Source organism: Eutrigla gurnardus (assembly GCF_963514095.1).
Source record: "Eutrigla gurnardus genome assembly, chromosome: 19".
Taxonomy (NCBI): domain Eukaryota; kingdom Metazoa; phylum Chordata; class Actinopteri; order Perciformes; family Triglidae; genus Eutrigla; species Eutrigla gurnardus.
The window spans coordinates 8,256,117-8,317,064 of record NC_139930.1 but is presented as its reverse complement, the minus strand read 5'-3'; the positions used below and the strand labels follow the sequence as shown (position 1 = coordinate 8,317,064).

At 42.1% G+C, this 60,948-nt stretch overlaps 2 protein-coding genes across 2 annotated transcripts; both read left to right on the top strand.

Annotated features, from left to right (window-relative positions):
• The first annotated feature begins 3,448 nt into the window (after nt 1–3,448).
• Nucleotides 3,449–11,287, top strand: LOC311029769 (transmembrane protein 230-like). The gene is made up of 4 exons (XM_084035098.1): nt 3,449–3,569; nt 6,879–6,986; nt 7,398–7,520; nt 10,008–11,287. Exons 2-4 carry the CDS (start codon nt 6,885–6,887, stop codon nt 10,146–10,148), a joined length of 366 nt encoding a protein of 121 aa, XP_083891224.1. The 5' UTR covers nt 3,449–3,569; nt 6,879–6,884; the 3' UTR covers nt 10,149–11,287.
• An 8,294-nt stretch (nt 11,288–19,581) lies between these two features.
• igsf9a (immunoglobulin superfamily, member 9a) lies at nt 19,582–57,235 on the top strand (the record flags this gene model as incomplete). Its single annotated transcript, XM_084034424.1, has 20 exons — nt 19,582–20,088; nt 20,234–20,434; nt 26,515–26,661; nt 29,908–30,056; nt 31,111–31,222; nt 36,182–36,323; nt 41,047–41,192; nt 42,464–42,606; nt 44,275–44,415; nt 44,882–44,998; nt 46,086–46,236; nt 46,475–46,586; nt 48,549–48,739; nt 50,656–50,873; nt 51,277–51,361; nt 52,433–52,603; nt 52,994–53,030; nt 53,317–55,635; nt 56,076–56,149; nt 57,072–57,235. The coding sequence occupies exons 1-20, from the start codon at nt 20,028–20,030 to the stop codon at nt 57,233–57,235; spliced, it is 4,881 nt and encodes a 1,626-aa protein (XP_083890550.1). The 5' UTR covers nt 19,582–20,027.
• Nucleotides 57,236–60,948: the final 3,713 nt, after the last annotated feature.

Below are 60,948 nucleotides of genomic sequence, written 5' to 3'. Positions count from 1 at the left end.
ATTTAAAATGAGCACTTTTGTTTCATTAACTTACAAAGCCTCTGGGGTTGACAGAAAACCAGGATGGATCAACAGTGCAAGCAGAAGGAAAAAACTCAAACGGAAATTAAATGGAAAGCCGGCCCATGGCATGCAATTAATGGCTGGGACTTGTTTAAGCCAGTTTGAGGAATGCCCTATTAATTACTGTGGCGCATGCACATATGAATAAGCATACAGCTAACCGGCTTTGTAAATCCATACATGTCACTATTATATTATTCACTTTTATTTTATTTCACATTCAATGATTAGAGGTTTAGCTTTGAGATGTGATGAGGATTAAGACAGCGTTGATTCCAGAGATATTTGTTTAAAGTTGAGCTGAAACTGGTTTATACCGTTGGAGGTTGGCGCTATGTGACACACCTGGTTTATTCATCAATCATTTATTTTAATAACCTCACCTCTAGTAACCCAAGAGCATGGAGGATGTTAGAGCATGAATGCACTTACTGGAATCTACATATGCACACATTTCAATAACGTACTGTGTCGGTAGAAATAGATAAAAGTAATTTTGGTGGCTGAATAATATTGTGTTAGAGGGGTTTCTAAGGGGTGCATGCATGTCTACACATATTAACTATAATTAGAACACAGATGCCCATTATATTGATTAATGTATTATTCTTTCAACAGCTTTAGAGTCTAAGAAAAGATGAGCAGAATAAAACTATAAAAGGCAAGGCTGGGTGCATTATGGGCCTGTCGGGGTGAACAGGATTTCAGCCCTGCCACAGCAGGCGAGGCCTCGTGTTCATCTCGGGAGTTTTTCTTTATGACTGCTGGAGCAGCAGCAGGCGGGAACATGGGGAGAATATAAAGAATAGGAGAGAGCAGGCAATGTGAGATTTTCCATGGCAGCAGGCGCAGCTCAGCAACAATTCCGTCATTCGTTTCAGCAGCAACTTTTCAGCACTTTCTGATGACCGGAGGATTTTACACGTTATTAAAGTGCCATGAGGCAATTGATAGATGGTTCACTACATGTGCACTGTGTACCTCAAGACCCTTTGTTCATTGGATACTATCTACACAGCTCAAACAATTCAGGGGACACTTAATCATCACATTATAACAAGTCAGTTAGACTTCAGGGAGATCAATCTGTCCAATAAGGAAGCACAAGTGATTGTGAATCAGTTTCACCTGCTTTAGTGCAAATTAAAGGGGCAGCAGATGCAATGGAGGTTTTGCCTCCATTGCACCTCCTCCAAAGTTCCTCCTGGTGAAGTGGATCCTGGATTCCTCCTGGTGAAGAGGGCCCTGGGTTCCTCCTGGAGGCCAAACTACCAAGTAGGATCAGGTTAGATTTTTTTAGAGGTATTTGTAAAACTCTGGGAACCCAAAACTTCTACAAAAGGTTTGTTCATGAAGTGCTTTAATGAGTGTTGAGGCATTACATCCAGTTCACTCCCTGACTTTAATTTTATTCATAAATGTTTCCATTAAGGTCTGGTGCTATTTAATATAGAAAGACGGAAATGTTTCGGATAAATGATGGCGCATATGTGGTATTTAATTCTGTTAGTAATGTTTGGATGATGGTTATGAAATCAATATTTTACTTTTACTTGACTTGCCCTGGACTGTCTGAATTTCTAACAATGATCAAAGTAGTATATTCTTATTTATTTTTATTTACAATAGTATAAAGTTCAGATGTGAGCACAGTAAGACATCCGCGATGTGGCCTGGTTTCCTGCCATTAGTAGAAAAAGACAGCCAGCTCCAGACTCATGGTTTGTTCCCTACGCTTTTCATTCTTATTAGGCGACTTCCAGCAGCTTCCCAAAATGATGTGTTGGTGTTATGATATATAGTAAAATTGTATAATTACCAATAGTTTATATGGAAAAAAAAAAGAGGATTTTCACTCACTATTTTTTCGGGCTTTCATTAAAGCGATTGTGACCTTTTAGTATGTAATTATTTCAAAAGCAGATATGATCATATCATATTAATAATTTATGATTTTTTTGGATGGCAATAATGGTCTGTCAGTCACTTGGTCAACCACTTACTGAACTATGTCGTCAACTGGCAACCTCAACATTTTAGTCTTTGGGAAATATCTGCTATGAAATGTTCCCATACTCATAGTTCCCAGAGGATGAATCCTACTGACCCTGGCTGACCCTCTAGCCACACCATAGCCTGCTAGACAACTTCTAACGCTCCGAGTGCCTTTAAAAATGTTTCTATGACAACATACATCCACTCTAACCACTGTTGTAATAAAAGACAAACATCTGCCCTTTGCTTTTTGTTATCTATTTCTGCTCCTATTTGTTTTTCCCACCATGAGCACCAGGGGAGGATGATTGCTACTTCGTGTGTTTGAGCTTGTCTCCGCTCAATCTGACGATCCATTGGAGATAACTGTACATGATAAAAGTACAACACTCACTGGCAACATTCAGTTCTGCTCCCACAAATGGGCTTTGTGGTCTTTGTTGATGGTGTCTATCTGACAGACAAGGCCAAACAAGCTTCTCTTGGATTTTCTACTGTGATTTCACCAGCACATTGATGAAATAGTGCTTATTTCGGTCCAATACTTTATGACTGAATACCTGCAAAACTAACGACACTCCCATCAGCCTCAACTACTTTGTGTTTTATGCAAATTAGCCAATGTTAGCATGCTGATGCTATATGATAAGCACAATCTGCTAAACCTCAGCCTGTTTGCATTGTCGTTGTGTGTTAGCATGCTGATCCTCAGAATACAGTGTATGGCATCGCTGTGCCAAAGTGCACCCTCGGAGAGCATGAGTGCTGATGCTTAGTGACATATCGGTTATTATATATTAACATAAGTACACTTGATATAAGATGCTGCCTGCTGCTCTTATGTCGGTGATGCAGCTTCATGGCTCGCCTGTGAAAAATGAATTATTCATCAATGTATCTGGATTTCCTGAACGGTGTGAACTCTCCTCCTCCTCCTTCCTATATGATACTGAAGAAGAAATGCTGCCTGCTTGGAATGTGATTGAAAAATGTTGCAATGCCTGAATATTTCAAGAGGTGGGCTACCAATCTAATATTTATTCTATTATTATTATAGTTTTGGAATAAGTAATGATGATTTATTAGTAAAATGTAACAATCTCAATTACTGTAGTGATAGTTTTGAGGTACTTTACCAATTTATTCAAATACACACACAAAATTGGCCCCACCTCCTGGAACAACAGCCAATCACGTTCATTATCATTAACAATAATAATCCGAATAATAATAAACTGTACATTTAATTAGGTTTTAATAAAGGACTCCACTTGTAAGTGAATATTTGTTCGCTGTGGGATTATTTGGCCAGAATATAGTCGGACAACATGGACCTGCGAACTTCAACCGGATAAGAAACTGGGTAAGAGTTATGTGCGCATGCGCTGTACTTGTAAACAAGGAAGTTGACTTATCTTTCCATCAGTGGAAACAAAAGTGTAAATGTGGCACCGCAGAGGAGAGTGGGCTGAACACCGACGTTGACGGTGTTAATTATACCTCGACAGTAGGTAAGAGAGGAACGAGAAGAAGAAACGAGATTTAAATGAATGTATTTGCGTACATTAGCCAGGTTCCGTTAGCTAGTTTTTGATAGCGTAGCCTCTAAGAAGCTAATGCTCCAGCTAATTAGGTATGACTATTTATTAGACATGAACAACAGAAGCGGGTTAACTAAGCAGTTTACACTGGGACCATTCATGTCTACAGCCCCAGCTACCTAATGGTATTAATACCCAGAAGCGACTTGTTTGTTCTTGACAGTAATTAGCATATGTTAGGAATTTCTTCTAGGCAGCATTATGGAGGATTGGGATGTTAAATGTACACTTGTGGGGGTGAAACTAACTATTTTCGCCTTTTTTCTTTTCCTTCGGTTTTGTGGTTTTATGGTTTACAACTTTAGCTGCAGACACATTAGGAGACGGTGCAATTATAATATTTATTGCAAGTTTTAAAAAAAGTATACAGGTTAATTCTTAAATAAAGACATTAGTTTATAAACCACCATACAATGTGTTTAATGTATGGGGAACCAAGTATTACACAATAAGTTTTTATTACATGTGTCCATATACATTTTATGAAGTTTTTATCTGCAAACACGATGTCACCTGATCTCAGAATCTTTTAACTAAATTTGTAAACAGTTGGACTGAAGAGCAAAGGGTGATGGTTAACAGGTTGCCTTTTTCTAGGTAGGTGGATGTGACAGCAGGCTGTATACAGATTTATATTTGACACTAGGCATGGGATGGTTTGAGATTTTCATATCACGATTATGCTGGCCAAAGTAATTACGATTCACGATATTTTACAGAACAATCAATGAAAACTGAACCAAAACATGCTGGTATCACTTTACATTTAGTCAAAAGGCAAATATTTGTATTGTATTACAGATGCACAGATTTTTTTTTTTTAGTGAACACCATTTTTTTGGGTGAAAAGCAATAGAATAAACTTAAATAAGATGATCATAAATCATAGGGTTTCCTTGCATAAATAATGGATAACAATAATGCATTTTTTTATTCTGTATTTTTTAAATCAATCTCTATTTTTCACTTGTCTACCACAATACAGCACTAGACAGCCTTTTCCACTTACAGTCAAATACTCCTGACACTAGTGACTGGTGTTATCATCATGACAGCTTGCGGAAAGAAACAGTTTCTGTTGTACAAGTCCTGAATGGAGCGCATGCTGGCACCAATGATTTAAATTTTGCACTTCTGCCTAGGGACAGTCAGACGGACTATAGGATTTATTGCAAATCATGTTAAAAAAACACACAAGTTGATCGTGGTAAATTTCCATTATCTTAATTATCATCATGAGAGACTTGGAAAAAGCTGTCTAGCTCGCTGTCATGGTTGAGAAGAGAAAAGTAGATCCTGAAAATACAGGATACAAAACTACATTTTGTTTATGCACAGAGACCTTTTGATTTATGATCAATTTATGTAATATTATTTGATTGTTTTTAGCTGAAAAGGATGTTCACTAAAAGAAAGATGTTGTATCTGTGTGATACAATAAAAATATTTTTTCTTGATGGAAGCCATCGGGGGGCCTGTGGGTCAACACCAGCCATCGCAAAGTATTTCATGACCACAGACGTCAGGGAGTGGAGCATTTGAAGCAGGAGGGGATTTCAGGCAGCTCCAGTGATGTGTTGAACATCTGTGTGAATGCGGTAGTCAGCACCGACTCTCAGGCAGCAGGGTGACATGCCGTCTGGGCCTGATGTCTTCTTGATCTTCTGTCTCTGAAAGTCACACAACCTCCTCGCAGATTCTGATGTGTCAAACCTGCAGCAGAGCACATTCAGGCAGTTTGGGGGGATGGTCTCCATGTCCTGCACCTGCAGGATGGTCTTCACAGTGACGCAGGTTTTATTTTTAAGATTTTAAGTGTAGCATCTCTTTACTGCTCTGACTTCCTTTGCCAGTGTGTTTCTGACCTGGTTGTACAGAATCCTGTCCCCACTTCTGTCAGCCTCCTCCTTTGCCTCAGTTTTTCTGCTCCCCAGAGTTTTTTGCTGCTGATCGTGCATGTTGTATGTATTGTTGGCGCACATAGTGTCAGCAATTCATCCAGGTCTGCAGCATCAGCGTCAAAAAAAATACTTGTAACTCCATATTTGCTTTGTTGGCCTGATATATATTAGTTTTTGTCTATAAAGCCAATTGAGCATTGATGCAATATTTTGGAGCAACGTGCGAGACACGCATCATCAACAACTACTGTAATTAGGGAATATCCTTCAGAAGAATGCTGCTCTTAAGCAAAACTTGTGGAAAAATGATTTGCACAAAAGCTTCTGTCTCCCTGAAACCAATCCAGATGAATACTAATGAAGACTCCCGCATATTTGTTGCTTTTTTTGCTCTCATTCAAAGCTGCGTATGTTTTCCTCAGACAATAAAGGAAGATCCAGAAATGCTCCTGTCAACACTTTCCTCCATTTTTCTTGCTAAATCCATAGTTTCCCCTTTTTGCAGGAAGTGCTGAAACTTCAGTAAAGCTACAACCTGGAGCTTTCCTCATCAGACAGGCTCAGTGGCGAGTTGATGTGACAGCTGCCGGCAAAACAACGCAATGTTTCTGAAAGCTCCTCCGTACTCTGTTTAAGCAGGAACAACGGTTTTTATACATGGATTTAGTCTCCCGTGGGGAGTTCAAATGCAAGTATTCACAGAGCCAAAATCTCCCAACATAAACAAACCTCAGGCCTCAAGCAATATCCGATGACTGGTGTTGTCACACTTCTCCGAGTCCCTCTGGGCTCATCATTGTTCTGTTTTTTTTCATGCCGCGTGAGATGAAACGGCGATAATCTGTGAAATCTATGAGTAAACCCTTGTTGTTTAGCCCAAATGGCATGTATTCCAATAAATTAGTCTAGGCAGGGTTCGTAGAAAAACAATTTTGTGGAAAAGCAGGAAGATCACAAGATCTAAAAAAAAAAAACACTCAGAAGGTGTTCTGCAAACTTCTCATTTTACTAATTATCCCTTAAAACAGGTAGATGTGACCTATTGTTTGAACCATGAAATTAAAGTTAGAAATACTGGAAAGTTGTGCAAGACGCTGAATAAAAATGTCAGCTCAGTATGATGCTGCAAATGAAAAGAGGGGATGAGCATGTTCTGCTCCGTAGCTTTCGGTCCTTCTAAGGAACATTGTCACTTGGGCAGCCTCTTAATAGGAGGACTGTATTTTTTTTTTTAAACTGATATATACAGGGTTCAGGAAATAAAAGATTACTCTGGATTCTCTGAATGATTGCCTCTCGTGTCACTCTTTCCAAACAGCTCCCAATGAAGGCAACTCGTGGCAATATGCTGGGAGCTGGAATATCCAACAACAAGGTCAAGTATTCACGGCTGGCAGGTGATGAGGACGGCTACATAGACTTACAGGTGAGAGACCTGTTCCCCTTCTCATGCTGCTCTTTTGGTTTGTTCAGGAGTCTGGTAATTATCCAACCTTTTACTACAACTGGCAATTCATTTTAGGTCAGTTCCAATGAATGACGTGCCAATGGCTTCTGTGATGATACAAGAGCGGTTATACCAGCCATGTTTAGCTGTGTGCAAAAGAGCAAGTCAGATCAGCTTTTTCCTGTTTACAGTCTTTGTGAGGGATTACCGCTGGCTAATTTTGTTTTGATTCGAACCAAAAGGATTCGAATAAAATGATTAAATCTATAATTTGCTTATGAAAGTAAAGCACAGTTGTCGAAGCAGCACTGCACCTTAGCTTCACTGTCTGCTATTATTAACCAAAATAAAATCTGAAAATGAAATGTCTTGTGTTTGAATGTTTCACAGTTCAAGAAAAGCCCACCAAAGGTCCCATACAAGGCGATTGCGCTGGCAATATTCCTGTTTTTGATTGGCTCCTTACTGATAACCTTCGGGGCTCTTCTTCTGTCAGGAACCATACAGGTCGAGGTGAGTTTGGTCACTTATTGTCAAATCTGTTCTGATGGGTCTCAGGTCCAGATTGTCTGATGTTGGACTGTAGGTTCAATGTGTCTCCAGTATTTGCAATGTATATTCAAATACATCTTCTTGTTCTATTGCCAAAGAGCTCATTGTGAGGCATGCCACATTCTCCCATAATGTCAGGCTTGTTCTCCTGAAAATCCGTTTGTGACAAAAAAAAATGTTTCCGTCTGAGCTCCTTGCCTCCTGTCTGTTCTGAGTGTAATTCCTGCCTGGAAGATGTATCTCTTTTTTTGTTTTGCTCCAAAATGTGAACTAGACAAGCTTTTCATTTCCATGTCGCCCGACACCTCCAGGCAGTTTGATTAACCAAGTCTTCAGCCTTCACCTGGGATGCATATTGACGTTGAAAGAATGGTTCAACATGTTTTGAGGAAGTGAGCTAGACGAGAAGACAGGTTGATACCACTCTTGTATCTGTACACTGAATATGAGGCTGAATCCACACACACACACACACACACACACACACACACACACACACACACACACACACACACACACACACACATTGTTTAACCTGTACAAATTTATTGAGGGTTATATGCTAGCTGGGCTAGGCTGGATTTTGTTTGCAGTTTCCCCACGTTTCCTGTCTTCATGCTAAGCTAAGATAAGCTAACCGGCCGCTGCTGTTAGCATCATATACCGTGCAGACATGAGAGTGGCATCAAATGGCACCCTTTTTAATTTTTACTGAATTCATCTTTGAACACGGGCATATTTCTAAGGTGCTAACCTGGAGGCAAACATTGCTGATGAGATGTTACATGCTGTCATAAGCAACTGTACAAGAATTCCCTAAATGAAATATCCTAAAATCTGCAACATTTTGACTTAAATCAGGAGCTATCTGATCAAAGATAAGTAAACAAGACGGTTAATCTGACCAGACATTCAAAGCCAGCTTTCGGGTACTTGACAGTTTTCGACACTCGGTGCTACAGTATGAAAACATTTCAGTCGGTACCAGAAAAAGTATTGCACTTTGATACACAGGCCTCGTTTTGACACATTTAGAGAGCCAGCAGCCTTCAACGTGTCAACCCATGCAGTAATTAAAACATTCACGTCAAGCTGATCCTGTTTTTAAATAGCTGTTGTTGAACTGTTGTCCTGGCATTTTATTCGCTTGCTGCCAGTTTTCCACTCTGCTCTTGCGTTTCCCATGGTTTTGTGTGCGTTTGAATACAACTAATGATTTTGATGTGTGATACCTTGGAGTGCCATCTTTGGTGGAGCCCCTGCTGGGGTTTCTGCTTCGTAAAATCATGGCTCCATGTCGGCACATATTGTATTTGTAATTATCAGTAGGAGGTTAATGCGAATGTAATTTTTTTATTTATTTTTTTCAGTCTGCGGATTGTATTTGCAGAAAATTGGATCTGACAGGAAGGCAGCATCACAGTATTGGAGCTGTCTATGTGCCAATTAGCCCACACAAGTTCAAAAAGCATATCTAATACCGCAAATTACTCAAGGTTCAAGCAACTGGTGAATGCTGTACGAGCTGGAACTATGTCAATGTATTAGGCACAGAATGTTGTGAAAAGAAATGTTGAATACAGGTTGGAGTGGCAAATGAAAGGGAAATCAGGCTGTCCTTTTACTTTGACAAGATATTTACAACGCTGACCTCTATTCAGGTTTAAAAAATGTTATTTTAATCTAAAGAATCAATGATCAGTTTCACAAAACTACAAAAAGACATTGAGGTTAAGTTATTGAAGGCTTTCATCCGCATCACCTGTCTTCATCAGCCGATGGAACATGTCAAGTTGTCTTTCTATAGAAGTCAGTCCATAGTCAGTCAAGTGATGAAAAAACAGAGCCATCTCCATGACAACTGAGCATGAGATTCAGTTGGAGGTTGAAGATTTGTTTTCTTTTTTTACAAAATCAATTCTTGTTTTGTTTTTTTTGTGTGTGGATTGACCCTTTTAAAAAGCACCTCAGGTTTATCTCTATACACACTGCACATTGTGGACATAACATCTCAAATGCTTACATTAAGATGACACCTATTGTTATGGCCTTTGCAGCAGTGCACCTTTGAGAGGGCAACAGTAACTCCGTGCACAAGGCTGCTATCTGGTGGTGAAATGAAACACTTCACTCTGCGTCGGCGAGGACTGCCTGTGCATCCTGGGGGTTAGCTGCCCTCCCTGCATGTGACTAATGATTTACAGGAAGCCAGCTCTCAGGGCGGTGAAGCCATCACCTCTGCTCGGCTTCTGCACTCCCTTTAATGAAGCCTGTTTATGTGGTGCTGGCAGGCAACATGGAGCTAAGCATGTTAAAGCCTGAGTATATAGAGAACTCTGTGGTACTTCCAGCACACCTGAAGTAGAGAAATGGTTCCCAAGCTTCTAAATATAAAGAAATGTCTACTCCAATAACAGATTCTCATCCCCGACGTTGTTGTGTTTACAGCACCCGGACCGCACCATTCCTGTCATCATCATAGGGATACTCGTGTTCCTCCCTGGATTTTACCACTTAAGGATTGCCTACTACGCCGCAAAGGGTTACCGTGGTTACTCCTACGACGACATCCCGGATTTTGGCGACTGAGCCATGACAGCTGCTGATTTGTTAACACACTGAGACTCTCGCCTGCTGTTTACTTTGAGTTTCTGAATGAATGTAGCAAATTAGGCAAAACTCTCTGTCACTGAGACTTTAAATGTTTTGCTGGTTTTTGTTTTTTAAAGATGCCGTGTTGTTTATTCGATGCTCTTCGTTGCATTATCCTCCACGCAAAAGTTTGGTGAACCTTAGAGGCTTCATATATTCAGCTTTATCAACAAAGAGCCGAGTAGAGGATGTTGCTCGCCTGCAATAATGCGTATACTCGTATACTCATTCAGGAAGCGCTAACAAACCCGGGATGAGACACAGATGCCGTTAACTTACTACTGCTAGGAAGTCCATGACCTGGATGAAAGGAGAAGGAAATTGCACAGCTGTTTCACAGTGTATTTTAAACAAATATTTATTTTTGAATGTTGTTTATATGGCTTTATTCAAATCTCGGGGGAGCTGTATGTCTCCCGAGGGATCACATTGCAGTATCTATCCAAAGATCAATCACTTTGTCCAAGTACAGTATATTTTTGACATGTTTTACTTCCTGTATGAAGTACTGCTGTTTGTGCATTATTCATTTGGATTTGAATATGAAAGTATTTTTACATGCATGTGCTTGATTAAGAAAAATGAAATAAAAGTAGACATCTGATCTAGAATGTGAGGTTTTGTCTCTGTGATTGTTGATTGCAGCGAGACTCATTCTCTGCAAAGGCTTTTGGAACATGATTGCGATGGCAGGTTATGGAGATGAACGGTGGAATTAAATCATTTTGCCTAACGATTAAAATTCTCTTCTGGGTAACATGGAAACACCCAGTCGAGCAGGGTTATAATCCAGAGCATCCTGTCACTGTCAATCACCGCCTGCTATGGAAACACATCTAATCACAGCCTTGCTCGCACGATTATCACACTCTACTGCCCTTGAAAAACTTCCATTCATGATTGAAGATGAGCTGAAACTTTTCAGGAGTATCTGTCTCCCATACTGTGACATATCTCCGAGTGAAACAGGATGGCAGGCGGGATGTTACACTGGGAGGAATTTGATTGGATCATTTTAAAGATTTGCCCACAAACTTCACTATCTCTGTGCAGAGCCAACGTTGCTTATTGATTGATCGAAGGATGGATGTCATGATAGTATTGGTTGGTACCAGCTGATGTAAGTACATCATATTTTGTTTTACAGGAAGAAAAAAATGATTTATTTACTTTTTTGTAAATCTTTCATCGTATATTGTTAAGTAGGTGAACATCTAAAAGGGCTGAAAAGGTATTTTTCATTTCATTTAAGTATTCTGCCTAACATGGGGTCCTTTTCTGAACTTTCTAGAGGGGGGAAGGCGACGGACGACTGCTTGCTTTAATGTCTTGATGACTTATGTGCACGTTTCTTTCTTTTGGACCATCAATAATTGTATGGGTAGCACTTTCTGATTATATATTGGAGACCTTGAAAAAGTACACCTGTCTGAATCTATGTCAGGAAGACGCCTTACTCTAAATTTTCTGTATTCTATTTGACCTGTTTTCTGTTTTTGTTGTAATATAATGACGTGCTTACAAATTCAATACACACACAGGAAAAAAAGACAAGCAAACAAATCACATAAATGTATCCTTAAGTTGTTGTTCGAAGAGGAAATAATGTTAGACCTCATTCACGAGGCAATGTTTGCCTCTCAGTAGCGAGTGGGCGATCACTGTGCCAGAAGAACAAAAACAAAGATTATAGCATGCAAAGCACCACCAAGCAGTTTACTTCATTTATCATCTGGGAAGGGTGGCATCTACGGAGCCTCGGTTATTCCTCACAAGTGTCAGTTTATGTTTATTGCGACTCCAACAAGTGTTCCTGTCGTACCTGCTTCGGCCACCAACATCAGGTAAAGGACACCCTCTTGTGGTTACCACTACACTGGGTGCCATCAGGGGGATGAAGGCCTAATAAAAACGAAATCGACTTTTTCATCCTCTGCCTTCATAAACACACTCTTCTATGAAATCTGCAGTAGTTTAAACATGTATGGGCTTACAAGGCCGCGGCGGTTTGACTTCAGTTTCATGTGGTTTCAGTCTTTTGAACGCAAACAGCAGCCGGAGGAGGGACGAGGGGGGAGGCGGGGGGAGGAGGAGGGAGGAGGGACGAGGGGGGAGGGGGGGAGGCGGGGGGAGGAGGTTGGACTCTGTGGCGCTCGGCGAGGGAGCAGCGAAGTGGGTCGATGCTTCACTGTCACCTGTACGTGAAACGAACACCTGTTGGCCCTCGAGCACCAACGCTCCTATTTCAGGTGGTCTGCGAACGCCTCGCGGGATCGAGGCCCGCGTGCAGTGCGTCAGAGCTGCGGGTCCACGCGCTACCTGGACACAAGTTGGACCGGAAGGAGCGAACTGAGGATGTGTTTTTAAAGGGAAAGCCGAGCCACAGGTAGGATCAGTAAAAACAAGCCAGCAGTGTTAAATGAGCCCGAAAGTGTTTGTGACTTCCAGCAGCTTTGAAAAGGGAGCGGAATGTAATGCTCTGAGCCCAAAGTGTGAAATGTCCTCTCAATCCTCCGAGCGGTGTCATGCATTCAAACGTGAGTAATTACGTTTTTATGGGTTTCGTTATAATGGGAATGGTGAAAATTGCTACAAAGTTTGTGATGCTTGAACTCAGCAGCAGTCGAGTTCAATCCAAACCTCCCAAAATACCAACCAATACCTGTCTAGAGTCTGTATGTTAATTTTTATCCCCCCCTCCCTCTGGCGTTGTTGTTTTAATTTGGTTATGGTGGCATGTCTACTTTTTTTTTTTTTTAGAACAGACTTTTGAACTCTTTCAACCTGATGGATGCCTGGAAATGTTGCTGCCAAAAATAACGTTGGGGTTGTCCCATTAATTAAATTCAGGGCTCTAAAAATGCAAGATTGCAAACTACAAGTTCATGTAATTTTAATAGAATCACAAAAAGCTGTTTTTCATTCATTCCCTGTGTTTTTATGGTCGGTGGTTCAAAGAGGAGCCTTGTTTTTTATTCACTACCACCGTACACTGAAGAGAGAGCATATGAAAAGTCATCTCTTTGTGCTGCTGACTTTGAGTGATCCATCTAATCAGATTCTATTTGTGGTTTGATTTGAGTCCTTCAAGGTGCCAGACAAGCGCAGTTTGCCCACAATATAGAATTTTCCATTACGTTTACATCAACAAAGTGGAATTGACTTTATTGAGGAGGTGAAGGACTGACACCAATGGAATTATATGTATGCAGTAAACACTTGTGAAGCTTAAATTGGTCTGGAGTTGATGCAAATCATTACCTGGCAAGAACTATTAAGGCAATACCAGTGTTTTTGCATGCTGTATCAAGTGAGTCAGATGCCTGTTGCAGTGCAGAATAAAGTTTGAGAGGAGATCCAAAGAGACAATGTGGTTACCCCGATGGATTATCTATGTCTACTGAACGTCTGCAAACCTGTAATGTTATGAACTCGGAAATCAAATCAAACTGTCAGAAAAGTTGACAAAACACAATTACAAATGGCAGTCGTGTAAAAACCAACTGGTGTTGGCCCTTTAAAGCCCCTGACTCCAAACTCCAAAAGTTCAAAGAGCTCTTTAAAGCACTGATAGTCATGACTACATTCGTAAAACACCAAGTAAAAAATATCATCTTTGTAGGTATTTTTCATTAAGAGTTTAACACTCAAAACCTCAATTAAGTTCTGTTTTATTAGGACTGCGTCGACGTGGTTTCAGCAGACTGACTGTCGCCAGCTTCTCATTCGAATGTTGCTCAATGCTGATTGGTCTACAAGTATGCGACGTCACCCTTTTCGAGCTGAGCGCCGCCCACTTTAAATCAACAACAAGAGCAATGAAAAAAAGTGAGACTCCATCAGTGATTGAGAAAATCAGAATTAAATTCTGCTTTGCTAAACTCTGCTGCAATGTTTAAGTGCTTTTCACTGGACAGAGATACGCCGTCCTAATATTCAATTCCATCTGTTTTTGCAAAACTTGTCTTCTCTTCAACCTCGCCTCTGTGTTTTAGCTCTCACAGGCCCAACATACAGTATAGTCTACATATAACCCGGATTCAGACCAGAAAAAACATCTCGTCTAGACGTCTACTAAACTTTCACTTTTCAAACTCGAATTACTCTCCTATCTATCAAACCTATTTTGGGCCTTGAATCTCATGGAAATAGTAACTTTTAAGGTGTGGACTCGAGTCAACCTCACTTGGACTTTTGAGTTGGAATGATTTTATATCCTCTCAAAGACCAAGAAAATGTCAAATTACGTTGTAAAAGCTCTTCATTTTTCTGACAACAGATATGCTTTGACAGCAGGCAATCACATTGCCCCGTTATTAGGGGAAGGTGCATTTGACAGTGAAGAGCAACACACAGACAGACAGACAGACAGACAGACAGACAGACAGCAGATGATCAGATAATCAAAGACGTCAAAAGGAAGCAAAATATGCTAAACATCACACTCAGAAAATACAGATAATTGTATTATGAGTAATGGACAATTCTGCACATTTATTTAAATAATTTGTTATTCAGTACTTTTTAAAAAATAAAATAAATCGTATTATATCTGGCAAAAGGTTTATAATGACTTGAAATGGAAAGTGTAGGCCTTGACCGTGACTCGTTGATCTTGACTTTAGAGCCAAGTCTGTTTGTGATTGACTTTTTATCCCTGCGTCCTTTCTGTGTGACTGAAGTGTATTTCAGAGATTCAAGTTTGTGGCTTTCATCTGGATTTTTCTGTCCACTCGCTGATTCAAGAAATATAGCTGACATTTATTTTTTTTCCTTTCCTCTCCCCTTCCAGTCCGGCCTATTTTCACTCACATCTGACCAAACTTGCCAAGGTTTCCTTTTGTGATGGGAAGCTTTTACTAGAATTTGAAAATGGACTTATCTAAGCTATGAGCCAGCTATGGCATTTTTTAATAATACACTTACAGGGACAACTCAAAGAGTGAGGCACCTTGTGGGTAAGAACTTGACCATTAGCACCATTAGTGCAAAGATGAACTATTTGTGTTACATATTGAAGTTATTGGAATTTGTTGGACATATTGGTTAGATTCCAGTCTCAGAGTTTTGTGTCTTGTGTTGATCCTTTTTTATTTTATTTTAATTGAGACAAAGTCCTTTCAATTCAGAAGGCTATGGATTCAATATTGGAGCCGTCAGACATCCAGGGCCTCTGTGTCTCTGCATTACTTCTCTTCTTACTGTTTCCATATCAGATTCCAGCAGGGTTCTCAATTTTTATTTGATATTATTTACTTTAAGTCCCATCTTTTAGAAAGCCTAAAGTCCAAAGTAATTTGATGGGAAACCTTGCATAACACACCAACATGTCGAGTTGCATTGTAGGTAATGTAGGCCTCAGAGGGAAGGAAGGAAGGAAGGAATGATGGTGGAAGTATGTGAAGGAAGAAGGATTCTGCTGAATCAGTTTTTTAAACTTCCATTGTAAATCAACCTTAGAGCTAAATCTGTGGAGTACGTTTGCCATTAAGTTTTTATCAGTTTTAAAGTTATTAACACTATTGTTTTTGTCCCTTTCAGGTCACAACACATTAGGAATTGGACATTTTTCCCTTTTTCACTCTGGGCAGAGGTTAATGTCCACTTTAGCTTGATGGCAGATTCCAAACAACCTTGAAACCATCCCGACCCGCCGAGCCATTATCTAAGTTTCACATTCCCCACGGGTTACAGCACCTGTATCCGTCTAAAGCAATAGAAAGGACATGTTTTTGAGCAGAGACATAAACAAACATATCGCGCCAACGAAATGGAATTTGATCAGAAAGCAAATGTCAATGAGACCCTTTTATCTTTTACCTTCAAATGCAGTTGGCTATAGAAGGTTGGTGTGCCTCGGCCGCGATTCATCAGCTGCTCCCCCTTTCTCTCCCTGTGTAGATTAAAAGGCAGCATTTCAACAGCACGCCTGTCACTGACATTTCTATTTCGGTTAGTTGATAAATCTGCGTGAGCCCAGACACTTTCTTTTGTGAGCTACCGGCTCGTTTATTATGGTTTTAAACATTTCCCAGAGTGCTTCGCTGTCACTGTGTGCCGTGTCAGAGGGAGGACGTCTAGCCCATCTGTGTACCTGTGGCTGAGCGTTTTCACCTGTGCAGGCCGCTTTTGTTCAGCGGCTCAACGAGGCTTTTGGTTCACATTTAATGACAGAAAATATCCCACTGCTTAATGAGAATTTTTATTTTGCCTCGCCACATTTTCCCAACTCACTTTCTCTCCCCATTTTTTTTTATTTTTTTTTTTTATCACTGTTGTTTCACTTTATTGCCTTGTTATTTCGCCAGACAGATGAATAAGACTTACCTTGTCAGAGCAGTAAAACTATAAACAGTTTTATTCATCTGTTGCTGTCTGGATGTGGATGCCAAAAATGGAGCTGAAGTGTCAGGTTGTATTTCTTTAATCAGTGACATGATGAACGCCATTTCAGGGGGTTCTGTCCGTATTGTTCCCGTTCTTCTGAGTTAACAAGAGGCGGTCTCTTGAGGAGAAGATGCTTAGCATATGTTGATTATGTGCCAAAAGGGGAAGAGTCATGGCAACACGCAGTCGTAATCTGTGCTGCTGTGCCGCTCTTTTGTCCTTGCCTGCTGTGCCAGATCAACAGAAACATACCTTAACTCTCACCTGACTCATTCTCAGCAAACACTCGAGGGCTAATTCAGACGTAGCTTCTGGATGAACTCTGCTTTTCGTCAAGGGCAAAGGACGTCTGTTGCTTTCAGGCAACGCACTTCAGATTGTTTTTTTTGTTTTTTTTTCAACTTTAACTTTGTGGAAAATCTGTGAATGCTGAGCTGTTTGCTGAAGCATGTGAGTGAGTTGAAAGCGGCACTGCAGCTGTTGACAGCCTGTGTAATTGTGTATCACCGGTTCAGACTTTGCCCCAGCCATGAAATGAAAAAGCCCATAAAAGCCTTTGGTTAGGGAGAGCAGATATGGTCCGTGCAACTGCTGGGACAAGTATGTGTTAACTGCTCGTACTCAGGAGGAGGATGGCAAAGACATCATTATTTGACCATACAATTCTATTAAAATCAACCTTTTCTTTTATAATGGAACTTTTTATCCTGTCAGTTTTAGAGGCTGCAAACTTTGGTTCTAAAAAGTGAAGCCCAAGTTGAAGTGCCTTAAACCTGCATTCTCCCTGCTGGCCATCAGGGGGGCGACTCCGCTTGTTGCGAAAAGAAGTCCTTTTGCATGGAAGTCTATGAGAAAATGACTTGATTTATTATCTCAGTAAACATTGTAAACATGAGCTTGTGTCGCTACCTTGGTGTCGGGGGTCGCTACAATGGTGTTGCTAACAATACAGTTGCTAAGATGACTTTAACACTTAGCTGTAAAGTTGACCTTAAATTATGAAGCTAACTTTTCGAGCAGCTTCACACCAGAATCCAGATGGATCCAGATCCAGTAAGGGTGCTGCTCTGATGCTCATGTTCATCAGTTCCAGCCACAGTCCAAATATGTTCACTTCCATTTATTGGTTGTTAAAATTCCAAGATGGTGACAGCAAAAAAAGCCAAACTCGAGTGGGCGACATCATGATGATTACGTCCCCTTCTGATATACAGTCTTTGTTTTAAACACACACCTGCACATTCATTGAATTTAGATAGAAACCATGCACAACAAAGCCATGACTCTTTAATTTGATCAACAATCCCATTTCATACTGTACTCCTAAATGCATTTCTTAATTCGAACCAACCCTATACAGTACACAGTACTGCAAAAACACAGCAATAAGCAGGAGGTTTGGTGTCATTCATGATTTATGTGAAGTTATTATTGTTGAGTTTCCTCTGCAATGTATCGTGTCTTAATGTTGCAATCTTTTATACTGCTGAAGTGTTGTAGGTGGACAGGACGCTGGATTGCATTGACATTTTAGCAGGTGGCATTCAAGAAATGTTCATCCAGCGCCAGAAATGTTACAAGCCAGGTGCTGTCAATCAAACTGCAACTTCCAATTTAACTGGAGAACTTCCCTAATATTGAGTTTATTCTTCCTTAGGTTTTTCTTTTTGTTTGTTCTTGTTTTATGAGCTGTAATTGGAGCTGGTGCACCTCTGCCAGTAATTCACTTCTTCCCTGCTGTTGTTGCATTTAAGAACAACAGATGTCCCTCAACACCACAATCAGGAATTAAACTATTGGCTGAGGGAAGAATGCTTTATTTCTTCAGAGTTTCTCGCCGCCACTACAATGGCAGTTTAATCACGTTCATTTTCTTGAGTACTGCTATTACGATCCATTTTGAAGTACTTTATACTTTATATCTTAGAGGGAAATGTTTATACTTTTTACTTTTCACGGTGAGGGCGGCACGCTAGTTTGTTCAGGTTCCTTCTGTGTGGAGTTTACTTGTTCTCTCTGGGTTCTCTCCGGGTTCTCCGGCTTCCTCCCACAGTCCAGAGACATGCAGGATGGGTGAAATAATGACTAAATTGCCTGTATGTGTGAACATGTGAGTGAATGGCTGTCTGTCTCCATGTGTCAGCCCTGTGTACCTTCCCAATACAGACTGTGACAAATTAAAATCGCTGCATTTAGTTTTAATGCGAAATATTTGCAGACGAGAACGTTGCAATTTTCCTGTCGTTTATTCGTCTCGCCCCCGGTGTGCAAAAGCCTTATCTCCTAGGATTAGCCTGCAAAAACATGTCACCTCTGCAGCCTCTCTGCTATTAATGAGTCTTCATTTGTTTCAGCTTAACTAAGTATTTAGCAACAGTTTTGCATTTAGCATCATCCACTAATTGTGATTTGTAGTTGCCGTGGTAGTTGATTGATTTTGCTTTGACCACTGTGCCAGAATGAATGACCCAGTGCAGTGTAAGTGCTGTGTGCACACGGAGCAGAGAGCCAGTATCAGCATGGCACACTTCTAGATGTTTGCCTTGTGAGTGCGTAACCCTTGCTCTTTCCATGGGTGTGCTGCGCTGCCATTAACTCTGCTTAATGAGATGTTATGGATGTGAGTGGGCCAGAGCAAGCATGGCCGGACTGGTGTGTGACTGTAGAGCTGCATCAGCCCATTTCGTGTCAGATCTGACCTTAACCAGCAGCAGCTGTGGCCCCGCTGCAAATTGCCTGCATAATACAAGATTGCCCAGTAGCATGTGTGGCATTTGCTAATTTATTTACTAAATTCACACAACAGCTGGTAGCCTCTACCATAGAAGGGGATTGACTAGTCTGCATATCTTAAATCTGACCCACCGTATCGATTTCCTCACTCTGGTTTGATCGAATGGACGTGGGAGGTTGTTTTGAGCCCAAAGAATCAGTCTTGACATTAAGTTGCACTCCTTTATGCCTCGCCGTAGCCTAGGCTCCCATCAGCCCAACTCATCTCTGTCCTTGAGTGCTGAGTCTCCTGCCTGCTCCAGCCAAATGTCTTCATTGATATGCTCTAAATAAAACACTTAGATGTCGCTCAGCACGTGACTCTCAAAGAGATTTATGTGACATTTATGACATTTACTTTCAGAAAAAGGATATAGGGCCGGGGAGTTTTCTGGCAGCCGAGGCAGCTCTGCCCATTTGTGTAATGATATGGGATGAATTCCAGTTATTGGAAAGCTGTATAAAAATCTGAGCGCTCCTCTGCTCCTGTCTGTGAAATTATGACAGAAGCGGCAGCTCTGCCGTAGCCTTTTTACTTTGGAAATCTGTCACAGATGGCTGTCTTCTTTCATGCAGCCAAGGCAGTAATGTGATTGTGACAATTGTGTCTCTTTTGCCAACAGATTGAACATGCTGCAGGTTGCATGAGTGACGGATATGGGGTCGACCAGATCATATTTGCAGATTTTCACTGTGTTGGCACTTTTTTGCCTATTTTGTAAGTATCTCCATCGTTTTTTATGAGATAGATATTTTCCATCCCAGCTGTCTTTTCAGCTCATCTTTTCTGCAACATTGTCAATATTAATCATCCCATTACGTACGGTAGTAAAGTAACTTCAGGTCATTTCTCATTTTTGCAGCGGCCACTGAAGGTGCGAGGCCGGAGGTACGTGGAAAGGTGGGAGGCGTGGTGGAGCTAGAGTGTAGTTTTCTTCCATCACAGCCAGCTGCCGTGTCCTCGGCGTCCTTGCATGTGGTGGAATGGGTCCGACAGGGACTCGACATCCCCGTCCTGATCAAGTTCGGATCCTACGCGCCTCGCCTCCATCCGCAATATGAGGGTAAGCAACTCCGGAAAGGATCCCGCTACTGAAGATTGTACTCATACATGAAAACCTGCTGTTCACTTTGATTGCTATAATTGTCTCTGCCTGTGTGAAGCAGGATATTGCCTGCATACCACATGCATGCTATACATGTAATAGTGGTTATTATCTTTTTCTTGCTCACTGATCTTTTTCAAGGGTTTATATCATGTGTCCTGAGTGTGATTATGCATGCAAGAGAATCCTTATTGAAACATCTGCCTGGGAATAATATTACCATAATTTTACAACTAGCTATATGCCAGCGTCTACATCTACTCACATGTTTAAGAAAGTAAATCATTTATATTTATGAATTAAACATAGACTACAGAGTACACTGCAGAGCTGCGTGAGCCTTAAGAAATGCTACAAAGATGTCACAAGCAAGATGGGGAACATGGCGGGTCTGAAAAGTGAAGCCAAAGTGGAAGTGCCGTAAAGTTGCATTCTTTCTAAGGGTCAATAGGGGGCGTCTCCTCTGGTCTGAAGTCTGATTTTTTTTTTTATTCTATGATCAAATGACCCTACTTATTTATTACTTCAGGGAACAGAGTTTATGGTGTCAATCTCCAATTTCAAGACTTCAATAGAGCGTGGTGTTCTCCAATAGACCATACATCAGGGTAGATTTTAGGGCGTGGCTACGTCGTCATTGACAGGTCACTACCACGGCATTGTCCGGTCTGGGAGTTGTCCGTGTTTATGCCTCACAACCCTTTCACAGTCTGTTTTCAGTTCATGAAGGTGAACAGTTAACTGCTCCACCCTCTGCTGTCACTTTGCTAGATATCACGCAATAATTAAAGTAACAGTTCATATCACCAATCTCAGGTCTCGGATCAGTGGAAATCTTCATGTAGGTCACACTGTCATCTTTAATATGCTTTTGACTCAGAGCAGAGATAAAATCTTTACAACTATCATTCATCATCATCAGAAAGTTGGACAATAATTAGAATGAGCGCGGTTCTGACGTGCTTCGATCCCAGTTTCTTCCAGTGAAAGAAAGTAACCAGTATCTGCATCTCGGAGTGTATTCAGTGCTCCACCCTGACGGCTTTTCAAACCAGCCTCAGTGGGAGCTGCTTTTTTTAAAGGAGCTCAGACTCTCACATTGCATCATCATCTATTGTGCACTTTCTGCCCACAGCTCCAAGAACAAAGAGAGTCTGTGGGGAAAAGATCCTCAATGGACCAGGAATACCTTTGTGTAGCTCCTGTTATCCTTTAAAGTCACAAACAATGGGACCGGTGTGGACAAAAGGAAAGCATGTCTGGGTGGTTCAGATCATCCTTTTTTTAATTTTCCATAGAGCTGCCTGAGGAAAAATTCAATCTTTTGACCCCTCCGAAGGCTATTTGAATAACTGCTGGCGCGCCGTTTACTGGTTATGGCAAAATACAGTTTTAGAACTAAAATGCCCCAGCAGGCATGACAATACAACTTCAAAGAGTGGAATCATTTCTTACTGTTTAACATTCAGGTGGGAGCAGATAGCAGCCGGTTAACTACCACTTATTTTCAGCAGATGGAATAACGGTCGATAGTGGACATCAACAATGGTATAACAATGAAAGTATTGGAGATTTTATCAACCCGACTTACCTGCTGTTACATCAGTCAATTCAAATCCATTGCATGGCTAAACATTGCTCAAACCCAATGCCTTGATGTTAAATTCTCATGGAATAGAATACCTCAGTTTTATGGAGTTTAAAGTTAACGCTGTAGAGCCCATTTGTCGATCAGCAGGTATCTTGTGAGATAAAAACACTTCACATTTCCAGAAGAAATCCGCTCCAATGTGAACATTTGGACCTTTTTTCAATGTCTTCATTCCTTATTAACAGATCATCTTTGACTTTTACCTTTCACGTACAAAATTAGCAATTAAAAGATCTCACCTTGGGCTTTTGGAACCTTTTTTGACTCATTTCCCTTTTTACCGCCACTGCTTCACAACATTAGTCTGTCTTTCAGTAGCAGAGACTGAATAGACAATACTTAAGATTGGTTCGTTGTAACTTTTTAGGTCTGCTGACGATAATAAAAGCACAGAATATTGCCAGCCTCATCCTTTAGGCCACTTTATTAGCATCATCTAGAAAACTCCTTGGTGTCACAGATTCATTGGTTGTAAACCAACAGTAAAGAACCGTAATCATTCCATTAAGGTGTGTGTTTGTCAGAGGATCAGAACCCACGTTCAGCTGAGCCAAGGCCTATCTCGTTTGAGTTGGATGCCACTCCCTCACCCAGGCCAGAGCAGGAAATACGATACGGACATTTACATAGCAATAAAGTCAGGGTGAACCTTGCCCGATGAATTATCGTAAGTGGGAGCCGGGCCGGCTTTAATTCCAGCCCGGGCTCATAAAAGACAGTAGCCTTTTGTCACTGACTACGAAGACGATCCCTCAACGCACACCGATGTCACACTTCATTCCGCTGGATCTGAGTTTTAGAAGAAGCAGGGCAATATACTGGTAGTACAAATCGCTCACTCTTTGGCTCATGAATACACTTCTTGTACACTTCACTCAACCATAAAGCATCCTGCACATAAAAGCACAACATGCCTCTCCGGTGACAAACAGAAAGGTGTTTCTTCGCGGATACAAAAGGTCGACGCTTTGTCCAATCTGACGCTGAGCTCGGGCTTTCTCACAGGTACCGGCTGCTGTGGGAGTAACAGGTGCAGCATGGGAACGTAACGCTTGAGAGGCGGATCCAGTGGTGCCGATTTCGCCTCCTCAGGCCGCGAAAGTTCTCGGGTGTCTCCCAACCGTTTGGCTTTGGAGTCCCGCCGTTTGTTTAGCTGTTGTGATTCTCATGGTCATTCGATCGATTGACTCGGCTGACGCACATTTTTTACCCCCACCGTTCCTTCCACTTTGTCACCTTTTTCTAAAAGGATGAAAATCGAACTTTTTTGATTGCATCCCGCCTCATCCGTCAATATGTTTTTGCGGCTTCCCAAGTGTGAGATGCATCCTATTGCTCTCCCGAGAGCGTCGAGAGGGTCTAAATGTGTTTGCTGTAATAGAGCCGTAAAGATGAAAGGATTAGTGTCTGCTCTGCGAACAGGACGGAGGGTCCCTCAGCAGCTCATACAGCTGCTGACTCTTTAAAAAGCTAACACAGCTGGATAAATTTGCTGTTTGCGAGCACAATCAGCACGAGCAGACCGTGTGCTTGGTAACACCATTACACACAGTTAACACGGATAATATGCTGCCTTCCCCACGTGGGCAAACATGAGAGTTTGCGTTGGGCTCACTCGTGTTTAGCGACAGCGGCGAGCAGCTCCGTTCTCTGTTCAAATTCGATCCCGATCCCACGGCGAGGGTTAATAGAGCAACAGGCAGCGAGGAGGGAAACCTTATCTGCTTCTTTCTCCAACCGAAACCTGAATGCCTCCGTGCAGCTCGCCAAACGCTGACGACATCCCTCCAGAGGCGATGTGGGCTTCCTGCCCGCAGATATCACATTCTCGGGGACATGAACGTCGTTGTCTCACCAAGTGGTATTGCATTAAAATAATTTTTCCATCAGAGCCTTGTCCGAACCGAACAGGATACATTCACGATGATTCACCCCAAAATACTTTTTTTGTTGTCATTTAAAAACTTAATTTCCAAAATGTTACATATCCATTTTGGGAGAAAGAAAATCAATATCTCTGGCGCACCCTTCACTCTGAATAAAAGCGGAAGAAAAACAGTGTTCCTCCTGTCGTTAAAGGGCCTGCTGCTTCTTAACGAGCTTGATGAATCACCCCCAACATCTTATCATGTCACAAGAACCACTTATTTACTTTGGAATACGTCATTTTAGAGATCTTTTGTGGTTCACAGCACAATCCACTTCACAATTCTCATTGCTTCTTATTAGAATGGACATTAGAAAACCGTAACGCAGGAATACAATCCACTTAACAAGACCCAGCTGAAGCAGCAGGAATGAAGGCTCGACGGAGCATTAAGGAGCAGATCATTTTTAATTTCTACTTTTTTTTTAAAGCAATTTTCTTAAGAAATACTAAGACCACCACATTTAATAGTCTGTTCTAAAAACAGCAGTCTGTAGACGTTTCAATTCAGACTGAAGCTTTTCATTTTCAAAGAGTTGTATTCCGTCACAGTGCTTTTATGTTTCTGTCACCTGAGAGTACGGCCGTTGGAAGGGGGACTTCAGTGTGTGTGTGTGTGTGTGTGTGTGTGATGGTACTTACAAGGTAACCCGATGAGGGATGGGGGGGGCAAGGAACATGAGGAGGAGGCAGTGTTATTGTGTGGTGGGGGTGGGGCTTCTACCTGTTGTCGGTATCATTTTCACTCTTTGGTTCCCTGCATCATGATATATGGAGGGATTCTAGTCCTTGTGTCAACATGGGCTTTTTGATGTATATCTTTTTCATTGACACTATTTAGCAACACGTCAGTATAGATGTTTATTCACTGAATGTTGAAAATCAAGCACAGAGGACTTACTGTTTAAACTCAACAGCAATAAAAACTATTCTTGCAGGGGGTCCCAGGCCATTTTTATTTTTTAATATTGAATACAGATATAATGTATGTCCATTCTCATTCCAAAACCCATGCACGACGATATGCTGCAGGAGCAGCCTCCACTTGTTTTCCACATAATTGGCTCTCATTCAGCCACATGTGCAAATACAACTACTTAGTAATGCTGCTCTATACATCCACTAATTGCTAGCAGAAATAACATGCAGCAATACAATTCCCCTATCACCATAAACGTGCTGATGGATTTCACGATGAAGAATTCTACATTGTTTTCTTGAGTTTGAGTTCTTTGGTTGCTGGGAGAGGCTTTTTAATAGAAAGAAGAAAGGGGAAGTTGTTGACGTCAACAAGTCAAAGCTCCATTTACCTAACTGCACTCTGGGGTTTGTTTGCACACTGAGAACTGCCCTGTGTTGAATCCATGCGAGTACTTGTTTTTGCACTCTCAGCCGTGCGCAACACAAACACAGACAGGCTGACAGAGAGTCTTAAATCTCCCTTCTTGCTCCGCCGTCCCACTTGCAAATGAATTTACGTCGCATTCAAATCTCTTGCAATCATGCATTTTTCATACGGCAGCAGTGGTGGCATCGGGTTCGTGCTCTCGCTTCACCTCCACCCTTCCTTCCCTTCCCTTCCCTTCCTTTCCTTTTTTTATCTGACGACTCCCAGTCACGTTAACCGCAACATCCCTGCCTCAGCACAACCTTCCCTCTAAGGTCTATTCTGACCTATATCACACTGCGCCAGTAAACATGAGAGAGGGGAAAACCTGCCAGGGGTCAAAGGGTAGGATTTTGAAATGCTCTAATCCCCCCGAGTGTTTGCTGATGGGTGTTTTTGCTCTACTTTAACCCTCCCCCCTCATCCCCCCTGTGGATTTGCTCCCTTTGGTGGCTTGGAAAAGTAAATAAGGTGTGTTATCGCTGCCGACATACCCAACTCCAACTTCCTGGTTCTTTCTGACAGTCAGGACTGCCCCTCTCTGCCACACTGACCAGGAATCAGAGCCTCTGTTAATAATTACCATCACCACACAGTCATCCCAGTGGCTTCCACAGTGCAGCGCGTTTGCTGTTTTTCCTGTTTTTTTTTATTCCTGAGATGCTGCGGAGATAAGATAGCGTGTCCTCAATAATTCTTCCATTGACAGTTTCTCTTCAGCCGTGCTGTTCAATGCTGTTAGGTCGCTGCACAATAGTCTGCCTGATAAAGTATGAAAAGCAAAAGGACACCAGTAAGACGTGGGCTGCAGACTGGAAAAGATAAAGAGTTGATGTTGCGAGCTACCCTGCGGGGCTCGAGGGAGCCGTCACCTGGCAACCAGGAGATCCCATTTCCTTCTCTATACGTGGTAGTTGTTTGTGCACGGCCGTCTGGGGCAACGTTAGAGGACTGCGTTTCGCATGAGTCAGACCTCAGAGATGACAAGTGAAATCAGTGTCACGTGCAGTTGGCCTGTGCCATGCCCTTCAACCCTTGCCTCACACCTTTTGTTTCCTGCACTGTTTCTGCAGGGCGGGTCTCTCTGGTACGTGTCACTGACCTGAGGCTGGAGGACCTGCAGCTGGGTGACCAGGGCTCGTACGAGTGTCGAATCCTCTTACTGGACGAACCCGCGGATGAGCTGCAAAACGGCACCATGACTCTGCTTTCTGTAACCGGTGAGATTTGTCAAGTTTGTTTGTGTGTGCGGTTTTTTTTTTCTTCTTTTTTTTTCCCATATAAGGCAACATAGGTGATCCCAATGTAAATATAAATGATTAATGATAATAAATAATAATAATATTAAAAACAATCACAGATCATTATAATAATTATAAATTTTGTATTATAATAATACATAAATAGGTACCATTTGGTCTGGATATGTAAAATGACCCTGGCCTCGTGTGTCAATCAAAGCACAAGAACTCGGTTTTCCTCTTCCCACCATAAACGGCTTTATCCAGCATCCGGCAGCATCCTGGCATGCTCGACCCACGGAGCCCTGAAGCCCCGCCCCCACTGCCGTGAACTGAATGCCATTCGCTTGTTCCAAATTCGAGCAAGCATTCGAGCACTAAATGGAGCCCTCAGCAATATACCCGCCTATTGTGAAGTAGATCAGATGAGTAGTTCTCCAGATATGCGACGGACAGCCTATGTGTATGATTTGATGAACTGAATTGTCACTTATCCTGTATGGTCAGGTTTTCTAATGTGCCTTTCATCGCAACTATTTGCCATTACTGACATGTATAAGGTCCATAGCATTACATCAACTAATGCACATGAATAGTAATAGTTTTGTGAACGTTACCTTGACAACAAAGTATGTTACCATCACAATCAAGTTCAGCTCCTTTACATCCAGATGGTGACTTTATGTTCATTCCCTTTATATTTCCTTCGTTTGTGAAAGAGGACATTCATGGAGATCCAGAGAGAATCTATTCATCGCGTTAGTGAAATTCATTATTTTATCGGTTGGCATGATTATATCTGCACGCTAAATTTAAAGTAATCTAAACAGCTGTGGGAAGAAGAAACAAACGCTATGAAATGTGGACCTAAATGCAGCACGGATTGGCTCATAGAGAAGGATCTGTTTGAATTTTGAAATTGGAGTGCGATTTATTTCCAGATTCTTCACATCTGGGTCCGAAAAGACCTTAAGACAGTTGTTTTTGATAATTGGTTAGTTATTTTAGCACTTGCTGGGCAAAATGTATTTTATGTCAGTTTGCCTTTAAAGCTCCACTAAGCAGATTTGAGCTGCGGCGGCAGCGAGAGATGACCTTCAAAGTCTTTATTATCCAGTTCTGTATTTCTGATGTAGTTTGCCTCAGTATGACACGATGTCAGCAACCGTCTATCATGGACAAATAATACGTCTGTTTTCAGCCTCATTAAACAGGTTAGTCTCGGAGGTTTAACGGAAAATGTTCCATACCATCTTCCCCACATTTAGTCTCTTATTTAAGGTATTCTGTCGAGCGCTGCTGGTTTCCTGACAGCTGCTTTACGTCTAACTTGTTTACGCTTAAACTTCTGAAAAAACAGTTGGAAAAACAAACTTCTTTTTTAAAAGACTTTGGATAACTTTTGACTTTCTTCACGCAGGTCTTTGGAACGGATCCTCTTTGACTATAGTTATCGTCCGTCATCACATATTGATAGGTTTAAATAATGAATCTAAATATGAAATATGCATCGTTATTTTTGCGCTTTGAAGTTTGTTCGTATTTGGGAAAACCTTTGCCATGACTCTGCTCACAAACATACAGAACAAAGTATCAGCGTGTGCTGCAGATCAAAGCGAGGTGAGACGGTTTCACAGAGTTGGTCTGTGTGTGTCAGATCATAGATTATGACTGTGTATTGAGGCCTTGGGTGTAACATCACTGGCATGCCCTGCAGGTATGCACTTCACATCCTATTGTTTCCACTCTGCCTCAACATTGCAGATCTGTCGACGGCCTTCATGGGCCCTGAAATTCAGAGCTCAAAGAACTCAAATCTATTTACATGCAAAAGCTTATTTTTTAGGGACTGGGAGTCAGTGTGGTGGTTCTGCAATTACAGAGTTTCACAAGGTCTCTTCTGTGTTCAGACAATAAAACAAACATCTCAACCTTTTAATCCAGATAAGAAAAGAAACATTACTCCTATTATTGTAAAAACAAAAGCACTGGAGGCTTTTTCACACGTTTTCTCAGGTTATTTATTAGACAAAGGTTCAATACGGTTAGGAGTTGGAAGTAATGTAATAAAATGTTGAAGTTGCGAGTGCTTTGTTTTTGTTTGGCATTGGGTGTGAAAAGAAAAAGCCTCTCAGTACATTCTCCGATGAGACGTAAAGTGGCAGCAAAACTTTCATGTTGGCAGATCTAAAAGGCAGCGTAAGTGAGATTTTCACTTCGCTATATGAAAAAATAATGTTACTTGATGTCAGTAAACTGAACACAGGTTGCTGCTGCTGTTTAATAGATGTCACTGCACAAAAATCAAAGCAAAAGTATGGAAGAATTAAATCACACATCAGATCTTGATGAACAAATGAATCAAGCTGAAAATCGTTACCGATGTACGTTGTGTAATTTATTGAGAACAAATTGATGGAACAGCAGTCAATGGAAAACAAAATCATCAACCCTTTGAGGGCTGCATTCCAAATCATTGGATCGGGGATCTCCTCCCAGACATGGATCAGTGTGACGTATTCAATGAGCGTCGGAAATCTTACAAGCTTGATGCATCAAAACAACTACGAAAGGTGAACTTTAGCTCGTCTCGCAAATTTACACGACTCTTCAACTGCAAGCGAAGTTCCTGTGCATCATAAACATGTCAATGCGTACAATAGTGTTTTATCTCCTTCGGATCGACGCTTTGAGCTCGTTAAATCCGCTGGCGGCGTGTCGCCCTGGAAACACATGTTCACTACTTCATGTCTTTTCCTCCTCTGTGGCACGGCGACTAACGTAACATTCAACCTTTTGGCTTGTCCAGGCCAAAAATAGGAACAAATTAGTTGTTTTTGCTCGCCAGGCACAGCTCCCCACGAGACCAGTTTGAAGTTAATTTTAAGTTTCATACACTCCAGGCACACTAAAACCATTTATATACTGATCCTTTTTTATTTTCTTCTTGGAGTACACCAGAATGCTTAATTTACATGTTAAAATCACACAACTTGTCTGGGGGGGAGATGTCCCCAGACCCCCCTACACACAGTTTAGTTTGTCACCTTCAGTGCTCTATTAGATGTAGGTCAGGGGAACATGAGGACCAGTCATTGGCATTATTCATCATCCAGGAACTGGTGAATGCTCACCAGCATTCTGCTTTTTCTGTGAATCGTAAACAGTGCGTTGTTTCCTCGTGTATGGATGAATTGAAGTTCACCTTAATGTTTGTTTCAATAGCTCCACCCACCTTCAGTAAAGCCCCACCCCCTGTGATGGAGGCTCTGGTTGGAAGTCACCTCTCTCTTGCCTGTGTTGCTAATGGCAACCCTACACCAACCATCACCTGGCTAAAAGATGGCACTCTGATTCAAAGAATAAACTATCAGGTATGTCTATTGTTTAAGCATGAATTTATGAATATATATGTGTGTCTTCCTTGTTAACATGCCATCCCCCGTCTCCTTCCCCAAGTAGCAGAGAGGGACTGAGGTTTGTTTAAGTGAGAATTCACGACGGCTCTGACATATCAGTAGCCTGACTGCTAAGCTGTCCATGGTTCTGAAATAGCAGAGTCCTGCCATTCTGTCATTTTCAGTGGTAATATGTTGGAGTTGGGAGGGAGACACCAAAAGAGTAATTCATGAGGTGGTCCATATCTGCTGCGTCCCTTTGTGTCATCAGCTGTTCCCCTCACCTAGCCCACCTCAAATAGAAGAGATGACTAACTTTATGGTACTTTAAAATAGTCAGAGAACAGATTTTTTTAAATTGTATTATTTTATATGTGGCCGTGGAATTGTACACAGCTAGACATGCAAGAATGCTGTTTGTTTTTTAGCAAAAGACTGTTTGGAGACATCCCAGACGTGTATTAACTTCTGTAACTTGTATACTATGTGGCCTATCTAACTACGGTATGCTAGCTAGTTAGCTCTCTAGATTGTTTTTTTTTTTATTATTGTGTTTGACAGGTACACAAGTAAAAGTAAACAAGTTAAAAAAAAAAAGTATTAATAGCAAACTGTATTTGAAGTATCAAAAGTAATATTACCTGTACATAAAGATGGCCCCTGTGACTGATGTCATATTTTACACAATCTTCTTCTCTTTTTTCTTGTGAAATATTGAATAACTTGAACAGTTATTTAAAAGATGCCATGTGGAATTCACCAGAACGGCTACACCCTAAAAACTTTGGAGAAACCGGTTTAATCTTGAACCTTAAATATTTTAAATCCTAATCTGCAAAGGAAATAGTTCCACTGAAGTAAAGTGAAAGTACTTGACAACTGTGCAGAGGTTTTGTGTACAGTACTTGAGTAAATCTAGTTAATTCCACATCTACTCCTCTAGCGTATATACAGTATGTATGTACCTGTCTGTCTAATTATACATTCTATATATCTCTTTGCATCCATCCACCTCCGTCGTCTTCACCAGGACGGGGCCTTGTCTCTGCGAGCCGTGAGCAGGCAGGCAGCAGGACAGTACGCCTGCCACGCCTCCAACTCTGAGGGGAACGTGACTCGCGTGACCAAAGTGAAGATCAAAGGTCAGTTGTTGCCTGATGGCTTGTCTGTCTGTCCGCCTGTCTGTCTGCCTGCCAGTTCCTACAGTCTCTCTGATGTCTGTGTGCCTGACTGGCTGGGAGTCACCGTAATTTACATTTCTGTTTCTCCCGCTTGCATCATACGCCAGCGTGTTAACAGCAACCCAAACTGAATTCTCCTGCTCTTATTCCGTCCCCCGTTTAGATGATATTGACATCAAGAATGTGAGACGGGACTCTCCTCTGGGACTCTCAGAGTCGCCTTATTGTGTTAGAGCTTTGTGTGCTGCTCCCTCTGAAGGCTGCAGAGACGTGACTGGCTGCTGCAGCCGGGCAATATGAAATATCTCTCTTCGGTTAACAAATTCACATTAATAATATATATATTTTTTAAATCACCCTGGTTGAATAGAGAGCGCACATTCTCTTGAGGCATGTGATCAGAAATATATCATCAGATGCTTTACATTTTGACAGATTTACAAATGAACCGTCCTATGTAAGGAGAGAAAAAAAATGCATGTAGAATATGCTAGTGCGTATCACAGGATTACACCGACACAGCGCTGCATAACACGTCGTGGAATGTATTTCTGACTCCTTACTGTACTCCTACTCCTACACCTACTGCCGATTCTCTCTGGAGAACCAGGACTCGTCTGGAGCTCCAAGCGAGGGGGAGATATTTTGTTTTTGGCATACTGTTTACTTGAGGTTTCACTTCATTTTGAAATATCTCTCCATTGCAGTGGTCACATTTTGAATAATAATCATCATGAGAGCACACGGCGCCTTAATGCCGTTCGGTCTGAGTCACATTATCTGAGCTTTGGCGGCGTTTGTATGCAGCGTTGCCACATAGATGGATTATAGGAGACTAATAGCTGATCTGGATGAAGTCAGTCTAAAAGCCTTAAGTAACCTCTAAACTGTCACTCATGCATATATCCATCAAGGATTTTAATGTCCTTAATCTAATCAGTGATGGCTGCTGTGGAGATCATGTGCTTATTTTTACATGAAGCATGTGGTATGTCAAGCCTCTGTTATTAGCTCTTTGCGAACAGTGTTGGTGTTGAGCGCACGAGAGGGAAGAGATAAATGTGACATTTAAGCGACACATAGCAGCCGTATGTGATTAGTTTCCAAGGAGGTTACATTGGTTTCAGTCTCGGGGATGCTGTGATATTACTTTTTACTCTTTTTTTCTGTTCTTGATGGTCGGGGTGTTCTTTTTACAGCTTTTCTCAATCACTTTGGCATAATCTGAAATCCTGATTGTTGACACGCTGCAGTGTTCAATTCTCAAATCCAAAACTCATTCCCCCGCGACACAATGTGTTTTTTGTTGCTTTAGTATTTTTCAACCAAGAGCTTATTTCCTCATGTTTTTCCATCTAAGTGACTAATGGCGACCATCATTTTTGAAAAATGTCTAGTATTGAAGGAGAATGCTTCAGACAGCAGCTGATAGACTGGCTGTAATGGAATGGCTCGCCATCAATGTACGTCCGCTAAAAATACATGTTTTTGCCGCTGACAAGCTCAGTTTGTTATATAACTGTCTGACATCATGGAAAGGACCTCACAGAGAAATATAACGTTTTTCTTTACCCTTCGCGTTCTGTTAGTTGTCGTCAGTGTTGGGAGTAACGCGTTACAAAAGTAATGCATTACTGTAATGCATTACGTTTTGCTGTAATGCGGTAATGTAAGGCATTACAAAAAAAAACCTGGTAATATTTTACTCGGTACAAATCTCAGTAACGCGCGTTACAATGCATTTTAAACCCGAAATCAATTGACTCTACATTCGCGATCGCGAGATGGGCATACGCTCCACTTTTGGAAAAGTGTGAAAGCCGGTCCGTGTAACTCTACACTGTTAATTAAGCGCTGTTGTTAGCAGGCTCCATGAGCTGGACACCGACTCACGGAGCGGGTCAGAGCGCAGCCGACCCGGCACACCGAGGATCAACAGCTGAGGGGCGGCGGCGAAGAGGCGGAGGCTCCGATTCTCCCCGTCGGTTTTTAACCACTTTTATGTCCGCGTCATAACGCTTTAGGTGCGTCTTTAAAACAGTAGGTTTACTTCAAAACGCGAGCGTCAGACGCTGTCAGAGCGTTTATGAACAGTGTTTTAGAGCTCCCCCTAAATGTCTCAGGTAGGCTTTCAGGTAATTTCGCAGCATACAGCGCCTACAAGGTCATTTAAAAAGACGTACGGCAAATCTGGAATGAAAAATGGCCCTGTTATTTCATCCCCGAATCCCATTCATGAACACAATATCTATTATTAGTTAACGAGTCGTTTTCTGTTTCTCGTTTTCCGTTTTTAAAACGAATAACGGGATACGAGTTCATTTTCCGTTTTTCCTTATTTTATTTTGAAGCGAAACACATCACATCCTGCTGTGTAATGAGCTGCATTGAACACAAGAAGATCTATTGAGAACAAAAAATCCATATTTCCTTTTATTTTGGTGAAAAGTAATGTAAAAGTAATGTAAAAGTAATGTAATGCCTTACAATTCAAAGACAGTAATATTGTAATGTAACTAATTACTTTGAAATGACAGTAACAAGTAATAAATAATGCATTACGCTTTTGAAGTAACTTGCCCAACACTGGTTGTTGTGTCGTGTGATGAAAGGCAACGTTGGGAATGTGAAAGTGTTGGCTTCACTTTTCAGAACCGGAGGTTGCCGCCTGGTTTGAGTACAGAAAGCATAACTTTGTGTTATCTTAAAGATTTCAGATGTCATGGCTGAATAAAATGATTTTGACGATATGGATGTGATGCGACTAATAATAAGAGACTTGGTTAGCCAAAATAAAACACTGGATCAAGGGAAAGGGAAAGAAAATGATTTTATTTCTCTGTAGGGTCCTTTCTTATACTTACTATCTGAGCCTGTTAGAAACAAGCACTTGGATGTACATTGACCTGAGCGGTAACATTGCAGCTCGTTTAGTGACTGCCGGCTGCAGCGCTCACCCTCAATACTGGACCAATTTCAAAAAATCCTGCCACCATTAGTCACTTGGACACAAAGCAGGGCTCCAGGTTGGAAACATACTAAAGTGACCCTTTACCCTCGAGATGCACTGACTTATTTTTTGGTTTCGGTTACACCCAAACATTTTTTTCATGTTCATTGTAGAAATGATCAGAATCCTCAAAATATTGCTCCCAATCCATCTGATGTTTCAAACACATGAACCTGTGCTTTTATCATCACGGAGGGCAAACCTGATTATTTTCTCTATTTTTTTGTAATGGACGTACACAAAAAAGTAAAAATCGGTTTAGTGCTTTAAACATGTATATTTTGTTGAAGTGCCCAGCTCTGTGGCATGTACATCAAAGCTAAAGTCTCTGCTGTGAAGCTTTCCAGCTCCTTCAGCGTCTCTTTGTTACCTCTCTGATCAATGTCCTCTTTGCCTGGTCCATTAGTACCGATCCTCTCTTGGCAGGTTTATTGTGATGCTATATTCTTTCTATTTTGTGATAATGGATTTAATGGTAAGATCATGTAACACTTCGATGGCACCCATGTGGATTTTATTCAACTAATTATGTGACTTCTGAAGGTAATTGGCACCAGCGCTTTGATAGAGGATTCATTAGCACAGCAGGTGAATTCATATTCAGGCAGCATTTTTAGATTTATATTTGAAGAGTAAACAAATCTGCATCCTCTTTATTGCACCTTTGATATTTAGAATCAATGTAATTTGAAAGGAGAGTAATGCGTACAAAATAAGACATTAACATGGATTAATTTGTCTTTTATTTGTAAGAAAACAATGGATTGTGAGTCTTTCACCCTCTTATACCAGCTCTTACCACACCTTCTTGTGTCGACACAGGTGTGTGTGTACAACATGAGGTCCTTCCCTCGGGGGTAGATGATATTTGATTTATTATTGGGTTATGTTGAAGTCTCGATGAGAAATGACTGAGAAAGAATACAATTTGAGCTCCTGCTGCCACGCTGACACAGACATTTAACCGGCTCGACTGAAGCGATGATAAAGGGACGTGTCGTTCTGAAGGTAGTGATGCATTCAAAGATGAAGCTATTTACTTTTGACATGGGGACATGTTTTCAGTGAGCAACCAAGTTTGGCAGGGTGAATGAGGTGTTGTCCTCTGCATATAAAATGGTGATTGGTCCTGATGTTTTCAGGAAAATAAGAATGTTTGAGAAAATGGGCTTTTTGCAAACATTTTTTAGCTTTCTTTTTTAAAAGAATGATTAAAAGAAAAAAGCATAATCAATAGATTTATCTATAGTGGAGACCTTTAGTGTTCCCAAGCATCCTGGAAAATCTTGCGCTGTCCTGGAAACGGCATATTTATGCCATCTGAAAGTTATGTTCAGGATATTAACATTCAAATAGTAGTTTATGGACGACGGTATTTTTTTTATGGACAACATTATAACTCAAGTGTCTGAAACAATTAATGTAAGATTATTATCCTTCAAACATAACTCACTGCTGGCTGGTTACCATGGTAGTTTTGATCCATTTGTCATAATTTTAATATTTAATATAGATGAATACAAATAAATAAAATGTAAATAAATATTTTATTGCACCACAGGTATTCATAATTCACAAGGTTGGTTTATATATATATATATAAATAAATGATTATTTAAATTGTGTTATGTATTTTGTATCCTGTATCTTTTAAATCAGGCTCTTTTTTAACCACGATAGGGAGCTTTTTCACTCATTATGATGTTTACAATTATCCAAATAATGGAAATTCCACCACGTTTTTTTTTCTTCGTATATTGTCCAACCCCAGAGTGGTGCACATAGGGTATCCCTGTCTGTGATACCAGCCAAAAATGTCCTGGAAAAGTCAGGTAGATGGCTAGAAAAGAGTAGGACCTTTGCCTTTTTGTGAATATATGTGATGTCTTTTGTAACCTGCCTCCCTCTAGGTCCGCCTGTTATTGTCATCCCTCCCAAAAGCACCTCGCTCAACAAGTCCCAGAATGCCCTTCTCCGGTGTCAGGCGGTGGCGGACCCCCCCAACATGACCTACGTGTGGCAGAGAGGAGGAGAGAACGTCCATCACATCGAGTGAGTGCAACCCTTCCTCTTTGTTCCCGAGCCGTCCAGTTTCCCCCTTTGATGTTTAATGCAGTGCGTTTCAGCAGGCGGAGAGAAATTTTAGCCTTTTGTGTGGTTTCTTTTTTATCCTTAAAGTTGTAGGAGCACATGAGTGATTGATTCATTTCATTCAAATCTACCTTTGTGCATTTCATGAAAAACCAATGAGAAGAGATGCAACACAACTGTGGAAATGTAAGAAACAGTAGACATTCAATATGATCAGTCAGAGTAATTGTGTGAATACACAGATTTAAAAAGAAAACACCAAATATCCCTGTTTAGTCCTCTGGCTGGACCACAGCTGAGATCCGTAGAGCCTTAAATGTACTTCCTCATGTCCACACACGCTAAAATGTGCTTCTCCATCAATAGAAAGTTAAATCCTGTCTCCTCACAGGTTTTGGTCCATGGAGCTACAGTACATGAAAGTCGGTCCCAGTGGACCCGACAGATCTGGAAGGGACATTTCTTACAAGCCTGTCTGACATTTAACGGTGCCGGTCCACTGAATGATTTGATGACAAATGTTGAATTTTCTTCTACAACTGACATGGAGAAAAGGGGGAGATGTTTAAAAAAAAAAAGTGCCCCTTAGGCATGAAAGAGTCAGCTAAGGTCAATTTCTTCATGAAACTCTGACTTTGCATGGAAATTCTCCGTCACCGCTATTCATTTAAGCCTATAGCGTTTAACACTGCATAAATTTGCCTTGCGGCTAACAGACTTTTCCCTTCCCTTCTACTTTACTTGGTTTGCATGAGTTCCCTGCATGCGGGGTCAACTCTGGCTGCACAACATGATATTGCATGCATCTAAAGGCTGCGTTAGACAACTACAAACTGAGAGGTTTCTTTAGAATAGCAGAAACACAGAGCTTTGGAGTAATCAAGACAGTGTTATTCCTCCTGTATCTGCCCAACAGAGAGGGCTGTACATCAGCAACAGCTTTTACAAGATAAAAGGTGGATTTCTTTGCTACTTCTGATGTGGAGTTCAAATCAGCATCAGGGCTTGAGGCTTGACACTTTGTTCTTGGATTTTTGCTGCAATGTTTTGAACTTTAGCTTGTAAGTCTGTAAATAAAGCTAAAGTTGGTGTGATTTCAACATCATATCTTCTAGAAGTCAACAGTCGTGTGTTGTATAGTGTATTTTTAAAAATGCATTGGTAACAAAAACAAAATGATGATGGCAAAACAAATAAATAAATAAATAAACAATGGAATACGATTCCAATTTTAAATATATATAATTATGGAGAAATTGAACAATTATTGAATGTATGGTACTAAATGTACCAAAAATAATATTAAAAATAAATTTAGGCAGCAATTAATTGATAAAATGCAAGATAAATGGATATTTCTCTTTTTAGTATGCTTCTTTATCTATTTACCTTTTGTAGTAATTTCCGTATTTATCTAGTCTGTGTAATTTCTCTTTTTCTGATTTATTTTCATTAACTTTCACTTTTATCATATTCATAAAATGTATATTCAGGGAGAGAGAGAGACTAAATGCAATTAAAATTTCTGTAAATTGTCCTGATATAACTTTTGCTTTGATATGACACTATACATAAAATTAATTAAAATAAACTGATATAGCCTCTGCCACAAAAAAGAGGAAACACAGACATGAATAAAACAAAGGAGAGAAAATGGATTCAGATTTGGACATTTAAACTTTTAAAAGAAAATAATAAAACAGGTTGGCCTTGAACTGTGGAAGGTCTGAATGAGCTTCTCTGTAGAAGAGGTTTCAGAATAGCAGCGTTCAGTTCCAGGCAGAAGATGGAGTGAGTGGAGAGTAGCTCATGATTGCCAGCACATCATCCACCAGACAATTGAACGCTCAAAAAAAAAAAAAAAACGCTGGCTCTGGTTGGGTCATTTGAGAAGGCGGAGGGCTTAATTCACAGTACTTCCCCTCCTGAGCATTTCCCCATCACACATAGTCATTACAGCTACACTCAGGTTAATACTCAACCTGATTTTGATAAAGAAGTAAAAAGTTTCAGGGAGGCTTTTTGGAGCTGATATATAATGCTGGTAACAGCTGAGTAGAGCACACATGGATTATTCTCATTACCCACTATGCATTTTCAGAAATAAGCTTTTTGTAATTGCTTTGTTAAATAGCCAGGCGCTCTTTGAAAATGTTGAAACGAACTTTCAGTTAATTTTTTCTCCATTTACACTCGGTATTCCTGCAGTATTTTAGGTTCAAGATATTCTCAATTCCATGGTGGTTTTTGGTTTTTCATTGTGTTTCCTGACACGTGTAGGGATTATTATGGAAACCAATCAATAGGAGGAGGAAACAATTTGAGAGTAGACATTATTATTCTTAAATCTAAATCCATGTGTTGAACAACCCTGACATTTATACCCACTAATGTGTGCTGTCAATCACTCGATCGGTCAACCTACACTGAATTGACAAAAACTGTGAAACACTGGGCTCTTATTTTGAAACATAAAATGGAATAATGCTTACACAAACGAAAAAGTGAGTAGGGCAAATGTTAAACGAGGCTTAGGATGTTTCAGTGCATTTTTATGCCCCAATCTATGGTGTAAATTACTAAGTAAAAAAAAACACTAAATTAAGATGTATTTAAATTCTAAATATAATTAAATATAACACAGTCTGGCTCTCAGACATTCTGTAATTGCTTTAAAATATTTATTCTCCGGTTGATCAAGTTTTCTCATTTAATAATCCCTGCTGAGTCAACACACGTGTAGGCATGATTAAATCTTCCTTCCTCACGTTAAACTCTTTAAAATGTGGATGTGGCACTTATTCACCTCAATGACACGTTAATTCATTCTAATTCATTTATAAATCCCTGGACTTACAGAGCTTATATGCATTTCAGCAAAAATTCTGCTACGGTTGAAAACTTTCTGCACATTTAAAACGAGTCCCACGTATCTGTCTCCTCTGAAAAGGTGAGAGTAAAGGTGTATTATTTTGAGGGGAAAAAAATTCCCAATGTTACGTCAATTAAGTCATACATGAATTTAAAGTAGTATAAAGTAATTATATTTGAAGAAACTATCCGCCTGCCCTATAGTCTGCTGTGTCTTACGTTATTGCTCTGCTGATGCTAATTAAAATATTGCTGGGGACGATTCAGCACTGGCTGGTATTGTCAGGGTCCCCACCGACATAATACTACACCCTTGGCTGCTCTTTTCCTTTTGTGTGACACAGACTCCTCTGTATTGTGATTAAAAAAAAGAATGAAGTTGTTAACACATGCATAGAATTTATTATAATTGAATTCAGTCAAGTCCTTTTTGCTTTCTATCTGTCGAGAGAAATGATTGGAACACTAGACGAGTATTAAAATGGTTCGCCCTGATTCGCGCACACTCCGAACACGGTGAGCTGGCAGCCTGGGGAATGCGAGCGGCACCCGGCCCGTCACGTAGAAAAGTCATCTCGGCAGATATGTGACAGGAACGTCAGTGTTCAGACTCGCTTTGACTCGCCTCTGTAGTTAGCTATGTTGGTATCATTAGCTCATCTCAAAATGTATTTGGTATTTTTACGTCAGTGCGGCTGATTCAGTGAGACCAGAGCAACTCTTTAGGTCGGAGCCTAGCCAATGCTATCGTTAGCTAGAGAATTACACAGCTGATCATGCTAACTAGCTAACTTCTCTAAACGATACTTGTCACACACGTTGGCAGACTTCACTGAACAGAAATATCATGAGGAAGAAATGCATTTGTTTCGCCTACCCAGCTTATGGAAAACCTGTTTTAAGTCAAGAAACTTTGACCTGATGATGGCGCTAGATGTCATCCTACTACAAAAAGGATTCATCTTTTGGCTGCCACATGTCCAGTATCTACCAAATGTCGTGGTTATCTGTGATAGTTGTTGATATAGTCTGACTGACCAATACAGCAGATGTGTCATAAAACAACATCAGTGTGCTGAAAGAGCTCCATAAGCTCTGTAGAGCTGCAGCGTTGGTGATTATTCTTCATGTGTTCATCACCGCAACTGACCCTTTTCACATGAGTCATGTTATTAGTCATGAATATGAGCTCAAAGAAAAAGCAGCATCAAGTAACACAGGTTGACATCAATGCAAAGAGAGTAAAGGCAGAGTGGAGAGATATTCGTGTGTGTGTGTGTGTGTGTGTGTGTGTGTGTGTGTGTGTGTGTGTGTGTGTGTGTGTGTGTGTGTGTGTGTGTGTGTGTGTGTGTGTGTGTGTGTGTGTGTGTGTGTGTGTGTGTGTGTGTGTGTGTGTGTGTGTGTGTGTGTGTGTGTGTGTGTGTGTGTGTGTGTGTGTGTGTGTGTGTGTGTCTCATCTGACCTGTTTGGTAATTAGCCTGTGTGTCTGCATATCATTATTGTGCATATGTAAACTGTTAGTAAGGTGTCGCAGCCTGGTAGTTTCTCTGTAAGTGTAAGAAATGAGGGGGCGCTCCTCCTCCCACTCCTAACGGAAATTACATTTTCTTAACCTCCATCTGCACATAGTGATGAATAACTCACGGGAAGAAAAGAAACTCCTACACTGTCAGTGCACTGAGAGCCCGTTTGACTTGACTGGAATGGAAGAACTGAATTACCTCTCGCTGTTTTTCTGAACCAGCTGGTTTTTGTTCTTAACACATTGAAGCATTCTCGTGTGTTTTTTTTTTTCTTTTCTTCTTGTCTGCAGGTCTCTGAAGTCGCGAGTGAAGATCATGGTAGATGGGACTCTACTCATCTCCAGTGTCATCCCTGAGGATTCTGGGAACTACACCTGCATGCCGACCAACGGCCTGCTGAACCCCCCAACCGCCTCCGCCATCCTCACAGTAATGCGTACGTTTCCACGCGTAGTCATGAGCCCACATCAGACATCATACTTTTTTTTTCTGTTTCTCCAGATTTTCCACACATTGTGGTTTAAGAATGAATTCTACAATCAAAGGATTTAAAAAAGTTGTTTTTATCTTGTAAGCACTAAAACATCTGTACTTTATGATCTAATTACAGATGGAAGTATCATTTATTATTTCATAATATGACACGTCTGTGTTTTCAAAAAGGATACATAGGATAGGATGTAAGATGACATCACTGATCCTACTACATATAAGGATCAGTGATGTCACAGTGTGCCGACACACCCTGAAGTAAACGTCTGCATTATTGAGGCAAAATAAAAAGTTAAACCACTAGACGTCAGCAAGGATGAGATTCCCAGCTAAGTTGCTCGTTAACTTTGTTGCCAACAACATGCACCTTTAAAGAGCGATTGCTTTCACATTCAAAAGAGAAAAGTTGCTTCAACCTCTTTGCAGATGCTGTGTGAGAAACATCAACAATATTCAGAGCTTTTTGATTGCGCGGAACTTTCTAGATTAGAGAAAGAGATGGGAAGTAGCGGGCAGCAATTTGAACTATTCCCTCTAATGCATTGGTTTCAGCTGTAGTCATGGTAACGTACGAAACTGTCATAGACAAATTTACCGCACCTAGTTACCACTCTTCTGATGTGTAAAATTGAACCACAGCTTCCCTTAAAAATCCAACAGTTTTCTTCCAGAAATATATTTGCTGAGCCCGCTTTAAGATTTTGTAAACATTGCCTGGCCTTTTAAATCTTCAGAGATAACGGTGCCAAAACTATGTATATTTGTAGGAATTAAAGCTTTATTCGCATATTTAATTGACATAAATAACCAAGATTTTTTTGTCTTTGTCAACTAAAGATAATTGAAAATATGAGGTTGTTTCATATAAGCAAGATTTAATTAATGTTTAATCAGTGTATCAAACAAGACGTTAATCCATTGGAATTAGACGTCAGCGTGTTTGAATCCCGGTCAGCCTTTTATCATCGATCGTTCCCGTGAATAATTTACCATTGTTCGTAGGCCTGTAAAAGCCTCCAGACACTCAGTCAGCTGGAAGTACGAGGAGCAGCACCTGTAACAACAACATTATCTCATAGAAAATTGATCTCAACAAGGTAAATTGTTCTCTCAAAGTGAATCAGACATTATTGATCGCGGTGCAGTTTATTTGCGGCAGCGCTTCCCACGCCGTTGTAGTAGTTATAACAATTTCAATTTCCCTCCTCTGCTCAGACCCTGCACAGGCTCTTCCAAGGCCCCAGCAGACGTACCTTCCCACGGGCATGGAAGGCGTGGTCACCTGCCCTGCAGCAGCTCAGCCTCCCCTGCTCCGGGTGGATTGGACTAAAGATGGGGAACCGCTGGACCTGTCCTTGGTAATGAAAACCTCCGATAGAGGCAGTCGCCGACCTTTACTGCGTGTCCGAACTCATATTTCTGTCCTCCCAACACTCTATTTGTTGGTTTCCGTGAACATCACAGGGAAACGGCACCTCTGCTGACTACAGGCATCTGTGAGCAGACGTCAGCAGGTCGTCATGCAAAAAAAATCTTCTTTGAAGATTAATCTTGTGGCCTTTTGGCCTTTATCAGGTAGGACAGATTGAGAAGGAGAGGGGGGGACACACATGCAACACAGGGCCGCGGGTCGGATTCAAACCCCGACCGCCAGCTCAACCTGGTGATCCACTTGGACTCCCCAAAGCTTTTCTCACAATCACACTCAACTCGCAGCACAACGACTATTTCCTTGCTGTTACAGAGTGAAGCCGGAGGTTGATTTATTATGATTTTCGGGCATGTGAATGGGGCGTTTTGCGCGTGCAGTGATGGAAATATCCGTTCACTTTTTCAATTGGACAGTCATTCAGCCACATACATCAAAGGACAGGAACGGTGGGTGCAATCTAAAAAGCTTTTGAAGCAATCCCAAAGGAACTCCTCACTTCCACTCTCTCTCTCTCTGTGTGTCTCTCTCTCTCTCTCTCTCTCTCTCTCTCTCTCTCTCTCTCTTTTCCTTTTTTTCCCTTTTTCACTTCCACTTCAATCTACCGCTCACTTCATCTGAGGGACGGGTGAAGAGTCTTTATAGATGAGGGGCAGAGGGTGTGACTTGTCAGTAGTGTGCCTCAAGATGTTTTAACCTTTTGTCTTTCATCAAAATCTCAAAACCATATTTGAAGGTATTTTTGTTTCAAAATAAGAGCACAGGGTGTCACTTTTAAAGACACCTCCTTTTGTTTTGCGTGCAAAAGAGCCACCCACTCCCCCCTCCCCCTCCTCCCCCTCCACATGCTGGGTTGACCCCCCCTCCCCTCGACACTTTGTTCTGAGCGATGGATGCGTCGTCAGTAGAGATGCACCACAGGAAATGTGATGCGTTCCTGTAGTGCGGGACGCGGGCGTTGGAGTCAGGCTGTTATTCTGCCAATTATTCCAATTCCACGCTGTATGTCACAAGCTCTCGCGTACACACTAACGCTTTCTCACAGGCTCATTCTGCAGAGGATAATCACAGTTTTGACTTCATTAAAGTGAGTGGGAACCTTTTTGCACAGTCCGAGGCCGACACGAGGCTACTGCCGCGGCTTACTGGAGAAGAATGACACGGAGAATGTAACCGCTTTTAATACCGATGCTTCAAAAAGGGACTTTAAAAAACTCTTCAGAGTATTTCTGTAATGGGCATTTTGATTCACCAAAGAAATGTTCAATATCCAGAAGTGGTTTTTTTGTTGTTGTTGTTGTTTTTTTAATTAGAAAAGAAGACCACTTTATCTTTTACATGTACATCTTTGGAAAAGCTGCAACAACATTAATAAATAATACACAAGTTTGGAAATAATCTCCCCAGTGGGAACTTAAGTACAGGACTGTACCGGGCAGATATCAGAAAAAAAAAATTCTGTAAATTCTTCAAACGCAGCTGGAGAGCTCATATGTAGGGGCTTATTTCCTGCCTTTCAGCTCCTCCACTACTTCTTTTTCATGTTCCTTTTCTGTGCAGCTGTCAGAGTGGTGTGAACATTGGGCATTTCTTTCAGTTTCCAGGCTGGACCTTGACACCAGAGGGCTCTTTGGTAATGACCACGGTCAACGACGATGCAGCGGGCGTCTACACCTGTACCCCCTTCAACAGCTACGGCAGCATGGGCTCATCTGAGCCGACGGATGTAATTCTGCAGGTTAGTGTGGCCTCCGGGCCACCTGGCTACCTCGGGCAATGAGCGAAACTGCACATGATGTCATTTCAATTTTCATTTCGCTTAATACAAAGCTGATTCCTTGAATCATAACCCGGAAGCTCCAAAACTGCCACTGAGTCTGTCCTTCTAGTTCTGCCGAACTGTCCATCCCGACCACCGTGCGTGCATTTTAATGAGGAGCGACCGCATCTGTCACAGCGAATTAAAAACTTATCAGAAACGACATTTTATTGACCTTTTCAGTCCGATGCGTGAGCCCTCTGGCATTAATAGAAGTCAACTCAGACTCACCACATTGGCTCCACTATTAGGGAGTTAATTGTGTGACTAATCCTTTTGTTATTAAGATAATCTTGTCCAAAGCGGCGGTAATCCAGTCTGAAAATACGTTGTTGCTATTGTTGCAATCTCCTTGATTCCGCTTTATTGCTTTGGTAATTCACAGGACCCCCCATCATTCAGCGTCACTCCAGAGATGCAGTACAGACAGGAGGCTGGTAGGACCCTGCTCATCCCCTGTCAAGGGAACCAGGACCCCACTATTAAAGTGACCTGGAGCAAGGTAAATGATCCAGTACAGGGATTCAATAAGCACTTGTGTTTTATTCACAGCACTTACATGCTTACAAGGGCATCCTCTTGCACCTTATGTACATGAAATGCACACATACTGAAACACATGGTGTATTTTCGCTTGGCCTTTTGTTTTTTTATGGCTGTCCTGTTTTACTGTTAAAAAATGTGGGGAAAATGTATATAAAATGGGTTATCATTTCTACAGTATTCATCCGGTATGGATTTCAACACCTATACAACATGATTAACTGGCAGAAAAAATAAATTAAAAATGTACAATCCACTGCTTATTATGAACCAAATATATGCTAAACAAAATTACGTGTTTTTCTAAATCCATCTCATTCCCTGTGAAATATTTAGGAAGTAACGGTAAATGTATCCAATGAAATGGGATTTGGGGGCGACCACAACCCAATCATGTAAAACTGCACTTGACCGTGGGTCTAGGGAGCTAGCAGGGCATTATCACGTAGGAGGTGGTTGTCATTTGGCAAAAATGTTGTGGTGGTTCTGAGGGAAGCGCCAACACTCCTCCACAGCTCTTTGATTTGATTAAATTAAATTCATCTTGCAATTATAACCTGCCCACATATTCAAATTTGATCGGAAATACAGCACATTACAGAAGTTAAAGTCACTCCAACCGCTGTTTCATCACACCAAGGCTGATTCTGAGCCCGTCCGGTATGTGCGACGTGCTCTGGTCGTGACCTCCTGTAGTGCAGCGCTTCACAATGTGATGATGAATGTGGTCAGAAGTGCCAGCTCTCCCAACCCATTGAGATGAATGCATCAATGCTGTTCATTCATGGAGATTTAGTGAGCGGTTGCTCTCCATTAAAATCCCATTTTAGCATCATGATTAAATGCTTCAAATCCAGACACACGGACAGTGGAACAGAAGCTACCGTGATTGTGCAAGCTGTGATATTTACTCACTACTGTTAGAAGGTATAATCTCAAAGATGCCGTCTTTGGCGGCACCTATGGCGGTGATTGGTAATTGCAGGTGTGTTTGGGGATTTTATTCCCAGATATCCGTGTGTCATTGGTCTTTGTGTTCTTGGTAGGTCGACTTGGCTCGTCGCACATCGTACTCCATAGAACCCAACGGTTCCCTGCTCCTGCAGCCTCTCGCCAAGGACCACCAGGGGGCGTGGGAGTGCAGCGTCGCTAACCGCGTAGCCTCGGTGAAAGCCGCCACGCAAGTCTTCGTCCTGGGTAAGAGCAAACACAAGACTCCTGTCTGAGAAAAACGAATGTCCTATTATGGGATCCGTCCACATTTCTTATTTATTTTCTATAATAATCGCCTATAACACAGGAAGCCTGCGCCTCCATTCCGCCTCCATCGGGTAAATGCGGTACATCTGGAGATGGCCTCTAAACCTAAGTTGCATCAGGCAGCTAAAGCGCTGGCAGATATCCATCAACTCCTCTCCGTTTCCGTCCATTACAGGAACCAGTCCCCATGCGGCTACCTCCCTGTCCGTCTCTCCGGGGGTGAAGCAGGCCAACGTTTCCTGGGAGGCTGGCTTTGATGGAGGATCAGTGCAGACATTCTCAGTTTGGTGGGTGCAAAGCCTCCCACTTTCTTCCTGGGCTGTAACCATGGCAGCGATCAGTTGCACTGGTATTACTCTATTGATCTCCGGGATGAGGAATTCATTTATCTGTTATCATCTTTTGGCAGCTACAATAAAGATCGCTGTGGCAGAGCACAGCTTTTCTAATGCAGTGGCCATGCTCGCTACAAAACAAGGTTACTGGGAAAATAAGAGAGTGGACTGCGTTTGTTCCCTGTGAATCAGCACTTTTCTGTGGCCTTGGAAATCACAGATGGCTGTACTCTGTTTGCTTGAAGGCTAAGTGTTGTCAATATGCCCACGATGTATAAAAAGTGAGTGATGGATTGGGAACCTGCAGCCTGTTCAACAGTTTGTGTTACAGTCATATTGTATTACAGCTATAAGGGACCGTTCGTTATTTATTTTAGGACTCACCGGAGGGATTTTCGGACCTCTGATCACTTTATGCTCAACCCCCCAAGAGAGATGGTTTATTTGAACATAACCCTGCAATCGACATGGCAGAATTAATATGACCCCAGTCCCCCGGCCAATTTATCAACTCAATATGTCACATATATTGAGTGACGAAAGGTCAGTTATTAATATTTCACATCAAGAACATCGTGTGACAAACATCTGCTCCAGTCGCAAAAACTTGCCGACTGCAGCCCTCTTTTAAAGCATGTCGTCCCTCTCTCGCCCCTTTCACTCTCACCCATTCCATAAATATCGAACGGTCCCCAATGTCTGGAAATTATGTCTTAAAAAGCAAGTTATTTTAGGGAAATCGAGTCAAATGAATTGAATTCATTCATTCATGTTTGTTTGTTTTTTACAATGATAGACATAAAACTTCTCCCAATCGCGTTAATCACATTGTAACCTCGGAGCACTACATCTGATGAAGATAAGCTGAGCTATCTTAATCCTTAAGAGGGAACTGGGTCACCGTAGCAGCATGGGAATAAATATAAATGACATAAAAATAGATCAGTCAATTAATATAAAAAAAAAAGTCTCAGCTACTCTGCGCTCTGACAGCCCGGCATGTTATGACCATATATTACGGGGCTAAACACACAATGCTTTTTGTGCACTTTAAACAGCTTTAAGCCTTTTAACGGGAAATAATGTGAATGTTTTCACCCATCACTCACATTTCAACAGCTTTCTTACGTCTTAGGTCTAGGTGACTTCCAACACATGACATTCTACCGGCTGTTTGACAGTTATCATAGCTCTGTGGGGAATATTCACACCGTATGAAATCGATTACCACACAACAGAAAAGGCACCTACGAATCTCACCTGCTGCTCTTAGAAAAGAAAAGTCTCTGCACTTCTGTTTTGCTTTTATAAATACGAACTGCTTCCTACGCCGCAATAATAAGTGAATTCAAATTACACCCGAGCGTCTAAAAGAGAAGGGCATCGCAATTATCCGAGCCGTGTTAATGTGAGTGACACTCTTCTATTTTCAAATGAAAGAGCATTTCTTCTGTTGAGTCAAAGCTGTCATCTTCAAACACTTTAAAAAGGGCCTTATTTTCAGACCGACATTAATCATTTTCAAAAGTTCCTCCAGTTCGGAATAGGTGAATAGTTTTTTTTCTCGCCTCTGGGTCAAGTCATTTGGTCTTTATAAAATAGACATGTAGGACCGCGGCTCCGTTAGGGACCTAAAGAAAATCACCATAATTCGAGTTGCGAGCTCTTTGTGCAAGAGGAGGGATACATCAGTGCTGTCTTTGCCGCAAAATCTGGAGCTGATGATGAGTATCAATGATTAATGAAACCTACTTTTCTGTCATGTTTCATAAAACCCGACTGCCAGAAATCCCCACCGCTCTTTTGTTCTCACAACTATTTTCTCCCCGTCTCTCTCTCTCTCTCTCTCTCTCTCTCTCTCTCTCTCTCTCTCTCTCTCTCTCTCTCTCTCTCTCTCTCTCTCTCCGTCTGCAGGGTGAAGAAGACTTCGGCGAGTGATAATGATGGGAGGCAGGACTGGTTCTCTGTGCCCGTGCCCCCCTCCTCTGGCTGCAGCCTGCAGGTGACAGGCCTGTCTTCCGCCACCGACTACCAGTTCAGCATCCTGTCGCAGAATAAAATGGGCACGGGGCCCTTCAGCGAGATCACCGCCGCGCGCACCTTGGGTCAGTACCATTCCCCAGTTTCCTCGAACATCTGTGGGAGATCAAGCACTTCCGTTTTGGATCCGGTCGCAGATTTACAAATTACTTACTGAGCTAAAGAATCTCTTTACCAAGTGTTGAATTGTTCCACTTCCTGCTTCACAGCTCTACTTTTATAAGTAATGAACAAAAAAACATTCCTCTTTTAGCCGGTGCTGACCATCACTTTCACCGGCTGTAGTGGCAAAAACACTGTCGGGAGCAGATTATTTCAACTGTAGCTCCTTAAAGTGAACTCCTTGAGTAACTCGCCGGAAGGCTGCAAGCTGGCGTCTGCTCTCAGCCAAAGATCATGTGTTTGAGAGGGATGAAGACTCTACGATCACAAATGTTTTGTGTGAATTAAGTACTATAACTATATGATAACTATAATTTGGTCCAGCATGATCTCACAATGACTACGACCTCTAGAGAACAGTTAGCATTTTAACAAAACTAACATTCAGTTGAGGGAACGAAACATCTTAGTTTGGTTTATGAATTTAACGTAAAGTAAACATTTAGTTAATTAGTGATGTAAGTCATGGTTGTGTTTGTGACGTGTTTACATACTTTACTTATTACAAACACAACTTCACATTAACAAATCAACACTTTGGGACAGGAACACTGGTCTCAAACAATGGTCTCCTGGTTGAAAGTCCTGGGTTTGTTTGACCCATCCACCCGATTTTAACACATTACGTGCCACCACCTGTAATGAGGTTGTGGTTATTTCACATATTCCTGTGAGTTCAGGTTGACTTGTTCTCATACCTAAACTCCATTTTTAGCATGGCTCTCTGGATGGAGCTGGTGGTGGACCTCTTTGGTCCAAACTGAAAGCTTTTGGATGGATTTACATGGCATTAGGTAGACAGGCATGTCTTTGTCAATGAATTGACATAACTTTGATAATCCCCTGGATAAATAACTAGCACCATTATCAGGTCTTTTTTTATGACCAAATACCTGCAAAACGACTGGCATGATGAACAACTGCTAGCATGCTAACATGCTATACTAAGATGGTGAATACATAAACATAGTGGGATTGTCAGCCCAGGTTAGCATCGACCTCAAAGCACCGCTGTGACTAAACACAGCCTCGTTTTATCTGTTATCCAGCAGGTTGTATCCTCAAAGGGGTCTTCGTGATCCTACAGATGTCTGCATCTGCCTGGCTTGATCAAATGTCCGCCAGGGGCAAAATCAACATTCATGTCTAGTGTTTCCACACAATGTGCCACTGCTCTTCTCACTTACAGCACTTTCAGCTATATTCAGGCCTGCCCTGGGCCAGGGCAGTGAGATGACATCGTTTGTGGAAAATGCTTTAAATGTTGACTTTTTCCTGCAAATATTTTATCCTTCCCCGGCGGAGAGTAGACATCCTTGAGACATCTGAGAGATCACGGCCTTTTTGAAGGTGCAACCTGCGGCTGGATACGAATAAAACAAAACTAGCATTTAGATTCTTTTCCCAAAGGTTTGTATTCGAAGCAATAGATCTCCATCTGCATGATGTAAACATGTCAAACAGCTGTCAGAATCTCCAATATACCTTCTATCAGTCATCAATATTTCATCACTTTATGTGCTGGTATGAAATGTTTACAGATATCACAGCAGACAATATTATAACGTTTCTGGAATATTCCTATTAGGCCTGAAACATAGTGAATATGCATCACACCATATTGCCTCCGGTTTGATTAAAAGGCAACAAACTGCACGTTGCAACCTTTCTCTGCAAAATAACTAACGTCAACATCCTCCCCTCAACACTCCCAAGGTTGAACATGTGTGGCAGTAGCAATTTCCTCAACTGTAATTTAATTTTCCTGCTAGAGCGTATCGAGCTGATAGGCTGAAGGTCTTTTCTTCCTCTGCATCAGATCCTCCGCTGAGGAGAAGCAAACCACAGCCCCCTGCGTCGCTGTCAGCTAATCAGGGCTCAGCAGGTGTCGTTCTGCAATGGTCCCTTCCTGAAGCTCAGCACCCTCCCATCACAGGCTTTGTTCTCCAATCCCGCAAAGAGCGAGGGGAGTGGTTTCCATTGGACGACGACATCAGCGCCAACAGCAGCGAGCGAGTCATTCCGGGTCTGCACAAGGTAACAAGCCAGTCGTGTTGCTCCCTCTGAGACTAATCAGTCCACGTTGCTTGTTGAAAGCCCTGGAGATTTTTGAATTTTTTTTTTTTATCTAGGCTATACCTCTGTGGTTTTACTTGTGTCGACTCTCAATTATGCACACTACATGGCAGCCGTCACTTCTCTGTCGTCTTTCAATCTGTGTGCGCTGCCGTTTCTTCTCCCCGCCCGTCTCATCCCCCTATATAGGCCTACACACATTCAAATCGACTTCATTAGCATTGCAGGCACAGTCCCATGTTGACAAAGTGTGGTTTCATCCTCTGTCCTCCCCACCGTGTGTGTGTGTGTGTGTGTGCGTGTGTGCGTGTGTGTGTGCGTGCGTGCGTGTGTGCGTGTGTGCGTGTGTGTGTGTGTGTCCCAGGATTGTGTGTACGAGCTGCGGCTGCTATCTCGTAGCGGGGAGTTGCTGAGCGAGCCCAGTCCATCAGTCAACGTCTCCACCATGGGTAGGTGTTCGAGAGCAACCTTGCCCCCTTTCGCATTTTCACCCCACCCTCTATTTCAACCCATCCTTCTCCCTCAGTCTACTTGTCTGACTCTTTCTTTCCTTCTTTCTCGCTCTCTCTTTTATTCCTTCCCTCGTCCCTCTTTAAAATTAGAGCAGGCCCCCGAGGAACGCTGTCCATTAGAGGCCTGAATGATAGAAATAGCTCCGCTAATAACTTCTCAAAAGAGTCGGCGATAGAATTTGCACCGGTCTCTTCCCATCTTTATGCAACTGTGACATGAATGTTTCATTAGATATGATACTGAGATATCAAACAACTCCCACTGGTACCGCCCAAGGACTGTCACAACAATCAGAGCTTGTATACTGTTTAACATAGCTCCGCTGATATTCTCAGTTTGACGTTCCTGATTATGTGATAAGACAATAATCACATAATGACTGGAGATATGATCCACTTAAAACTGGCCAAAGCTCAAAGCAATGTTTCACTGTTTGTGATGTAAAGGAATGTATTTATTGTGCAAATGACTTGGATTATGCACATATATATGCTGTATACACTATATACTGTATGCATACTCAGGTTCACCTGTTGAACTGCTCGTCAACACAATTATCTAATCAGCCAATCATATGGCAGCCACTCAATGCATTTAGGCGTGAATCAGTCCAAATCAATTTAAAATGTAGAAAATCTAACTTTTAAAATGTAAATTCAACATTAAATATGCAATGCATACAAAATGAAAATATAAAAAATGAAAGCTATATACTTAAAATGTTCTAAAGAAAAATACATTAAAAATAAAAAAAAATTGATCACGTTTTTTATATGTATTTTTTTCAATTTCTTTTTGTCTTTTATGAATTTAAATAAAAATGTACCAATATATATACAAATATATATAAAAACAGGGGGACGAAAAATACCTGCATATTTAAACATATCATTATTGTCTAGTCTAGTAGTCTACTAGTCTAGGCTTTTCTTTCTGGTTCCTTGTTTGAATGATTTTGTAGTTTGTTATGGTTCTTGCTGTCCATCACTGATGAAATGATGTCACAGGGATGGAGATCTACCCCGCCACATCCCGGCTCCTGGAGTTCGTCCCTGAGCCGTTGCTGGCCGGCGTGCTGGGCGGGGTCGGCTTCATGTGCTTGGCACTGGTCTTGCTGCTGGGGTCCGCCTGTGTCATCAGCCACAAGAGGGACCAGCGTCGCAGGAAGAAGAAGGATGGTAAAACGCCCCTCACCCCAGACTCAGCAGACACTCACTTTGATGAACTGCATCATGAATATCATCATTTATTCAATAAAAAATTGAAGGCACTTTCAATCCATTATATAAATCATACTCCACTGCATGGATCCGGCGCTCCTCTGGTCCTATGCTCGTCCATTCAGTTGTAAAAGTTATTGATGTCATTTACATTACTTGCTAATTAGGGTAATTTCTCATTAGTGGCTGATAAATGTAAGTGAAATTAACTTTTTGGACAAGACTGGGTGCCTTGGGCCCTTTTAATGGTCTCTTATTATGGTTGATTATGTTTTGACTTCTTGGTCAGTGTGGTTGTATCCTAATGAGCCAGATACCATCTTGCCCCTCTCCCTCCCTCCCTTTCAGAGCTCCCTTCCGTCATCTATAAATGCTCCCCATCAGTGTAAGTACCCCTCTATCATTTCATTATAATGCCTGCCATTGACCTTTCCCTCCGCTTTCCTTTACCAAATGTTGAGAATATCAGCACTTAAGTTATTTCCCATGCCAGATCGTCCTCATCTCCAACTATCGCTGCTGCTGTCAGTCTCTCTACGTCTCTCCCACCCCCTCGTTCACTCTGTCTTATTTTCTCTGCCTGTATGTCTCTCCCTCTTACACCTCTGTTTTTTTTCCCTCACAATTTTCTTCTCTCACCCTCCCTCCCCCTCTTTCTCTCTCTCTCACAGAAAGACTTCAGGCACTGGCAGTCCAGACAGTGTGCTGAAGACGAGCCTACTACCAGCCAGCATCCTCTATCCCACCACTTCCTCCACCGCCACCGCCACCTCCTCCTCCTCCTCGCAGACAGACTGTTCCTCCTTTAGCAGCGAGGCTCATCATCGGCGGAAGCAACTCCAGTCCAACTACAGCAGAGGCCGCCTCGTTAGGACAACTTCCACCCCGGTTTCTCCTCCAATCCAGTTGATTTCCAGAGGTCCGGACGGGCGCTTCGCACTCCTACCGTACGACAATGACGCGGCGAGTGTTCACAGCAAGACGAGCGGGAGGTACGGCCAAGCTGGAGTCCGAAGGTCTCTGTCACTGCACTCGGAGAGGGACAACAGGAAGCAGCCAGCGTTTGTGCTCTCCGTTGATCTCCCGCCTTGCACACCAGCTGAGGCTGAATCCTCAAACCAGATGTGTGGCCTGGCCTCGGGCCTGCCCCTTCACCGCCCTCACATCTTGGATCAGAAGGCGAGCTACGCCGGTTTTCCTGACTTCGGCAGCCTGTGTTCAAACATTAGTTTGGCCACCACTCATCAAGACCGAGGAATAACTCCCACGTTTCCAGTACTGCCTCATATCCGATCTGGCCTGGGTCAACCGTCTACAACGGCCAGCGCTCTGGTTCTCCAAATGGAGCACGAGCGGGAGACGGGGAACCTGGGCCGCTGCCTGAAGCTGGCTCAGGAGAGGGAGGAGCTGGAGATGGAGCTCCAGAGGTACACGCTGGAAAGAGGCTCCATTAGGGAAATGAAGAGGGAGCATTCGGACTGGGAGAGGAGAGAGGCTGCTGATAATGAGCTTGTGTGGGAACATAAGAGCAGCACCTTGCCCCACAGATTCCCTCAGAGCAGCCAGGACGACATTGGTGTGCCACAGAGCCCTTTCCCCTCATCCTCTGTGCACTGGGATGCCAATCCTCTTGTCTCTCCTCTCACTCTGATCCCGGCCGAGACCCATTTCAGAGCGCCCTCACCTGCGAGTCCCTCTTGTTTTAAGTCCGGCGACCGTCACGCTGCTCCATCTCTCACCAAACAGATCCCCCTCCTATCTGAGGAGGCTGGGAGTTTTTCCAACGGCAGATTAACTCTCCCACATGTCTCCTCAAAGCACCAGAGACATGAAAGGGTAGCAGCAGCACCAGTGGGCTATGATAATCCACCGCAATCCACAGTCTTAGAAATGCAAACGAATGATTCATGCACCGAGGCAAGACTGAGACGGAGCAATCTTAGTCATGGCAGCCTTTCAACGTTGTCTTTCCGTGGCAGCAAATACACTGAAAGATCTAATTGGGCTGCCGATGGAGTGCCAGACTTTCTGAAAGCGGAGGTAGCGTTCCCTGAACCCACGGATGAGGACACGTGCGTTGAGATGAGTGTGGACGAGCCCGAGTTGGAGGTGTGTGTGCTGCGGCCTGCGAAGCCCATGCTGCACCACAGGATCGCATCCCATGTGCAACGAGGGCACTCGCTGAGCGGCAGAGGTCACCATGGGGACGAGACCAGGAGCTTTCACTGCCGCAGCCCTGCTTCTGTGGGCGACGTAGCCAGACTCCCAGCCTCTCTGAAGACTCCAGAACCAGAGCTTTGGAGAGCTGTGACACAAGGCTCTAAACTCTGGGACTCTAAGCAGCGAAGTCGGAGCCTTGACTCCCGGAGACGGAGAGGGGACAGCTTCCTGCCTCCTGATGCGTGGGTAGACTCTCTCAGCCAAGAGAACTGCTCCGTTGCGTCTTCCCGTCGCCAAGACCCTCTGTTCTGGGAACGCCAGAGCACTCCCACCAGGAACATCCCCAAACCTGCAAATTCTCCTTCTGCTGCCCAAGATGCCTCCCAGCCCCCCCCTGCTGTAGACGCTTTATCTCTGAGGAGCAGACCAGAGAGGCACTTACCAAAGCCTGACATGTCTTGCCACTATGAGCCAAGAAGAGAGGCGTCCATGTTTCCCAACGCTGCCAAATGGCCGGTTGACTACCGGGAGGCCATGAAGGAGGCAGAGGGTTTCTTGGAGGCCATGAAGGAAGCCTCCAAATGCTTACCGCCCGACGACAACTACCAAGAGGCTCTAGAGGCAGAGGCAGGGGGCTACGATGGGGTGCTGGAGTCGGGGAGCAGCTACAGCAGTTACGCCAGCAGCGGCCGAGGCAGCATGGAGCCCGCTAACAGACGCCTGTCCCTGTGTCCTCTTACACCGACCCTCATCAGCTCTCCTGAGACTGTAGAGGACAGCGAGGGGAGGACAGAGGACAAGGACAGTCAGCAAATGGAAGCAGGCCAAAGGTATTTGGGACATAATGAATGAGGGGAAAGATGTGATATTGAAGAGTAGGGGCTAACATTTCCTAGAGGATTCAATGTGGTGGTTATTGGGCTTTTAAGGTGAGCCTAATATAAAACACTGTCCACTCGTATCATTTCAGAAGGAAAATGAAAGTATGTCTTCACATTCTGATTAACTTTCAAGTTTATTCTAACCAGCAGACTTATTCTTTTAATTCACCTGCTCATAATTAAGTGGGTGTTTAGTTATGTAGAAAGTGTGAGAATTGTCAAAGCAATATAAAAGCAATTAAACTATTTAACATTTCTCTCTCTTCTTTCAATTAATTATGTAAATTCATCATTTCTTCAGTGTCTTTGTGCTGCAGGTAAACATGTCATCACCGTTGATGTATACAAACTGTGTTTGTATACTAAGTGATGTTTTCTGGCATCTGCAGGAGAAAGGCCTCCGTCGATGAGAACTATGAGTGGGATGCTGCTGATTTATGCTTCCAGCCGGGAGACCACGATGGTGAGGATTCTTCTTTTCCTTGTCAATTAGATGCTGTCACGTAATGGTACAAACTCTTGTACGGACTAGATGCATTTGTTTTAGAAGTAAAGTGGGGGTGTGGGGGGCAATGACCCCTTCTCTACTTCCTACCCCCTTACATCCTACCCCCCTACTTCCGCCCGCCCATGCCTGTAAAGTGTCGTGCATCTTGAAAACAGAACTACAAACACATGCCAAGTAGACAGTAGTTTACCACGATGACTCACTCACTCAGCTCGGCTGCCTCTGTTTGCGTAGGGTCTCCTCCAGCTCCCTCTACAGCCTAAAGACACGCCGGTTGGGCTGATTGGCGTCGCTAAAAATGGCCCTTCGGTGTGAACGTGTGCGGATGGTGGATGTTGATTTCAGTTGCAACCACTGCTTGCATGTTATATAATAACCCATATTATTTGGAATATAATGTGCACTTCTTGATGACTGATAAAGATGACGGTACAAAGCATGACTGTATTTAAATATTATATTTGATATGAAGTACATGTCGTGTATATACTGTGTATATATACTACATATACTATTAAGTCCTGTCCTGGCTTTGATTCTGTAGCCTACATACGCAGTGTGGTTTGCATAATAAGGAACATTTAACAGGCCATTACTGCAACACTTAGCAATTTTTAATGTGACCTAGATGACATTTGTTCCCGTGTTTGAAGAACAAATTAAGAGAAAGGTCGGACGTGTTTTCATTCTTTGCCTCCACTGAATTAACCTCGCAAGCGAACCTACATTTGCACGCAGAAGCCGGTATTAAATATTTAACCCACGGCTCGGCCTCTGGGGGTTCAGGATGGAGGGAACGACAGCTACAGGCTATAGACATTAATTAAAACCACACCAGGAAACTCAAAGATAATTTCAGCTTTCTTTTCACCCACAGACCTAACTGCTTCATCGAGTCTACTGAAGCCTGCCCCGTGCTGTAGCCTTCCCAGAATGCAGTGCTCCACTCAGGCACAGAGAAACTGCTCTCAGCTCTCGTTGCTCCTGGGGCATCAAAGCAGCTGCACCGCTGAGCCTGAACCAGACACCGTGCTGTTCTGACGCCGCTGGCCCTCGGCTCATCTCACCTGGTGTGTCCTTTCACTTATTGACTGATGCCACAAGGCGACCAAAGAATGCACGTGGCAGGGAGCGAGCTATTCGCCCCGAATCGATCTCATTCAAACCAAGAAAATGACAAATCACTTTTTTCAGGGTAAAAGGATGAAAGTCTGCTTGGAATCTTCTGAAACTTCACTTTGAAAATAATGGTTTTCAACACGGGTCCCGGTAAAAGGAACGAACGCACAACATCCCCTTCAACCTTTTGCAGAGCTTTAAAAGTTTATTTTGCTCCATGACCCATCACCATCACGCTCTTGGCATTTTATCTTTCAAGACAGTCTGCCAATCTGCCGATATCAAAGCGTTTCACTGTGCTGAAGGACTCACCACGTTCTGTCTGTGTGTGGTTTGATGTGCATTCATCATCCGGGGATGACTCATTGGCCATGCGAGGGACAAAACCATCTCCGTCATCATCGAGTGACTGGTTTGGGGCTGGGGATGATTAAGTTTTTTTTTGCGATCATCAATCACCTTTAGGTTAAACGAGAGCTGTTTATGAAATGCCAGTAAATGAGGAAGATAAATAGGATATGGAATGCTATTTTTCAACACTGTTCATGTTTTGCTTTGGTGTTACATTGTTTCTAAAAGTGTACTTCCCCAACAGAGATCATTATCTGTTTTATGGCCCGACAATACTGTGACTTTTTGGCATCCAAAAAATCTGCTCGGTGTGGATGCCTTAGTTTCTTCTATTTTCAGCAAAGCAAGAACTCTTAATTATGTTTGGTAATTTGAGTTCGACACCTGTGCTTTAACAGGAGGAACCAAATTCTTGTTTACTGACTCAGACTGGAACTGCACAGTAATCCTGTCATATGACAATGTGCTGGTGTGCATATTAAGAGTTACATTTTAATGAAAAATAACAATTTTATCGGAGTGCTCAGTCGCAGCAGCGTTTTCCAACAGCCAAGTTTCAGACCCCAAATGAATTGATTTTGGTGGAAGCCATATGTTCAGTGGTTTCCCTCCAGTGTATCTGACATGGTGGTTAATAATGTGGAAGTGCCCGAAAACAGTGTTGCCAATAATTTTCAATGGCGACAGATGTTGATAGATGGCATCGTGCTGATTTGCATACTAGACAACTTTATAGACAACTTTTGTTTTACATATATACAAGAGTTTTAACAATGACTCTCACTAGTGTTTTATTAGCTTTAATTCTTCCTTTCTGCTCATCAATATGAACATTAATCTGGCTCTAATCTTAAAAACCAGTATGAAGGCCGCTGTGTTCCGCTGTGTTCCGTGTTCTAACTCACTCATGAATAACTCACTCACCGAGCATATTCGGGTCCACATGAGAGCACATTCACAGAGAAACATTGTTGACTTCGGACCGCCGATTCATTGCTGTGCAACTTTCTGATTGAGTGACGAGGCACTGGCATGTGCTAAGAGTTTTGTCTGTTTTGATAGGGTATATAGAAATTGGACGCACTAAAACCATTGATCTTGCCAAGCCCGTCTTTCCAAAGTTTGATTGTTCCTGTTAGTTGTGGCGGAGAAAACCAGCGACTTCCACGGGCCCGGAGCTGCCAGCGCTGCCTCTTAAACCTGCGGAGAGATACATGCCTCACGCTCTCTTTTCTTCCTGAACAATGGGAGGAAAAAGTGAAATTGGGTTCTGCTCGCTGCTGTAGCTCAAGGCCTTCACATTAGTCAACCAAATAATTAACTCAGAGCTCCACAGCGTACCAGAGCATTGTGGGGTATCCATCCTATAATTGAAATTCACTCATAGAGGCCACATTTACTGCAAATCAATGTTTCACTTCTGTGGGACATTTTCATTTTCTGGTGTACACATATTGTACCTCAAGTCAGTAAATGATCAAACTCCAATGCGACGCTCTGGGGATTTGCAGTCAGCACGCATTTTATTTAATTTTTCTTTGTACGTTTTTGAAAATTGATTCTAAATATCGTCCTTCCAACATATAAAGCGAGGAAAGTATGTTTCTGTCAACATGGAGTGGATATAATACATTTTTGACATTCAGAGTATGTCGAAATACTTTGAGGATTTGGTTCTGAAAAGGTTGAGCAGATAATATACACAACAGCCCACTGGCTGGTCATGTGGATAAACCGTATTAAAGCATCCAACAATAGAATAAACCTGTTCAAACAGCCGTGAGGGCTCATAAAGCTGATTGTTATACTGCTACCTTTTTCACTTATTGTGTGTACTTAGGGGGATTAGCTTTAATGCAAGCACTCTTTTATTATGACCATTAAGCAGCAAATTAATTATTTCCAAATGCCAGGAAGTGACTCTTGAAGCTTGAAACCAATCAAGGTCTTAAAAATAAATGTCATATACAAATTGAACAGTGTAACCATATGGCGCTCGTTTTAGCTTGGTAAGTTCAAAACTAGCCATAATTAGTGAGTTGCTTGATGTCTTTGTGTGAGTGAATGTCAACCAACAGTAAAACACTTTCCTGAACTGGATTCTCTGTATTTAAAATAATTATGATTCTAGCAATTTTGCAGAACAATTCACAACAAGTCAAATTCAGTTTTTTCTGTTTTTTTTAAACTGCCGCTCCAATCTGCAGAAGCATATTCTTGTCTGTCACCCAACACATTCAAAAGTTGTCTGTTATGCAGCAATAACAGGGTGTTTGTCGAACTGAAGTCAAATGCAAAAAGGCTGCTAATTATGAACCTTGTGATTAGAAAAAAAACACTGTGAAAAATTAGAAGCTGCAAATTGTAACCGTCCAAATCTCACCTGCACATTTGCCATTGTTATTTTTTTAAAATCCAGTTTTGACACATTTTTAAAAAAGTAAAACACTGATACAATTCCGCCACTAACATTTGTTAATAGCTTTAAATATTCACAACTAAAAACTGACAAGGACTAAACAACAACACCAGTGTCCTCACAATCTGATTCAATGTTACGTAATGTTTCAGACCGACCAGAAGAGCACAGAGGAAAAAGAAACCTCAGAGTGAATTCACCAAAATGAGCACAGAATTTCATCCGATAAATTTGCATAGATATTGATAACAGCTGCTTTTGTAGGTTCTTGTGTTTGAAATGAAATCCATTGTTCCAACTGATGTCATTCAAACATGGCCGTCGTTCTTCAAAAACATTGGCCATGTGCTTCTGTTTGTGGTAAGTAGTGTCTATTATTGGAGCATTGGCCTACAAAACAATGGTCCTTAATGGTCCTATTTGTGTTTCAGAATAATGGGCCTCCAACACCCAGTAATGTACAGAAAATATGATATGCAAGTCAAGGAACAGGTCTAGTCACAAAAGCTAAGCACTGTAGGAACTAGTTATTATTAAAAGCACTCTTTTTATTGGATTCATCAGATCTGAATGAACTGCTGCAAACATTCAGTGCTTGTCAGTGTTTCATGAATAGTTTGCATGTTTTTCACGGCCACGACCGCGACCAGCCAACCAGCTTCCAATTAATGGTATTATTAATATTGCAGACAATACCCCCGTCTCGAGAAAACGATCAGATGTAACGTCGGCCATCTTTGTTAAATCAGAGATCGAGGGGTGGAACGAACAAGAGCAAACAAAGGAAGCAGTAATGAGTGTGTGTGAGTGCGGCAGGTATTCCAACAGCTCGTTTCAAAGGCAACAAAATAGCAGTTTGCACTGA

Coding starts and splice junctions, on each gene's coding strand:
- LOC311029769 (XM_084035098.1), top strand. CDS start 6,885: ATGAAGGCAACTCGTGGCAATATGCTGGGAGCTGGAATATCCAACAAC. Junction 6,987..7,397: donor ACGGCTACATAGACTTACAG/GTGAGAGACCTG, acceptor AATGTTTCACAG/TTCAAGAAAAGCCCACCAAA. Junction 7,521..10,007: donor CAGGAACCATACAGGTCGAG/GTGAGTTTGGTC, acceptor TTGTGTTTACAG/CACCCGGACCGCACCATTCC.